We start from the raw sequence: 72,089 nt of genomic DNA, 5'->3' as shown, positions 1-72,089 counted from the left end.
TCATACAGCAAATAGACATAACCATAACGTGAATAATCATCAATGAAAGTGATAAAATATTTTTCTTTATTGAAGGCATTAACATCAAACGGACCACATACATCAGTGTGTATAATTTCAAGAAGTTGAGTGCTTCTTGTGTCTCCTTTCTTTGTGTTTTTGTTTGTTTTCCTTTAATACAATCCACACAAACATTTAAATCAGTAAAGTCTAAATCCGGAAGGATTTCATTATTTACCAATCTTTTCATTCTTTTTTTGGAAATGTGTCCCAAACGTTTGTGTCACAAGTAAGCAGAACATTCATTAATTAAGGTACGTTTAGTACCAACATTATGATGCAGAGTCATAAGCGTTTCAGCATAAAGATTATCAAGACATAATTTATATAATCCATCACATAAAGTACCATTACCAATCAAATGATTGTGCTTGTACAAACTGAAACTACCACTACCACTACCAAATTTAAAAGAGTATCCAGCAACATCAAGTTTGGAAATTGAAACTAAATTCCTAGATATGCTAGGGACATAAAGAGTTTCACATAAATCCAAATGAAATCCAATATCGAGAATCAAACGGTAAGTCCCAACAGCTTCCACCGGAACTTTCACTCTATTGCCCATAAGAACAAACTTTTCATTTGGCCTTGTGGTTTGGGTCATAAGGAATCCTTGCATTGTATTAGAAACATGAGTAGTACAACCAGAATCAATCCACCAAGGATTATAAGGAACTTCAGCCAGGTTTGATTCATAACATAAATAAGCACTAGGCTTACCTTTCTTTTCGAACCAAGCCTTACGTTTCAGGCAATCCTTTTTGAAATGCCCTTCCTTTTTACAGAAATGGCATCTCATCTTTGCATTACTTTCCTTTTTGTGGATTTTAGAAGAAGAGGCTTCATCAATCTTAAGGGGTCCTCCTCCTGCTCCTTTTTTCTCATGCTTCTTAGCTTTATTCTTTTCAGCTCCTTGATGCTTTACATAATTGATGGAATGAGCTCCCTGATTCTTAAGTCTGGTTTCCTACTGAACTAGCATACTGTGCAATTCGTGCACATTCCATTTATCTTTCATGGTGTTATAGTTCATTTGGAAAGGACCATACTCAGACGGTAATGAGTTCAATACGAACTGCACCAGGAAATTCTCATGCACAGCCATTCCCAATGATTTTAATTTTGCCGCAATACTTGTCATTTCAATAACATGCTCATGCATAGTACGCGAACCATCAAACTTCATGGTGGTCAGTGTACTCATAAGTGTCCCAGCAAAAGACTTATCAGCTGTTTGGGAGCGTTCTTCCACAAGTTTCATCATTTCTATGGCAATTTCAGTTTGTGGAATAGCTGACTTAATGTTGCTTGCAATGCTCATTTTCATGTACATCAGACTTAATTTGTTGGATCTTTCCCAGTTCTTGAAATGGTTCCTTTCATCCTCAGTGCTTTCAGGAGTAATAACACCAGGTTCCTCTTCTCTAAGAGCCTTATCCATATCCATTACCCCAAGGTAAAATTGGATTTGCTCTTTCCATTCAGAGAAGTTCAGCCCATTAAAAACTGCAACAGTTGAGAACATGGAATGTGTAACAACCGGTACTGCGAGGAATAACATTTAAAACATTAATGCTTTGAGTCATACATGTCACATACTAACATACTTCACAGATTCAAATATCCTAACTTCAATGCATATCAATGTTCACCTTTGGGGATTCATTAACATACAACATTAACTATAATGATGCTATATAAATTTCACATGATTTGGCAATGATGCATACCCTTATCATAAATATTTGTCATCTTTGGATGTCCAAATGCAAGGAAATATGTCAACAATACCAACATCCATGTTCATTTTATAAAACAAATAATCATCTTTTAGGTTGATCCCTAACTGTCCTATAATAATGAACTTCAATATATCACAACATGAATAATTATATCATATTATTCATAGCATCACAGTCATGGTAATTGAAACAAAATCATAATATTTTAAATTAAAAGAACTCTTCAAGATTTGGCCACTTTGATGACTAACAAATCTACCATATTTAATTCCAAAACTAAAATATTTCATAAACAATAATAGGATTAAATTTTCACATTCAATTTTAATCCAACCACATCACATAATCATTCATGGTTTAGAAAAAAAAATGTGACAGTGACATGCTTTTACAATTCAAGAATATATATCATCATACAACTTTTATTTTATGAAACCGTGAATATGCTGAAACCGTGAACCTTTCATTAAAAATATGAATATATTGCAACTTGGAGAACCGAATGACAATAATTCATAAATAAAAAATAAATAAAATGAATGAAGATATTGCCCATTAATGCGTAAACCGAATGGTGTTGTAGGAAGGTTATTTCCCATCCATTAATGGCAATAATTCTTTCACGATATCCTTTCCGAATAAAACTATACCTTTTTGTGGGCAATAAACCGAATGGTCAAATACACTGCGAATGGCTATTGCCCAACTTGAATTAAAAATATGAACGCGAAAATCGAGAAGTATCTTTGTCCATGATACACGGTTAACGAAAAGCCATATTCAAATCAATATCAGTTTCTCGATTTTTCAAACAGTGATCGTTTGTAAATTACAAATTCTTTATCATGGACACAAAATTCGAGAATAGCAAATGATTTCAAAAAATGCTTTATCTCAGTTGTAAAAAATCGAGAAGTGCCTTTAATATTTTTATTTTCAAAACCCTAATTTTTCATGAATCAGGAATTCATTCATAACTATTTACGGAAAAACACAAATTCTTAAACACACGCTCTGATACCACATGTAAGCATTTCATCAGTAATTCAATAATTCATGTTCAACAATATTCATTCAGAAACATGACAAAGGATCTTCAGAATTCATGAGTTTCACAAAAACATACCTTTGTCCATAATTGCGGAAGAACTTTACGGTAGAATACCTTTTCTCTGAGCCTTAACCTTTCTCTGTTTTTATATCTTCTTTGATAGGGATTGATACACTTTCATAGGCAGACCCAGATGGATATTTATTTTTCTGTCAGACTTTACCTTATCAGAAAAACTGACCATATCCCATAATATAACTGGTCTATCAATAGTTATCTTTAAGTAACTTCCCTTTAAAGCCAAATTACCATAATGCCCTTTTTATTAATTAAACCAAATGACACTTAATATCATACATGAGACAAATAATTTTACATTCTGACCAAGAAAATTCTTCACCATAGACTATAGTGTGAAACCAATGCGCTTAAAATAGAGAGTTCACTTATGCAAGAGTTTTGATGATATCAAACAAGCATAGAAGCAACGTTAAAGATAATACAACTCGCAACAATCAAAAGTCCAAGGAAGCAATTCAAACAAGACAACAAGAGCAAATCATTCAACACACAAGATCAAGATTGAAACATGCTCTTAAAAGCTTAGATCTAAATGTAAAGGTAATTGATTAATGATGCATAAATGAGCTCAAAGGATATTTAACTCTATGCATGCATTATCCATGTCATCAATCACTTAAAAGCTTTAATTAGTATGAAAAAGACCCTTGACATATTTCGTAACCTCAAAATATTCTGTACAAGTCAAGGAAATACATTAAAAGTGATTAGAGACTAAAAGGTATGCTTTACAACTCATAAAACTGCATAATTGATGTACTGTCAAGAAAGTATTCGAATACTCTCTTGACTGTATTCGAATACTTGTGCTGAGAACAAAGTATTCGAATACCTTAAGAAAAGTATTCGAATACCAGTTGAAGTATTCAAATACCTCACGAATAGTATTCGAATACTTACTGGACAGTAAGCAGTATAACGGCTATAAACGGCTAGTTTTGCAAAAATGAGTATGCAAAGAGTCATGGGGGCTCTCTATAAATAGTGATCACTGTTCCCCTTGATGGGACACCTTTAAAAATCACAATTCTTGCTTTATTTCACATCATTTGCTTACTTTCCATCATCTTGATCATAAATCATCTTTGAGCTTTATTCTTGTGTCATTGATCAATACCTATAAGTATAATCTGTACTTCAAGAGTACAAATTCTTTTCTAAATACTCTCATTCTGTTTATTTGTGTTAAGGGTAGTGAGACCCTAGTGAAAGAGGTTGCTCATAACCTAAGTAAGTGAGTGGAAGTGTAAAGGTTTCAAGAATCTTTATTCTTGAAGGTTGTAGTGGTTTGTCAAGCACCCTTGAAGCTTGATAATTAGTGGAAAGTTGAACAAGCGGTTTCAATCTGGACGTAGGTCACGGTGGTGGTGATCGAACCAGGATATATAGTGTTTGCAATCTCTCTAACTCTTTATCTCTTTACATTAGCATTATTTGATTACTTGAACTTATTTATATCTCCACATTACATACTATTTGCTTGTATTAATTTCTATTCTCTAAGCTTTGCTTGTGCCAAATTATATTAACTCAAGAAAATCGCTTTCAAGAAAGGAAGTGAGGCATTTTGTGATTTTTTTTTTAAAAAACTCAATTCACCCCCCCTCTTGAGTTTGAGGCCACTTGTCCAACACATAGCAACTCTAAAAGTGCCATAAGCAGGTACAGAAGATCCTTGGAAAATCTTCTTATTTCTAGCTTGCCAAATGAAACATGAGATAATGCCAAACAGTAGAGAGCATGATGGCAAATTGGACCAATTATGATCGTCAGAGATATTGGACAACACCCATTGCTGAAGATTAAGAGAGAAGAAATCCTCCCAAGCCTCTCGCTTAACTGCAATCTCCCTCACTTTTTTTGCTGCAATGCAATCTCTAACTGCATGTAAAGAAGTCTCCGTAAAAAAATTGCACAGATGACACATATCCGATCCAGCCATGTGCCGTCTGCATTGTAACACCCCGTTTTAGAACCGGATTGTTATCATTGCATACGACATTAAGCGCAGTTACAATCACATTGGTTCAATTAGAAAACCGGATAAATTTTTCCTTTTTAAACAAGCCGGATTTAAATAACCAAGTGCGTGATCATAACTATATATACTTCGCGGAATAGTGGGACTAAACTTAATATTATATTCCCATTCTACTTGACAATACGTCGTTAAATGTCTTCATCACTTTAATTATCAAATAAATTCTAAACTCCTTTTATGATTCTCATCTTCTACAATGTTATAGGATTCTTCATTAGCTACGCGTGGTTTCAAACCGCGCTCAAATCGGAGCACCGTAGCCAAAGTTATGCATTTTCTAAGAAAAGGGTACGAAATCACCAGAACCCCGCGCCCGTAGCGAGATCCACGCCCAGAGCGTGGGAAAACAGAAAGTTGGCGCCCCAAGCATGGGAGTGGCGCCCTCAGCGTGGATGCTACTGTCTGATCTCGTAATTTGGCTCCCCAAGCGTGAATTTGGCGCCCCAGGCGCCATCCACAGCTCTGGGTGACCCAAAACAAGGTCATTTAACCTACCTATGGTTTTCTACTCATAACTTGAGCTATACTCACTCGAATTACACCATTTTGGTCTCTGTGGAAAGCTAAGAGAAATGTATACAAATTCCATAGAGACATCAAAGTCCAATTCCATCACATTGGGTATGAAAATTGGTCAACCGGACAGGATGTATTTGTTTTCTCAACATTTCCCAATTTAGCACTAGGTACCTAATTTAGTTTCCAGTTCAACAACCCAAAACTTAATGAGCATACATATAATAAACTTAAAGTACTCATCAATTACCAATCATATTCATTACATTTCATGGAACTTAGCTTACAAAACGCTATGATCACTCCCTTGGCTCCCATCAACAAAGAGATACCAAAGGCATGAGCATAGGCTAAGTCCATTCCAATATACAAATCATAAATCTATCATTGTCTATTAATTACAATTCTATACATGTGAGCTACAAAACGACATGTATAATATCAAAATACAGGATCCTCATGCATCACTACTAGTCCAAGTATGGCCACTTGCCACTGGTGGCTCCTGCAGCATCCTTACCTGAAAGGGGGTCCCCACAACACGGGGTGAGATATACGAATATATCCAGTAAACCAGGGGTCCTTGGAGCATCTCTCCACCCCACAGTTCCATATCAGTGTAATAGCAATAACAATAATAATGCAGTAAATACGTATCTATGCAAAGTGCAATACATCTCCAGGAGAAATCCCTCGAGCTCTCAAGCTGTCCTAAGGAAACTCAGATGCAAATAGTCCTACTGGCCAGCTAACTACCAAGTATGATTTACGCATCGTCATGCAACATACCAACATAGGGAAACACCATCCTATGCCACACCAAATGCATACACATACGTATAACAAAGCATTACACTATTTTATTGCATTTATATACACAATCACAACCTCTACCCTTTCAGGGCTTGGTGGAACAGTCAAGGGAATTACACCCAAGGTTCGAAGGCTTACCTCAATCCTTCAGTCAACCTTTGTTCACCACCAACAGGTTCCACAGTCAGTCAATCATAATACTCCACTTCTCAAACAAAACCTACACAAGGTTTAATGCAATTAACACATATTGCATCTAATAACATCTCATAGCTTATCAACCAAGCTATACAATTCATACCAAACATAAGCATGAACTTACCTATCCAATGGAGCTAATCAAGCTCCATAGCTTGCTCCAATGGTTGATCACTCACGGTTGGTCCAAATGCCTCAATCCTAGACAACACCAAGGCATAATCAACAACCAACCAAACCAAACCATCTATTAACAATGCAAGAAATCCAATATCAAGCATCGTATTCTTGCCATTTTACAAATATACTCATTTAACTATCTAAGCTCATTTTCACCGATTAAACGCTGTTCCTAGCATTTTTCACAACATGCTCTAAGTTCCATTCTTCCTAGAACATAGCTAATTTAACAACATTTCATCAAAAACCCTAAAACACTATTCATAAACCCTAACCCATGCAATTTCCAAGAAAACATGGTTCAAGGGTTAGAATCTTACCACCAATAGTCACACAACCAAGGATTGATGACTCCTCAAGCTTCAATGGAGGTTGAAGCACTCAAAACCCCAAAATCTCACAAAGGGTCGAATTTTTTTTGAGAGCCAATATCCCTCTCCACAATGCTCCCCACTCAAAGCAAAGCTAGGATTATGAAAGAGGAGGAGATTTGGAGTGGTTTAGGCTTTGGAATCACTCAAAATGGTTGAGATTAGCTCCCCCTAGGGTTTCTCTCCCTCTCTTTCTTTCCTCCCTCTTCTTCTCTTCCTTCTTCTTCTTTCTGGCCACGGGAATGGGAGGGACAATGGGTCTTTCTTTTTGTTTTATTCCACTTAACCTTATGTTAAGTGGTTTTAAGTGGGTATCGGTTCATCTATCTATTTAACTCCAATAGTTACCAAACTTCACCCAAAAGTCTGGAATATTATTCTAGGAATATTTATAATTTTATTTTTATATTTTGGGCACTTTCGCCAGTACCCATTTATACCCCTTAATATTTACTGAGTACACTTTTTAACTCCAAAGTGACTCAGATTCATTTAATTAAGCCTTATACTTAATTTTACTCTCTAAAACATGCTTAATTATTTAATTACATGTAATTTGCTAATTAATTAGGTTAGGGCTATTATAGTCACCCCACCTTTTAGCGATTTTGTCCGCAAAATCATGAACGTACCTGTCCTTAAACTCAGGATACTGCCGGAGAAGCTCGTCTTCCCGCTCCCAAGTGGACTCTTCAGGCGTCCTTCCTTCCCACTGGACTTTCACCATAGGAATAGATTTATTTCTCAGCTTCTTCTCATCTCTTTCGAGTATCTTCAGTGGCCCAATAGGAGTCTTCAAATTCTCCCGGATCTCAACATTATCGGGTTGAACCACATGAGAAGGATTTGCTACATATCTCCTCAGCTGAGAAACATGAAACACATCATGCAAATTTGCCAATTGCGGAGGTAAGGCAAGCTGGTAGGCAACCGGTCCCACCCTACGAAGAATCTGGTAGGGTCCAATAAATCTCGGACTCAGCTTCCTCACTCCAAGGGCTCGTCCAACACCCGTAACCGGTGACAGCTTCGGGAACACATGATCTCCATCCTCAAACTCTAGAGGCCGGTGTTTGAGATCATAATAACTTTTTTGACGATCCTGAGCCTTTTTCAGACGATCCCCCAACCTCTGACCAACAAGTAGGTGTCCTACACCTGCGACCATACAAGGCCTCGTAGGGAGCCATACCCAGACTAGCATGGAAACTATTATTATATGAAAACTCAACCAACGGGAGATATCGATCCCATGCAGTACCCTGCTCCAGGGTGCAAGCCCTCAGCATATCCTCCAACGTCTGAATGGTCCTGTAATACCCCATATTTTCTTTTAATAAAATAATAATAATAATAATAATATAATAATAAATATTTTTGGATAATAATGATATTTAGTATTTTTGTAATTAATAATATTGGTATTTAATATTTTTAATTAATGAGTTAATAATAGTTAAAATAATAAGAGGTAAGATAATAATAGTAATATTATTTGATTTATGTGATAATATATAATTATATATATATATATATATATATATATATATATAGATGATAAATTATGATTAATTGATTTATTAATTGATTGATGATTTATGTATTTATGTTTGATTAATAATGATTGATTAATAATGATTGATTGATAATGTTCGATTGATAATGTTCGATTGGTAATGATTGACTGGTAATGATTGACTGGTAATGTTTGATTGGTAATGTTGATTGGTAATTTGATTAGATATGATGAGTCAATAATGAGTCAGCCTTGAGTCAGCAAATAAGTTAGCTGTAATCTGAGCCATAAGAAATTAATAATAAAATAGTGTATGAAACCCATATCTGAGCCCAAAACTTCAACTATAAATAGAGGTCTAGCCTAACCAAACCAATTCACTCTTCAACATTTCTCCTCTACTATTCTCTCTTCTTAGTTCAAAAAACTTAGTTTAATTTATTTTATATTCTTCTGGTTACCAACCGGTTCTCTGCCCCAAATTACTCTTTTCTTCTAGAAGTTAGCGAAAACGGAGACCAGGTAATCCTAATCTTTAGGTAGTTATATGTTTGATATGTGTAATCCTAATCCTTAGGTTATAATTTTGTTTAAAGTTTATTAATAGTAATCCTTATCCCTAGAGAGTCATAGATTATATTGATATGAATTTTGGTATATGTAATCCTATTCGTAGGTTATTCCTTTTATAAAACTTGGATGTAATCTTAATCCCTAGATGTTCTTAGTATTTCTGTATGAATATTTTTATATATATATAGGTATTTGTTTTTTTTAAATTTAAATTACTACATATGATAATTAGAATATGGATACAAGTTATTCCTTAGAATGAAAGAGAATTCCGAATAAGCTTTTTGAAGTACATGGGAATCGAACTGCAACACACACACACCCACTAAACACTACACACCCCACCACCACTAGGCTAGCCCTAGTGGGTTGAATTCCGAATAAGCTTGCAATATATGATATAAACTTTTATTTTAGAAATTATGATTATGTGCAATATATGATATAAAATGTTATTATTTTAGAAATTATAATTATGTGCAATGTATGGTATAAGATTTAATTCAAGTGCAATATATGGATCTTATTGAATAATTATGAAAATTATGGAATTATAATACTCTTTAAGAAAGACTTTCCAAATATGTGTTTTAATGATTGAATTTGAATATTTATAACTATGATAATTGATGTGATGGGATTATTTGAATGACGATGATTGGATTTGAATTTTTCTATGATGAATGTTGAAGATTTGAATTATTATATCCTTGAACAAATTGGAAAGTTATGATGGGGATCAGATTTGGATTTTATTGTGATGAATGTTGAAGATTTGAATTATTATATCCTTGAATAAATTGGAAAGTTATGATGAGGATCGGATTTGGATTTTACTGTTATGAATGTTGAAGATTTAAATTATCATATCCTTGAATAAATTGGAAATTTATTATGATGATCGGATTTGGATTTTACTATGATGAATGTTGAAGATTTGAATTGTTATATAAATTCAAAAATTTATGATAATAGTTGTTTGAATTATGATACTTTGGAAAATTATAATGCCCTTGAGTAAATCATTTAGAGATGATGATACTTAAAGAATAAATAATTATGATTGAATATTTCCTGATTGTGTGTGTTTGTAATAAATTAATGGTGGGAGGATAGCTTTGGGACGATACCTTCCAAAGTGATGAACACAACTTTTGGGCTTTATGCCTCCGATGTGAAACTGATGTGAAAAAGATTGTATCCGTTCTTCCCAAAGTGGTATCTGGTAACAGTGGTTTTTTCCCGGGATACTAGTAGCAACTTTGGGAAAAGGTGTGCACACTAGGAAGATGTGAATTGATTATGGCCAATTTTGATTATACGTGGCTGGTAACAATGGTTTTTTCCCGGGTCACGGGGTAGACTGGCAGGGTTTCCCGGGTCTACCATGGTTCTCTTCCCACTAAATATAACGAACTTAAACATTATTAATGAAATTTGTTATTTGATTTGATTATGAAGAATGTCATTGAGTTGTGAATATTATCATATTATGATTAATGTTGTGCTAAATATGTTAGTTGACAATTACCACTAAATGGACTAAATAATCTTAAACATGATTAATAATGATATTAATACTTGATTTGAGTTATGATTAAATGACTTATTTGAATTATTGCTTGATTTATGATTAAATTTCTTATTTGAATTATTACTTGATTATGATTAAATGACATATTCGAATATTGCTTGAGTTATGAATAACTGACATATTCGAAATATTAATTGAGTTGATTATATTGATTATTCTTAAATAAATGTCTTGATTGATATTGGGTTATATTATCCTCGTTTTGTATCTTGATTGGGATTACCAGCTTTGCTGACTTTTGTGTTTGTTGACTGCAATGATCCTGCGGCTGCGGGGGAGCAGATTTTCAGTGAAGCATGTTGCAAAGGATGGGGATAGCTGTGGACAGTGAGGATCACGACTCGGATATTTCTAACTGTCATAAATATTATGTATAAAAAAAAATTGTAGTCTTAGATTTTTATTTGAATGTAATAGAGTTAGCCTTGCACTTGTCCTTGTACAAGTGCGGCGGTAACACTTCCCAAATTTGATTATTTTGAACTTTCGCTGTTATTTATAAAATTATTGAATTTATTTATGCTATATTATAAATTGTTAGAAATTTGGGGTGTTACAGGTCCTCTCTGTCTGACCATCCGTCTGTGGGTGATAAGCAGTGCTCAGTCTCAACTGAGTGCCAAGAGTCTCCTGCAATGCTCCCCAGAAGCGAGAAGTGAACTTCGGGTCCCGATTACTAACAATGCTCTCAGGCACCCCATGAAGCCTCACAATCTCCTTCACATAGAGCCTAGCCAATCTCTCCGCAGAGAAATCTACCCGAACTGGCAAAAAGTGTGCGGATTTTGTCAATCTATCCACAATCACCCATATAGAATCATAACTAGCCTATGTTCGTGGCAATCCCACTACGAAATCCATGGAGATACTCTCCCATTTCCATTCAGGAACATCCAGAGGTTGCAACATACCAAAAGGCTTTTGATGCTCAATCTTGACCTTCTGACAAATGAGACACTTAGAGACAAATTCAACAATGTCTTTCTTCATACCAGGCCACCAGAAATTAATCTTTAGGTCCTGATACATCTTTTAGCTCCCGGATGAACTGTGAAATGACCCTTATGGACCTCTGTCATTACTTCCTTCGCCAACTGCCTAGGTACAACAACACGACCCTGATATAATAGTATACCCTCATCATTGCAGGATACACCACTCTGACCTTTCAGTCGTTTAGCACTTTAATTTTGCAATTGAGCTTCTTTAATTCTGGTCATCAGTTCATTCTCAATGCTTGTGATTTCAATGCCACAAATTTTACATGGAAAGATTTTAGATAATTGAATATCTCTGAACCTCTCAATCACATCATAATCTCTAATCATCATGCTTGATATGCTCACAGATTTGCGGCTCAGTGCATCAGCTACAACATTAGCCTTGCCAGGATGATATTTCAATTCAAAATCATAGTCTTTTAGGAACTCGGTCCACCGTTGTTGTCTCATATTCAGCTCCTTTTGATAAAACAGGTATTTTAAACTCTTGTGATCGCTGAATACTGCAAATTGCATTCCATACAAGAAATGCCTCCACTGTTTCAATCCAAAAACAATTGCAGCAAGCTCAAGGTCATGGGTCGGATAATTTTCTTCGTGCGGTTTCAATTGCCTTGATGCATACGCTACCACTCGCCTATCCTGCATCAGCACACAACCCAGTCTCTTTTTAGAAGCATCGCTGTATAACTCAAATTCACCTTCCGGGTCGGGAAGTACTAACACCAGAGCAGTCGTCAATTTCTCCTTAAGGCTCTGGAAACATTCTTCACATTCTTGCGTCCAAATAAATGGAGTATCCTTCCGGGTCAAACGGGTTAATGGCAACACCATGGCTGAAAATTCTTTAATGAATCTCCGGTAATAACCAGCCAAACCCAGAAAACTCCTTATTTCTGTTACAGTCTTGGGTCTCTTCCAATCAATAACTGCCTCTATCTTGCTAGGATCAACCGCCACTCCATCAGCAGAGATAACATGACCCAGAAATTGCACTTGAGAAAGCCAAAATTCACATTTAAAAGGCTTTGCATATAACTGTTTCTCTCGGAGAATTTGTAACACAGTTCTCAAGTGACCTTCATGCTCTTCCTTACTCTTGGAATATATCAGGATATCATCAATAAACACAATCACGAATTGATCCAGAAACGGCTTAAATATGCGATTCATGTAATCCATAAACACCGCCGGAGCATTAGTGAGTCCAAATGGAATTACTTGATACTCATAATGTCCATATCTAGATCGGAAGGCAGTCTTCGGAATATCTTCCTGCCTAATTCGGATTTGATGATAACCCAACCTCAAATCAATCTTTGAGAAAACACAAGCACCCCTCAACTGATCAAGCAAATCATCTATGCGAGGGAGAGGATACTTGTTCTTGATAGTAACCTTATTCAACTGACGGTAATCAGTGCACAATCTCATGCTACCGTCCTTCTTCTTAACAAATATAACTGGTGCTCCCCTCGGGGACACACTTGGCCTGATAAACTGCTTAGCCGAAAGCTCTTCAATATGATTCTTTAACTCGGCTAATTCCGGTGGTGACATCCGATACGGAGCCTGAGAGATAGGCCCCACACCAGGCAATAGATCAATCGTGAACTCAATCTCTCTATAAGGCGGAAGTTGTGGAATTTCATCTGGAAACACATCCACAAACTCCTTCACCACAGAAATAGTGCCAATCTCCTCATGACTTCCGCCTACTAAACCCCCCACAAAGACATATCCCAATGCCCCGGCCCTCAAAGCCTTTCTAACCTGCAACACAGATAGATATGGGAAGAACTAGTAGCAGAATCATCAACATCAAGCACAATCCTTGTACCACAGCAGTCTATCATAGCATAGTTCTTTGACAACCAGTCCATACCCAAGATAACTTGAAGGCTGATCATAGGCAAACAAATAAAATCCAGCACGTAATCTCGGCCTTCATATTTGAACTCAACATCTTTACATAACACGGATGCATAACACTCCTCTCCAGTAGCAGTAACCACTTTCATTGGAGGACGAATGTCGTACATTTGCAGATTTAGCCCAACGACCATAAAATCAGAGATACAGGAGTGTGTAGCTCCTGAATCAAACAACACTTCAACATCTATATTATCAATATAAATTGTACCTTTCACTAGATTCGGAGGCTTCTCCGATTGTTGACGGTCTATGGTATATACTCTACCAACCGTCTGAGACTCTAGCATAGGTGGAACAACAGAGACAGGAACAACAGTAGCTTGAACTGCCATTGTCCTCGCTTCATTCTGAGGACACTGCCTGGAATAGTGACCGGATCTTCCTCATTTAAAACAGATCACTTCACCGGTAGCACATGGACCTCTATGCTCTTTGCCACATCCCTTACACTTGGGAGGAGGTCCTCTATCAACAAAATTCTTCTGAGTCCCGGGATTTTTGAACAAGTCAAAGGGCCTATTCACATTTAGCTTCTTGCCTTGCATCTTTCTGTTCTTCCAATAACCTGAGCCCGTTGCTTTATTGGCGTTAGGTGCCTGGGCTTCAGAGGACTTCTTGGTTTGGGACACCTTGTACACTTCTTCTACCTTCCTGCACTGGTTTACAAACCGACTGAACTCTCGAATGTCACAATTTGACATCTTCCGAGACATCTTCTCATTAAGACCCCATTGGAACTTGGAGGTCATTTCAGCCGGAGTGGGTAAGGCTCGTCCATAGTTGACGTATTTCACCAACTCATTGAACTTACTGAAGTATTGGTCAATAGACATCGACCCTTGCTTGAGATCGTTATACTCATTCTGCTTTTGTTCCCTAGCCTCCCTAGGGAAGTAGTTGTCCAAGAATGACGTCTCGAACAACCGCCATGTGATCTCCCGACCTTCCGCTTCTAATGGCTGCACGGTATTGGTCCACCAATCTTCCGCTTCCTCTTCCAGCATATAAACAGAGTAGGCCAACTTCATTGCATCAGGGCATCTCATCACCCTGAATATCTTCATGGCATGGAGCCAATTTGCAGCCGTCATTGGCTCATAACCTCCCTTAAAAGAAGGAGGTTTGTGTTTTCGAAAAGTCATCAATCTTCTTTCCTCCACTTCATGGTCACCGACATTCTCAACATGAGGTTGGCGAACCTCGGTGTGATGACTACGACTTTCAGAATGGTGACCACCCTCACCTTCATTGTTACCAGCTACACCCTTTTCTTGTGAAGGAGGTGGAGAAGGCGTAGCAGTGTGAGGAGGAGGAGTGGGTTGCTGGTTCCCGGGCCTAGGACCCCTCAACGTCCTCAACTCAGTCATCATTGCGGCCATGGCAGTCCGCGCATCCTCTTTAGTTTTCATTAAAATTTCATTGGCATGCCTACTAGCCGCCAATTCCCTTTGCATATCTACCATAGTATCCGTCACAGGTTCAGGCTGACCACCTGTTGCCCCACGACCACTTCTGTGCCTAACAAGAGCAGCCAAAACAGGTTCTGGCTGAGCATCGGTGTTTGATGGTCCGGGGTTGTTTCGGTGCCTCGTCATGTCACTACACATGTTACACAAAGAAGTGAGTTGATCAGGCCCACACTTAGTGATCACAAATGCAATAATCATAAAGAGTACTAAAACAACTATAAAGCATCAAACACTAAGCATACTCAACAATAGTTAACAGTTATTCCCTACGAAACTGCTCTGATACCATAAAATGTAACACCCCGTTCTAGAACCGGATTGTTATCATTGCGTACGGCATTAAGCGCAGTTACAATCACATTGGTTCAATTAGAAAATCGGATAAATTTTTCCTTTTTAAACAAGCTGGATTTAAATAACCAAGTGCGTGATCATAACTATATATACTTCGCGGAATAGTAGGACTAAACTTAATATTATATTCCCATTCTACTTGACAATACGTCGTTAAATGTCTTCATCACTTTAATTATCAAATTAATTCCAAACTCCTTTTATGATTCCCATCTTCTACTATGTTACAGTATTCTTCATTAGCTACGCGTGGGTTCAAACCGCGCTCAAATCGGAGCACCGTAGCCAAAGTTATGCATTTTCTAAGAAAAAGGTGCGAAATCACCAGAACCCCGCGCCCGTAGCGTGAGATCCACGCCCAGAGCGTGGGAAAACAGAAAGTTGGCGCCCCAAGCGTGGGAGTGGCACCCTCAGCGTGGATGCTACTGTCTGATCTCGTAATTTGGCTCCCCAAGCGTGAATTTGGCGCCCCAGGCGCCATCCATAGGGCTGGGTGACCCAAAACAAGGTCATTTAACCTACCTATGGTTTTCCACTCATAACTTGAGCTATACTCACTCAAATTACACCATTTTGGTCTCTATGGAAAGCTAAGAGAAATGTATACAACTTCCATACAGACATCAAAGTCCAATTCCATCACATTGGGTATGAAAATTGGTCAACCAGACAGGATGTATTTGTTTTCTCAACATTTCCCAATTTAGCACTAGGTACCTAATTTAGTTTCCAGTTCAACAACCCAAAACTTAATGAGCATACATATAATAAACTTAAAGTACTCATCAATTACCAATCATATTCATTACATTTCATGGAACTTAGATTACAAAACGCTATGATCACTCCCTTGGCTCCCAACAACAAAGAGATACCAAAGGCATGAGCATAGGCTAAGTCCATTCCAATATACAAATCATAAATCTATCATTGTCTATTAATTACAATTCTATACATGTGAGCTACAAAACAACATGTATAATATCAAAATACAGGATCTTCATGCATCACTACTAGTCCAAGTATGGCCACTTGCCACTGGTGGCTCCTGCAGCATCCTTACCTGAAAGGGGGTCCCCCACAACACGGGGTGAGATATACGAATATATCCAGTAAACCAGGGGTCCTTGGAGCATCTCTCCAGCCCACAGTTTCATATCAGTGTAATAGCAATAACAATAATAATGCAGTAAATACATATCTATGCAAAGTGCAATACATCTCCAGGAGAAATCCCTCGAGCTCCCAAGCTGTCCTAAGGAAACTCAGATGCAAATAGTCCTACTGGCCAGCTAACTACCAAGTATGATTTACGCATCGTCATGCAACATACCAACATAGGGAAACACCATCCTATGCCACACCAAATGCATACACATACGTATAACAAAGAATTACACTATTTTATTGCATTTATATACACAATCACAACCTCTACCCTTTCAGGGCTTGGTGTAACAGTCAAGGGAATTACACCCAAGGTCCGAAGGCTTACCTCAATGCTTCAGTCAACCTTTGTTCACCACCAACAGGTTCCACAGTCAGTCAATCACAATACTCCACTTCTCAAATAAAACCTACACAAGGTTTAATGCAATTAACACATATTGCATCTAATAACATCTCATAGCTTATCAACCAAGCTATACAATTCATACCAAACATAAGCATGAACTTACCTAACCAATGGAGCTAATCAAGCTCCATAGCTTGCTCCAATGGTTGATCACTCACGGTTGGTCCAAATGCCTCAATCCTAGACAACACCAAGGCATAATCAACAACTAACCAAACCAAACCATCTATTAACAATGCAAGAAATCCAATGTCAAGCATCGTATTCTTGCCATTTTACAAATATACTCATTTAACTATCTAAGCTCATTTTCACCGATTAAACGCTGTTCCTAGCATTTTTCACAACATGCTCTAAGTTCCATTCTTCCTAGAACATAGCTAATTTAACAACATTTCATCAAAAACCCTAAAACACTATTCATAAACCCTAACCCATGCAATTTCCAAGAAAACATGGTTCAAGGGTTAGAATCTTACCACCAATAGTCACACAACCAAGGATTGATGACTCCTCAAGCTTCAATGGAGGTTGAAGCACTCAAAACCCCAGAATCTCACAAAGGGTCGAATTTTTTTTGAGAGCCAATATCCCTCTCCACAATGCTCCCCACTCAAAGCAAAGCTAGGATTATGAAAGAGGAGGAGATTTGGAGTGGTTTAGGCTTTGAAATCACTCAAAATGGTTGAGATTAGCTCCCCCTAGGGTTTCTCTCCCTCTCTTCCTTTCCTCCCTCTTCTTCTTTTCCTTCTTCTTCTTTCTGGCCACGGGAATGGGAGGGACAATGGGTCTTTCTTTTTGTTTTATGCCACTTAACCTTATGTTAAGTGGTTTTAAGTGGCTATCGGTTCATCTATCTATTTAACTCCAATAATTACCAAACTTCACCCAAAGTCTGGAATATTATTCTAGGAATATTTATAATTTTATTTTTATATTTTGGGCACTTTCGCCAGTACCCATTTATACCCCTTAATTTTTACTGAGTACACTTTTTAACTCCAAAGTGACTCAGATTCATTTAATTAAGCCTTATACTTAATTTTACTCTCTAAAACATGCTTAATTATTTAATTACATGTAATTTGCTAATTAATTAGGTTAGAGCTATTATATGCATCGCCTTTCATTTGTCAAAATTTTATCGCCTAACAACAGCCAAAGAAACGTACGAATACGTTCAGGTCCATGCCACCGTCAAACGCGATTCCTAGGTAAATTGGTGGACTCATCGTCACTCCTTGATATGGCCATATAAGCGGACTTCAACGAAAAACTCCCATCTGATGTCCTTGTCCACACAAAAAATTAACTATGATAAGAAATATGCTTGATAACCCAATGAGTGCAGCTCAGTTGGTTCCTTGGCGCTGAGTTAGTGGGGTTGGACATGTGTTCGATTCCCGCTGAATGCATTCTTGGGGAGGGGGCTGAACCTTTAGCCATCACTGACCCCCGCACTCCGGATTAGTCCCATAGCCGGCTCAAAGAGTCGAAGCTTGTGAGGATACCAGAGGGAGCCAACTCGCCTCAAAGAGGTAATTAGGGTTGAGTAACTCAAAAAAAAAGAAATATGCTTGATAAGAAATATGCTTAACACTTTCAACTAAATAATATCTTTTAAAAAAATATTATAAGTTTTAAAAAATAAAATTAATACAATTAACTATGAACTAATGTCTATCCATTATCATAAATAATTGATTTAAACAAATCATTAAATGCAATGGGATAACTAGTTTTTCAGTGCCAAGAAGATAAATTGCCATAATTGTTATAAAACCAGACGGACTTAATTAGGAATTTGATTCGCAACCAGCTTGGTTCAGACAATTCATCTATCAATTAAGTAACAGAAACCCATAAACCAACTCTTACATAGGTTGAACTGGTATTAAATCTGTTCCCATTTTTCGAGTTAAACCCGTTCTTGAAATTTTATATAAAAACTTTTCAGACAATTCCATTCAAAAAGCATAAATCTACATCATGAACAATTTTTTTTTTTTTGGATAAATACATCATGAACAATGAATACATATACATATAACTCTAATCACTAAATTACAACTATATAGTTACGGAGAGATTTTTTTACTCCGGTGTCTTAATCGTTAATTTTTATTTATTTAACAATTATAATTTATTGAATATATCAATTAATTGATGATTAATTTTAAATAAATTATAATAGTTAAATGAATGAAAATTAACGGTTGAGATATGAATTAAAACTTTTAAATTTTATGAATCTGGATCCTCTCATGTGAATATTCACATGACCGTGTCATGTGAAGAATCATAACCATACAAAAGTTGATCAATGGTAATAAAAGAAAAGAGAAAAAAATGTTAAAACAAATAATTACAAAACTATAAATGTTGATTTAACTTTATATGATTGTGGTCTTTCATATGACCACATCATATTTATTTTTTCATATGAGACGATGCATTTCCAAATTTTATATCGGACACCGTTTGTTAATATTATTGACTTACTGATTAATGTTAAGAATTGCGCGTGTCCGTGTTATAATTTTTATTACAAGTATAATCCTAGTACCGGTGTCACAATATACACGTACACGTACGCATAAAAAAATAAGAAAACTCATTTTTTACCATATTTGTGGCGTAACCAGCAATCACATCGTTATCAGTAGTACCATCACCATGTCCGAAATTTGGACCGTACGACCAGTAAGAAAATGTCCCACGGGAGTTTAGAAACGTGTATACCACGCCACGATCCTGAGGCTGAGACTCAGATAAGTAGGAGAACCATGATTCACGCTCAGGAACAGAGCGTAGAGATAAGTAGTTTGTGTTTGTTTGGCACGGAAAACCATTAGTTTGTGTGTTTAGACTTTGGTGCGAGTTAAGCCTCCCTTGTTTGGGTTTAACATAACAAGTTGTTCTTCGACCGTGGTTCGTTGCTTTCCTGTTACTTTTCCAAATTCCGAGTTTTCAACACTTTTCTTTCTTAATTTTTTCGCTTCAATTTAGGCTTAAAAAAAAGGCGAAATTTCAAACCAAAAGAACCATAGTATCTTTGCAGTCCCTCTGTGAACTGGATATGATATAATAGCCCGATCGATCTTGTCACATCAGGAATTAAATACTATTACATAAAACAAGACTTTTCTTTGTCGGTTTTATCTTACATATCATTATAAAAGTGTTTAAAAAAAGTTAGTTTCTTTTTCATAAATTAATCTATAGGAAAAAATATTTTTGCAGTTAATATAGATAAGTTATCTGCATTTATTCTCAAAATTACGTTCATCATGATTTCTGTCCAAAAACGATGTCGTATTGACTTACTGCAGATAAATTATCTGCAGTAACTGCAGAAAAAACGAACCCTAATCTATATTCTTTATACAATTCACTCGTAATTAATATATTTCATTGCATATAGGGATTTTAACATGGATTTTAGTTTGTCCTTTAACATGACCAGAAATTTTTTTCTACGTACACAATATTTTGTGAGCCCACACTTTAAAAAAAAAAAAAAACTATGGCACGCAAAACGAATCTCTATAACATTACACAATCACTTTCCTACAACATAACTCTTATAAAATCTTTTTAATATATATAAATTAATGGAGAATATATTTAAAAAAAAAAGTTTAACATGACATATGTTTTCAAAAACAAAATAAAGATTTAACCCACTCTTAAATAAAACAAAAAAAATTATACTTATTACATTTTTTTCATACTATCTCTTTTGTAAATAATCACTTCAACTCAAAATCTTAACCACTATCTCTTTTGGTTTACTTTTTGTGCTTTTTATTTTAATTCCACTTTAAAGTGGGGGACAGTGAGAATCGAACTTGTGACCTTGTAGTCACTCAAGCTCTGATACCATGTAAAGAACCACTTCAACCCAAAACGTTAAGGTGATGGGTGAGAGCCTTTTTAATGATTTATATTATTCACTAATATTTTAACCGATGATTTTCGTTAATCTAACGGCTATAATTTATTAGAATTTAATAATTAATTAAGAGAAATATCATTTTTGGTTCTCAGCAAATTTCACGATAACCGTTTTAGTCCCTAGTAAATAAAAAAGTTATTCGTGGTCCCTAAGAAATTCAAAATGGACCCATTTAGTTGGAATCGTGGTCCTTTACAAATTCAAAATAGACTCACATTAGTTCTCAAAACTCAAAAGGACTAAAATGGATTCACTTTGAATTTTTTATGAATCACAAATAACATTTTTATTTGTTAGGAATTAAAGCGAACATTATAAAATTTGTCGAGGATCGAAAATAATATTTACGTGTAACCCAATAAATTATAGTCATTAAATTAGCGGAGAAATTGCATTCCGATAAAAAAAAATCCTCAAATATGCCCTTAACAGAGAAGTTGCATGCTCAATGGTCGCCGTTTAAGAAGGATTTGACAACTTAAACGAGAGCCATTATTGTAGGTATGAAAATTTATTCAGAAAGGATCCACGTAGGTCGATGAGCAAAGCACTTTGTAGTACGTCCCTTTCATTCTATTGCATCGCTATAACAGTTACGTCACTCTTTATTACGATGACTTTTCTAAATTCTTACACGAAAATATTCTATTACCTAACAGTGCCAAATTTTGGAGTGCGAATTGTAAATTTAGTAAGAATGGGCTGAATTCACCGGATTTATATACGGTAAACTTACTTTTGATTTTGGAAATTTTTTTGGAATAGTAAGGAAATATAATAGATAAAGAAATGAATGATTGGAAAGATAGATAAAGTGAGATAGATAGAAAAATGTAAAAAAAAATTGTTTGGTGGGGAAAAATTTTACTGAGAAAATTAGGTAACTTTATGAAATCAACAGTGCATTAAAAGTCAGATAAACGATTTTCCGAAAAATCCCACCTTCAAATTGGGTTTCTAAACAGTGCGGATATCTATGTTTCTCATAAATCCAGACAAATTGGATAGATGGATTTTTGGTGAAAATACGTTGAAACAAACATGGTATTTCTAAAAGCCATATTTGAGAAACATAAATATCCGCTAAAAAACTCCCAACCAAACACCACCTGGCGAAAAAGGTGTTGATGTTGCCCAAAGAATCATACCCGAATAAGAATTAAAAAACAAAAGGGTTCTAATTTTTTTATTTTATTTTAAAATATTCCAATCGATTCATCTCTTCACGACTAGTCTAATTCAGAGTAGGTATTGAGATTAAGGTTTTAAATCTCTATCTAAAATAATACTGAAAAAAATCAAACACATATTTTTATTATTCACCTATTAAGTTCTCTGGTATCAATTAAGCTAGTTTGAATTCGGTAAAAATAATGGCTTGCTGATAAAAGCCAAAAAAAGCAATGTAAGTTGTTCGCATTTCCTTCTTTACTTTTGGTTACAACTTTCATCTTAATCAGAAAAAGAAAACAGAATATGTAGAAAACAAAGTAATATATTTTAATGGTTCTGTGAATTATTGGCTGCTACAATAAAAGAAGCTTCATATCCGTCAGAACTTGCACATATCTTTTCAAACACATGCAATGAGTAGTGAGTACCCATCACAGCAGTAATTCTTTTTATGCTACTTTTATTTTTTGTTATTCTTCGCTAAGTTGTATCACCATTATTCTTTTGACCAATCAAAGAAAAAAATGAGCAGATTGTGAATTTTCATAGAGAAATATAGTAAAGAGGGAAGACAGAAGCACACAAGAATTTAGCATGGAAAAAACTAATGGGGGGAAAAAAACACACGAACAGAAGAAAAAATATTCACTATGTCAAAATACTAATTACAAGGTTAGAAAAGAAGAAAAGGATAATGATGTTGCTATTTTTTATACCTAAAACCTAACTCTCTAAATACAAAACTCTCGACTCTAACTCAAAAGGAAGCACTTTTTATAATGAATAATTAAACAAAAATTGGGGCAAAAAGACTGATACCAAAATAAAATTTGGGTCACAGGGTCAAACCATGGGCCCAACAATTACATTATCTCATTAAATGAGAATTGAGATGCTTTTTGCATTGAGCCAGAAAGGCATTAGTTTGCCAAAAAAGATTGTGAGCAGCAAAACATCCAGCGTCAGTAGTTAATAGGCAAAACCAAACTCTGCAGCTGCAACAAAGAGTGGAGGAGGTTTAGAAAGAAAAACAATATATAGAGAAGCTGAGATAAGGACAGAAGGTAAAGGACAACCTTCTTTGGGACTGCGAGAGTAAAAGAATGTCTCAATCACCATTGGGGCTAGCATTCCTCACAGCAGTGCCCACCTACAAGAGGAAGGGACCAAGCCAAGGATAAGAATAAGACATGCAAGAGATCTCAACCAAAAACTTTAGAATGTCACATACGGTCAAATGCATAACTATCAAGAAATCTTATGAACTAAATATTCCAATAACTAATGCAAACTGGTTCAACTAGCCTAAAATTCTGAAATAATGAGCCAAGAACAGATATGTACTTATTCAATGAAATGGATCCAATGCTTAAGCCAGTATTATCACCTAGATAAAACATGCTAGTAGGAAAATGTTTTGTAATTAAGGGGAGTAAATGAAGAAACTGTATCATGTCTTCAGTGAATTTTTAAGTTTTAGTAAGCACAATTAGTGGCAAGGCAGAGTTTAACTTTTCGTAAAATATAAATGACATCTAAGCAAGACAGAAATAATGATGGAATTTCCTTGTTGATGTGAATTACCTTGTATGGTACATTTCGCTACTTCAGTTTCCTCAATTAATCAAGTTGATCAGACGGAATAAATGTTATAGCATTCATCAAAAGAAATTCAAATCGGTGTAATTGAAACCATGTGAATGTGGCAACAACTCTTCTACTTCAATCCTTGAACTGGAGCAACTAGAACATTTTTTGATTCGGTTGCGGCTAACAGACTCGACTTCTGCCAGGAATATGCCATAAACTGGTCTATGATCAGAGAATCTTGACTCCCCACGAACATAAGATAATTGGCGGAGGCCTCTTCCATACCACAAGATACGATCACACCTTCATGAACAAAAATTTGGATTAGATTTACATAAACAAATGATATAGTTTCAAAATAATGAGACATGACATTTCTTATGATAAAAGTATCATTCATTTGTTTCCTCTCTTCTCCGTTTACATTAGACACTAAATTTATTACATTAGACACTAAATTTATTCATACAGGCGATTATTTGCAGCAAAGAAGAAAACTACCATGCCGGGGTTCTTCTCTTTTGTTTTGAGTGCCTTTCATCACCTGCATATCTGTCTGAATTGTTAGAATACTTGTATGTGGGAGGGAAATATATTTTCCCCTCATTCCATCCTTCAAATACACGACCTCGTCTCCGTTCTATATGCAGCTGAAAGAAAAAAACTATCAAATAGTCAGTTGATATTATAAATAATTTGAGAAAAGGAGCAAAGCACTGACATACTGTAAGGGGACAAAGTATCATGCCTGGTCATTTTCTAACAAAACCTTCCAATTATGCATCTCAACAAGAGCTTTTGCTGCACGGTAAGAAAGGGCTATCCGATAATTTAAATCCCCCAGCCAAACTATTCGACTACACCAATTAAACCACTAGTTTAGGTCATCACCAGTGTATAAGTTAGGACTAAGAAGTTAATTTTATTTAGTTTCGCAATCTCCAAGCATCACATGCATGGTATATATTCAAGTCAAAAGAGATGAAGGGCTTACTCATGTTCCAGAATTGTCTGAGGAGAACTATCATCACCCACGCCATGAACCCGAGGAAACCTTGTCTTTCTGAGAATCTCCATTACATCTGAATTTCTTCTTAGCTCGTCACCCTCCTTTTGTCCAGAAGTCAAATGACTACAGACGAAGCAAAAGCTTGTTTGGTGCAAAGACATGCTAATAGATATTGAACCCTGGAAAACCCAAGAGAATGAGATTGCCTTCTCCCAATTCATTATAAACTATACTATTAAAAGAAATTTATCAAATTTACCTTGTTTCCAAGGTATCCCATTAATCCTCTACCAACACAAGACACTTTCATATTGTGAACATCATCTCTTATATCACTTTTCACCCAAACAGTTAGAAATATCCCAACCATTTGCTTACTAGCAACCAAACAGTATCTTGAGTGCCCTGTCTGTCTATCTCTGTCCTCCATAGGGAAACAACCTCTATATGACATTGGTGAGTATTGTGTCATAACTGGTGAGTCACCAGGTCCATTTTCATCATCTGAGGAAGCCCATCTATAATTGGGGTCATAGTCACTATTCCTGTGACCAAACATCATTCTATCACAGACGCTGAGACGGCGATCAAGGCATGCTTGTGGCAATGACATGTCATTGTCCATTCTCATACTATGACTCAAGGATTGGAATGACCTGCGATGGAAGAAAGAGGTTGCCTTCTGCCTCATTGATCCCTCAAAATCATCATCTAACTCTACAATAGGATCAGGGAGCGGCGAAGTAGTGTGGCATTCACCACTTGTTCCAGGAAGACTGTTTAGGGTTTTCCTAATAAGAGATAGCCATTTTCTGGCAGGGCCATTGTCTTCTGTGCCCAATACGTTTCCGGCATTTAGAGGTACAATTTCTTGAAACCTGAGTGCAAGAGAACACAAACTATTTTAGATTCTGAATTTTTATCGAGCTAAATGAGAGGACACATAATGTAATCAGAAATTTACCCAAGAACATAAATATCAGCAGGCGGAGAGGTGTGAAGCCAATCTTCCAGATTCAAATAACTCGGAGGAGATTTTCCAGCTACATTCCAAGTGGCAACGAAGATTCTGTATGCAAAAGGAAGTAACAATTCTTCTAAACCTCATTACAATAACATGGAGGGAAATAATTAAGCACAATGCACAGCAACATGAAGCATACCTATAGTTATGCACATCTGTAACCTGAGCTGCATCAGGGTCAATCTTACCTCGCCGCATTCTCTCCGAGTGCCTTCTCTTTGCTCTCTCTGTGCATTAAAATATAAATTATCTGTCCAAGAGATACAGAAGGAGACAAAAGAATAGAGGGGAAAAAATAAAAGCAAAGACAAAAGATTCCTGAAATTGTTGGATTACTGCTTACAAAAATTAATTCTTATCTTTATCTAGGTGGGGTTTAGGAATTGTGTGGTCCTAAGAAATAGCGAGGTGTATAGGTACTGAACCTGTTTTGCTTTTCTTGATAGTGCATTTCTCCCTCTGTGAACAGTTGCTCCTCCACTCTTCATCAACACCTGAAAAAGAAAAACCATAAAGTTAATAAAGCTGCGCTCTTTCCACTGTTGAATTTATCAAACACACAAACCCCCCCCCCCCCACCCCAAACCCAAAAAAAAACTAATGTTAGCAAATGGTACAAACCATGGAAGGAAGAAAACAACAAATTGCAGATCTTGGGTTGCATGTTGCAGACCCATTGAAACAAAACAAAAACTGTTATACAAAGACAAACCAAGTTCCAGAAGAAGAAGAATGGAGTACATAAAATTTATTTAACTAGAGGGAAGAGAAATATCATTTGTGTTTTTGACATGAAGCCTTAGATTCCCAATCCCAGAGCCCTTAATTACATAAAAATCATGAGAAAATTGACCAGTCACCTCCATGAAGGACATCATCTGCCTGAAAGTCCTCGGCTTTGCTCTTGATATTGAACCACTTCTTGACTAATGATTTGGGCCATGAAAGCTTCAACAAGAACAACAGGGTAAGCAATGGCAGAACACAAACGCAAAGGAATTTGAAGGAGAGGCAGTAATCATTTTTCAAACCTTGCTTTTCTTCGAGTTCTCATCTCTCATTGTTGGGACAACTTCATATAGCTTTCTGGATTAACAACAGAAACAATGGTGATGATGATATCTAATAATCCTTCTTCAATGAACCAGATGGGATTTGCTTAAAGAGATGTTCAAGTTGAAACAGTGAAGTGAGCAAGTACAATAAGACAAGATTGAAAACTCAGGACCCTGAGAATACGGGTTTCTGGTTTGTTTATATCTATATTCAAACAGATAAAAGGAAGGAAAAAGACATAACGGCTTTGACGATCAAAACAATGGGTTGAAACCGCAGAAACTATAGAAAAAAAAAAAAAAAAACACAACCAAGTTGCGGGGCAATCCTTAGTTACTAAGGTAATGTGGAGAAAACAATTCAGAGAACAAAGCAAATCCCAGTTTGGCACCAGTTTAGTCAATGTAGTACAAATCAAAACACTCACTCTCACACGGTAGTGTTTCCCTCCTTTTACTTCCACTTGTGTGTTTAGAAGAAGAAGATGACAATGTACAAGTTATAAACAGAGAGAGAGAGAGAGAGAGAGAGAGAGAGATTCTCTCTTGCAAAACAAAAACCTCGTTGTGGGTACAGAGCAAAGTATCGAATTTGAAATGGAATAAAGTGAAGGCAAGCTTCGCTCTCTCTCGAGGCCTTTTACCCCAAATCCAAGACCGACCAAGCTTAGGGACTTGGAGAGAGAGTGAGAGAGAGAGAGAGAGAGAGAGAGAGGCAATGGTTAAACTGGTCACCCACTCACACCCAACCCTGTCCAAACACAATTTAAAATGCACTAAAAATGTGCACTTTCACTCACAGGATCAGTTAAGTTAGGCTTGATCTTCTAACCAAGCAGTAGTACACTAGTACTATTACTAGTATACATCCCTTCTCAATTTTGGTCTAATATCAGAGAAAAGCAGTTAAAGACCAGAAAAAAAGATAAAGATGATGTGCCGAGTGTTGTTTGTTTCCCTTTCCTTCTTCCTTACAAAAAAAATATTTATTGTAGTTTGACTGTAACCGTATGTATACACCATCATATTATTATGGATTAGTTTTTTCTGCACTTCATGTAAATAATTTATGGCTTTATTGTTTCAACTTTGAAGATAAATAAATTATTTATATTCGCTTTCAAAATAATGTCGTTTTTTTGTTGAAAAATTAAAAAATTATAATTAAAAAGACTATTATAACCCTAAAATAATTTATAACTACCAAAATATCTTGATTTCCGCCTCAAAACGACGTCGTTAGGTAAGTTATGTACATTGACCGTAGAAAAAATGAACCCATAATTTATTTATATTGAGTCCAAAACGAGATTATTTTGGAACAGAAATCAAAGTATTTTTATAATTATAATTTATTTTAGAGTTATAATATTTTTTCTTATTATAATTTTTTAATCTTTCAATCCAAAATAACATCATTCGTTTTGAAAGTAAATATAGATAAGTTATTTACGTTCACTTTAAAAGCATTAAACCATATTATTATATACTTATCTATTGTTAAAACACTCCTTTGGGTTTTAATTTCTATTATATTTTCACAAATATATTTAGGCTATGCTACACAGATAGAAAATCTTATCTATCAATTTTCGTTTGTACAAAAGCCTATTACAGCCAGTCACCCAAAAAGAAGAGAGTAATCGAGTCTGCCTCTTTTGGTAACGTATCTTTGCAAAGTTGGAGAGAATGTTTGGTGTTTGAAAGAAAAGTGGAGGACTACTACTGATTTTGATTTCAAGGCTTCATATCAAAGCCTTTGATAAATATGCTACAAGTATTTATTTATTTTTAAAAAAAGATATGCTAGTATAAAAAATAAATATTATAAAATTATTATAAATTAATGCAAAAGTGTAATATATTATATGGAATAAGACACAGAATGAATTTGACCCCCACCGTCAATGTATATAAGGAATAGATCAAAACCAAAGACCAAAGAGGGGATGGATAAGACCAAAGAACTATGGTCAAATGAAGTATTTTTTTTACCAAAAAACAAACATGTCCCCAAGACAAAAGGAAAATTTTAACCAAACATGGGGTCTCGTATTGAGTACTTTTCATTTGCTGCAAGCTCGAATTTGCACATGGACTGTATTGATTTATTATTGTTTGCTTTTGGTGACGCGTCGTTCAATAAACTAGTGATTCACATTTAGCATAGATATAGGATCTTGTTAGGCCATTAGGAGAGTTGCTAACCCTATTTCATCTCCCTTCATATCCCACGCGATTTCCTTGGGTCTTGTGAAGTGAAACTATCTATACAATCATACTTTAATGGAGTAGAAGCACTTAAGTGCTATCTTAATGGTCTAATCTTAGTAACATGGCACATATGGAAGATTGTGTCTCCAATCCCTCTTAGCTTAAGATTCTCATTTTTATAATGACTTTTGTTTTTAGCACTATTTTTTTTTTTTTGGTGGGCGTTTTTAGCACTAAATTAACTCGTAAGTTTTAATGTATTTTTATTGGGAAAAAGAAATATTATTTTAAAGGATATAAACTTGAGTCTTTTTAGGTGATTTACACAATATGAGAGGTTATACTTTGTGTAAATATGAAAAATTACTTTTTTTTTCTCTCTCCAGTCATATCGCTCATGAGTAAAGTGAAAAAAAAAAACTTTTCAGATTTACAAAAAATATAACTGGTCATACTTTGTGCAAATCAATACAACTTAAAAAAAAAAGTCACCAGAATACAGTCATAAACCCTATTAATTTTAGAGAAATAGTTTTCTCATTTTACATGAGAAAATTTTCTCATGCTACACTCATAATATATGAGTGAGTCCCATCTTGACTTTTTTGACTTTTCACCTTTTTGTGGACCCCACTCATGTATTGTGAGTGTAACATAAAATGAAAAAATTAATTCCCTTAATTTTAATAATGTTTCAACCATGGGAAGGAGAAAACTATTAAAGTAATAGAGTTGACGACAGAAAGCCTCAAGCAACCCTAGCTCAATCTTCCACTAACAACCATATAAACCTAAAGCTTAGCCCCCAATTATTCATAGCAAAGCTTGTCCATGTGGCTGTTCCAAATTAAACAGACCCACTATCGTACTATACATTGGAGTTTGTAGAGATAGATAAATAGAGGGGAGAGAAGTACTAGGAATTTGACGAGTTTCAATTTTGTCAATTTTTAATAGCCTGAGTTAGTATTATTGCTTATATCTAATCAATCATTTTTTTTTTTGTATAAACAATCATAAAGATTCCTGTATTTTGAGTTTGCTTAATTAAGTTGTTGCCCATGTTCTTGAACAAAATGCACTTGTATTTTTCCTTCCTTTTAAGTGGTCTTAGGAATCATTCACCAGACATTAGGTTCCAATACAGGGGAAAACATTTCATTGGGTCTAAAGCGCTTGATAATGTGAACTTGTTGACTGAGAGAGCCATAAATCTGAATCTGACAGGTTCAAGATCTCTGTAGCATGTGGTTTTTTCCCCCCTTCTTTATATGCTCGCTAGAGAGACCAGCATCTAAATTGAAAGATAAATGGGTCCCATGCATTTACAATACAGTTTGAATCTTCTAATTTGCCCAGTGAAAGGTTGCTGCCTTGAGAATTGACACAACGTTGTCAATAAAATTGGGATGTATCATCATCCACTTGAAGACTCTATAATTGAATTCAATGATGAAATTTTTATGATTCTTGATCAGTGTTTTCCTTTCTCCTCTTTTATTTAATGTTTTTTTTTTTAATACCAACCCTTAGTCAAGATTTAGCAAAAATTTCATTATGAAAGTCTAGAATGCTCAAGGGTAGTACAATTAGTAAGTGAGCTAAGTTGTGCCTAAAGAACGAATTCGTGGACCTAAAAGTGTTTGGTTCAAATCGCAGGCAGAATAATTTAGGCAAATAACATAAATCTTCATGCTCTATGTCACGAAAAAAATTAATATAAAAAATCTAGAATGATATTCGAAGAATCTATAATAGAGTTAATGGAGAGAAAAAAATAATTTAATAAAAACTTGTGAGTAAATGGAAAAATTAAGTAAATTATTTTTTTTTTTTAATTTTCTATGACTTGCAGTCTATCCTCCAATTGTATTCGCCACGTGGTTGTCACACTGCAGCCGTTAAGTTATTTATTATAAAAAAGAAAGTTTGGTAGATAGAATCAACTCAAAATCCTTTATTTTCACAATATATTTATTTGTTTAGACATTTCTTTTTCTACGAGGAATAACATTCTCATAATTCTCATGTTTTCTCTTTTTTCTTTTTAAAAAAAATATTGAACAACTATTATTATTATTTATACATGTCACATAGAGCGATACGAAATATTAAGCATCATCATACTTTCGTTTTTTTAAATGTACATGTAAGAACTCACAACAGATTTATTTCATAGAATAGTCAGTAGTCAAAAAACTCGATGACCCTTTCATGGGTGTTTTATAAGTGTTTTTTTTTTTCCTCAGCCAAATTAGGTAAAAAGAAAATGGTAGATGGATTAACGAGGTAGTCAAAGGATGCATCTTTAATTGTACTTTGGCCAAAGTATCTCCTTCTCTGGGATGTAATATGTGCTTCTTTCTGTTTCTTTTGCTTTTTCAGTTTGAAACGTCCCTTATTAAGCCACCATTCCCTTTTCTCCTAGACCATCTTCATAACCGTTTGTTTTGAAGGTGTCAACTGGGCCTTTTTGTTTTTGTTTTTTATATTCTTCTCTTTGGTTGAAATCTTTTTGAATTTTTACGATTTATTATTTTTCATGTTGTAAGAGATAAATTTATTTTCTATGCATATATAAAAATATATGTACCCATATTTTCTTTTTCTATCTCTTTTTTTCACATGGATCTACTGAATCCCATGTTTTTATATTTTATCTCCTATAACATTCGAACATTAATCCCATATTTTTTTATCCCGTGTCATTTTCTTCACAATCCGGCAAAAAAGAGGTACGCCTCTGGCCTGTTGTAAACTTTTACTTGGTGATGTAGACGTCAAAATTTCTCAACTGCACTCTTTAGACACTTAGTTCTCAACACTACAAAATACAAATACAAAGTCAAATAATAGTGTGAACCAATTCATAAGCTTTGGATAATTAAATTATCACAAAAAAAAAAAGCAATATAAGTCTCACCAGCAATCACCCCTCATACTTTTTCTTTCAATGGGCAATCAAAATTTGGACAATATGCTCAATCATGGAGGCCATCCCTTGAAGTTGAACGACCACAAACAATTATCTTGTGTTTCAAGCCTCGTCGATTTATGTTAATAATGGAAGGCAGACAACAAATGTTCAGTTATAATCATATCATAGGACACTATATTTTAGCACACATAGGCTCCCACTCATCATTTGTCAATTTAGGAACGTAATACATGCATGCCATGGAAGACAAACAAGAGTAAACCTAGCCGGTTACTCTTACTACAGATCTTACGTGGGCCCCTTTATTTAATTCATTTTATATTAATATATTACTATGTTTTTTAATTCAAAATTTTCATCAATATTACACCCTCTTTTTAAATTACTATTTTATTATTATAAATTGAGGTAGGAGGAAAAAGAGGACAATTGTTGGTGTTGGAAGCAGAAACAAAATTTTTGAAGAGAAAATGGAATAAAAGAATGAGGCCAACATTCAAGTGACAAATTAAGCAAAGCAAAAGAGACATAAGGCAGGAAGAAAACCTCAGTGTGAGGCCAATACAGGATTGGTATATGATCATATGATTTGTGAAGCATACGTTAAGGACAAGATGGAGCATTGGAGCTGTTGCCAACTTAAGTTACAGAAATTATTTGCAGTTTGTGTGAAAACAATGTCCAAGAAGGAAGAAATAATTCAATTGACTTATCTCAATTTTTTCTTGGGAGAACTAAAGGGAAAGGGTGATGTTGATGTGAAACTTTTCCCGGTGGGGTAGAAAATGAAAAAGGTTTTCACCCAAACTTCTCTTGTTATTATGGCTGTGAGAGTCCCTTTCCTTATTTCATTGAACTAGCAACTAGGCAAGAGATCTTGTCACTGTCTTTCATACATATCATTTTCCGAGCTTTCATCACTGTTTTTACTTTCATTTAATAATTATGAGGCCTATATATGGCCATTTCATTTTGAGCATCTTCCTGCCACTCCAAACCCACCACGCAAGAAGTCCTTTCTTAAAGGTAAAATATGGCAATTGTGTATAACACATGCTTTTCCCATATCAGAAAATTTCATAAAATTTGCTCCACTCTTCAACAAGGTATAATGATATATTGTGGAGAAAACACAGCAAGTAGGTCTGGGACAATGACTGGTATGGACAAAATTTTCGTCAATTATGGCCTGATTTGGCAAGTGACACTTTCTAAGTAAAAATACTTCACCCGCCTTAGATGCATTGTTTTTGTTCTTGGCTTCGTCATGCTCTATTATATCTTGGGGTTATTAGTATTTTCATTCCTCAACAGCACTCATGGGTATTCTACCCCTACAATTTCGAGATATAGAGCAGACATTGAATTTGAACACTGAAAACAATTTATTTTGGCAATTTCTAAGGGTGGAATCCCTAACTTAAATATGTGAAGTCAACTGCAATTATGATTGGTGCAGGACAAACAAGAATTTCTCTACAACATAATGCTTGTCTCAATCAAAGTAATAAGGCAGATAGGTCATTAAAGGCATTACATAACCCCATGTTATTTTGAACGACACATCTCTTTCATGGACATTCCAACAAATGTTCTTAAAATCTTAATAATGACTTACAACCACCATAGTTATAGGAAATACCAACTAAACAATATGTAGGTACATCAATGCATAGATGCATAAGTTCAATTCTCTACATCAGAGAGAAGGAATAATAGTTTCTATTCATCAAGACTATAAATTGCAGCATGTATTGATGAACATCAGCACAAAATATCACAAAGGTGAGAAGTTATAAGAATAAAGAGCAGCTACTAGCGAATAGTTAGAATAGTGACTAGGACTTCTAAAAAGAATAACCATTACTAATGAAGAGGTTGAATCAAACTAAATCCAGTCATGTCTGACAGGACTTTGAAACTTCAGAAACTTACAAAATGAAGAAAAGTGATAACAGATCCTAAGCAAAAGCATTGCTGACCAAACATAAATTAAGGGATAAATAATCAGTGCTTTCCTTGCAGGACCATTATCATTCTCTAGCAAATATTATTCACATGCAGTCACATCAAATCGGTGTGAGACTAAAACCACGAGGGACGAAAATTAGAGCAAGAAATAATTATCCACAACTGAAAAACCCACCTATTGCAACTTGCAAGCAATAGCCAAAAGTTAACTAAGGGGTGTTTGGTACAAGTTTTTTTTTAGGATTCTCGGGAAACTGAAAGTGGTAATCGTATTTATCCATATTTGATACAAGATTTTTAAAAGTTTTCCGAGAATATGATTTATTTTGTGTGTAATTTTTTTTGAAAATACCATCCAAAAATACCATCCATGAGGTGGTATTCTAGAATTTCTATGGCAAGGGAAAATTTAATACAACTAAACATAGTATCAAAAAAATTAACCTAATATTCTCGAGAATATTTTAGTCTACCAAACAACTTTTTGGTAACATTTCCATAAAACTCATCTTCTCATCATATTCTTGAAAATCGTGATTCTCGAATAAAAAAAATATATCATTTACCAAACACTCGCAAGAGTCACACAAGGAGCACGAGTGTTCCAAGAAAATGTGTGATGGCAATAATCCATTCTGGCACTAGTACAAAAAAAGAAGGCAAAAGCAATTCAATTTGTAAGATAAAAATTGTCTTAAGTGAAGGAAGAAGTAAGCTAAATGTCTGGCATGCAAAATGCAAGATCAAGATCATTAGAAATTGCATGGTTTGATCATCTTATCATGATCAGCACAGGGATATTCATAAATTATATAAAGACTTAAGAGTACAATCTTCTAAGTAAATCTTTTTTAATACAAGCTTCAAGTAGCAAATTCCTCTTAACATTGTATAGGGTGTCTTTATAAGCAACCGATTAAGTGTATGTTTGAGAGATATTTGTTTTAGTTTATCTTCTTCTTATAAGTAAAAGTTAGGTCAAATAAGATTTTACAAAAGCTCTTATAATAAAAAGATTTTTTTTTTATGATGAAGAAAAAAGTCAAAAGTCAAAAGTTCCTACGAGGAGTTTTTTTTAAGTACGTATCAACTTTTTTTGAAATGTGTATTTTTTTTTTTTTTGAAATGAACAACTTTTAAGCTAAAAAAATTGATGTAATCATCAAACAACTTATAACTTTATTTTTAAAGCTTTTTTTTGCAATTATGTAATATTGAGATATATAAAATCATTAATGTAACATCACCCAACAACTTAAGCTTTTGGATTGAATTGACTCTTTACATGGTATCAGAGCCTGGTTGTACCGGATTCAATCCTCACTGTCCCCACTTTCTTTCTAGTGAAATTTCTTTCTTCGCACAGGCAAGTGGCACTCGCTAATCGAGTTTAATGAGGAGTGATTTTTAATTTAAAAGTAACTTTAAACTTAAAAAAAGAGGTATCAAACAGGCTTTAAATCTTAATAAGCACAACAAGATGTGTTCCCTAAAGCATATGATGTGGCTGTATATGATGGAAAACCACCTCTAACTGTTGTTGGGTATGAGTCATACTTAGTATACTGATGAGGGTTCATATTGGCAGGGTCAACAGAAAAGTAATTGAAGTTGACTTATTGTAATTTTTTTTTCTTAGTAGTTTGGGCTTAGGCTCATAAATAGTTATTATTAGGGTTTTCTAAATCCTTTTTATATTCTCTTGTAAATCAAATTACTTGTAACGAGTGGTGATGAAATAAATATAATACAGACAAGCTAGACATAACATCTATTAGATAAACCAAAATAAATTAATCTGTCAAATCTTTTTTCCTTTCTATTTTGTTTTTCGATTTGTGTAATTGTGAATTTTCAACAACCGTGTCATTGATTTTCCAATTCCTTAAGGTGGTGTTTGGCTTGAGGCTTTTTACAACTTTTCTATGCAAATGTGCTGAGGCTTCTTGAAATGTCGTGTTTGGTGAAGGGTGATTTACTCAGAAACCCATTCATCTAAGATGCATTGGTTTTTAAATTTTGGAACCGAAAGACAGCTTTATATACTGTATGGAAAGCTTTTTCGGAGATGGTTTTTTGTTAAAAAGCTGGTAATCTCACCGTTCACTCAAATTTTTTACTATATATTACCTCCAACCAAACATACATTTCTTAAAAGTTACCTAATTTTTTTAGTAAAGCTTTTCTCCACCAAACTACTTTTTTTAACATTTTCCTATCTATCTCACTTTATCTTACTTTCTTACCATTTCCCTATCAATTCTTTTTCCCTAATATTCAAAAAATTTCTCCTCAACCAAACGCCCCCTAAAGAAAAAGGTGACGAAACAACCAATGATAACAAAATTAAGATTATGTCAATCCTTTCCTAAATACTTCCACTGTTTCTCCCAGCATCTTTTATTTCTATACAATGATTTGGGTTTCCAACTTCTGCTGTGATTTCATCATTCTTTCTAGTATAGCAGACATAAAAAAAAAAGTGGGCACCATCAAATTTATTTATTTTTTTTAAAAAAAAAGTCAGAATCCATATGTATATATTTATTTTTTATGTGTTGCTGAAAAATTTTCTGTAAAAAAAAAAAAGAAAGTATAAAAGCCAATGACTTTTCATCTAACTGGTTTCATTACTTAATTTAAAGAAAAAATATTTATCATTTTAAATGATACAACTTGTGTCCTTTCACTTTCACAAAGAGATAGAATCCACATTTTTATTTTTTATTGTCCACTCTCTCTCCCTCATAATCTATCTATTTCTCTTACTTAAAATAACATAACTTTACATCTTTTAAAATAGGGAAATATTAATCTCATGTGATAGGAGATAATAAATCTCTCCTACACACTCAAAAAGATGTGGGACCCACTTTAAAATCTTTTTTCTCTTTTTCTGTGCAGTGATACCTATATAAATTTGTAAGTGTAACATGAGATATCTTATCTCATGTTGCATAAGAAAATTTAATCCCTTTAAAATAATATAAATTTTTCCCTAATTTAAGCCTTCTCAAGGTCTTTATAGTTTTGCACAGTAAGACTAGAGACTCCAGTCTAGAGTAAATTATTTGAGACACCAGCTAATAGCTTTAAAACAGTAGAACAGTGTGCAAAGGTTTTACATAGACAATCATATAACAAGTGCACACAAAATAGTTAAATGCTTCATATAATGACAGATGGTTCACCTAGTACAATAATGAGCATAGCCACGTTAGGAATCAGTACAGTTTTGAATTGTTGGTTGGACACGTTTAGTAATTCAAATGGATAGCAATCAGATGTTCAATGTTGGGTAAGTCTCACTGTCTTAGCCTCTTTGGACTGTTTAGAAGCCGAAAGGCAACTTGACAGGGTTCTGTAAGCCCATATAGCGTTGATCAATGTCACGAAAGATTCAACAAAATTTTATATTACTTACTACTTAGTACTAAAAAAAAATTAAAAAAGTTTTACATTACTTGTTAGCTGCCCAACTCAACCCACCTTTTGTCCAAATTTGAGACTGGCTACATAAGAATTCAAATTGAAATATTGAAATATTGAAAAGTTTGAGTTTTCTTCTACATTCTCTCCTTCTTTCCCCTTCTCTCATCTTGTTTCTTAACTAGCTGGGTTCTACATTCAAAGTTAGAGCTTAAAAAGATAAGAGAGGTGTGTTTTATTAAGTCGGATAATTCAGTCTCCATATAGTATATTTAGTGGTACCACCAAATCAACTCAAAGTGTAAGTGACTTAAAAAGTATATCAAACATTTTTTTTTTCACCTTGAACTTTAATTTTGGGTAACACCAGATGTTGAGCATCTCTCAAATTATGAAATAGAATTAGGATATAATATTAATAGCTTTCTACTTTTGTTGTGCAAAGTGATATTTTATATAAAAAAGTCAATCCGTGAATTTTTTTTAATTTGCTATATTTTTTTATCAAATCCTTTATCATATTTCATTTAAAAAATTTGTCCACAAAATAGAAAATTTTAATATTAATTTTTCATCATTTAAAGTCATTATGAATGGATTTAGAGCTTAGTCTGGTAGGAGTATTTGTTTAAAAATACGACATATGAGAGTGTGTAATAACATTTTCATATATATATATAACAAAAATATATCATATCATTTTAAAAGTTTAGATACAAAATCAAAATTGCAATTCGAAGCAAATATTTTACTAAAATCGAAAGGGTTACTATCACTGCTTTAGTGACTTATGTGATCAGGATAAATGCACTTCATCATCAAAAGTAGAGGTTGCAAAGTTACGGTGCACTCCGTCCCGTACTGCTATTAATAAGTTAAAAAACGAGTTAGTTTGTCTTGTTTTATTTTTTAGAGTGGGTAAAAAAATTTGGCCTATCTTATCGGCGCGAATTTTTTTTACACTAATTCGTTCTATCCTGGCCCACTTTTAGAAGTGGGTTGAAAAACTCAACTCGTCCTATCGAACTGAGTCCGTTTTGTCGACCTTATTCAAAAGGATAGATTTTTTAATGTTGCTAAATAAACTGATCTAACATGTATAATTTATAAGTTAAACAAAGTGGGTAAAAAAAATATATGTCAATTTAAAGGGTTAGTTTTTTCTACAGTGAATATAGATAAGTTATCTTCGTTGAGTCTAAAATGATGTCATTTTAGGGTGAAAATTAAAGTATTTTTTAATTAAATTTATTTCAAAGTTATAATAATTTTTATCATTATAATTTTTTAATCTTTTAACCTAGAACGACGTCATTTTGAAAGTGAATATGAATAATTATTTGCATTATCTGTAGAAATATTAAAGCCTAATTTAAAATAGCTAATATTTTATTATTTCATCGCATATAAAAGAAGCCATTAAATTTAAATTGGGGTTGCTTTTTTTAAATATTTCAAACTTTAAAACTAACATATTCTTGGATAAAATTAAAATTAAAAAATTACAATATAACGAAAATCCACATGTTCATTTTAACTTTTAAACTTATACATTGATTGAATTGATCAGTTTATGCTTAAAAGGAATAATGATGTAAGTAAGAGTTAATCGCATTATTTGCAGGTGTCAATATTATTTTTTCACTTGTATATATATATATATATATATATATATATATATATATATATATATATATATATATATATATATATATATATGGTCAGTATCATTTTACATCAGTATAAGATACACTTTCAATTTTTTTGTGAAAAGTATATTCTTCCCCATATATATATATATATATATATATGGCTTCCTCATTTCTGGTGTCACTGCTAATGGAAAAACTTGCAGCAAATATATTTACATAAGATACGAAGTCGGATCCTAAAATTAAAAAAAAATAAAAATTACAAGATACGGAACCAAATCCTGGTGAAAGTAAGTGTTGCTGCAAATTTTCTGATCTGCAGCGACATGAGAGCTATTAGAGCCTATATATATATATATATATATATATATATATATATATATATATATATATATATATATATATATATATGGCAGGTATTCTTACACCGATGTAAGATTTAGAAGTCTTACACTCAATCTTAACCATTGATCCACTTGTATTCAATGACTCACATTACTAAAAAAATAGAGCCCTTAGATATAAATGGGATCAAAGAACAAGATTAAGAGTATAACTTACACGGGTGTAAAATGATCCTGACCCTATATATATATATATAGGGATAAGATATTGTGACACCCAAGTTATGTTACACCCATGTGACACCCAGTCAATCTCACCGTTAGATCGCTTATGTTGATCCAACGGTTATATTTATTTCCATCTTTGTATGGTCATGATTTCCCAAATTTAAAGTGAAAGCATTAAATATGGGAAATCATAACCATACAAAAGTAAAAATAAATATAAAATATTAAATTTGAAAAATCATGACCATACAAAGATGGAAATAAATATAACCGTTGGATCAACATAAGCGATCTAACGGTGAGATTGACTGGGTGTCACATGGGTGTAACATAACTTGGTGTCACGATATCTTATCCCATATATATATGGGTCCGTCGCTTCTCATGTGACTGCTGATGAGAAAAGTTGCAGCAAATTTTTAACACTAGCATACACGTGCGGATCCTAGGATACACGTGCGGATTCTATAAAAAAAAACAAAAAAAAAAACAGGATACAGACGCGTATCCTGTGTTGCTGCACTTTTTTTCTTCTGCAATCACATAAGAAGTACTTTCCCATATATATATATATATATATATATATATATATATATATATTTGTTTGTCCTTTGTAATTTTGCTTTGCTTGGTATGATCATCATTCAATTTATATTTAAGAGAATATTGCATTTTGTACAATCATATGTACCAAATTGGAGAAAAGGAAATTGCGAATTTGAACAATTATAGGGTTCTAAATTCGCAATCGAGAAATCCCTAAAAAGCTATGGTTGGGGGTTGTGATTCTGAGAGTGGCACTTACTGAGCAGAGAATGTAATTAGGAATCCAATTCCAATTCGCCGATTTCTCTTTGTCACACTTCCTTTTCTCGGTACTCTCTTTCTGTTTCCAGCTTTATGTTTTCTTCTTTCTTTCTTTATTTTTTTTCCCCAAAATTCATGAATGTTTATTTCTCTGTGGTTACTCCACGCGCAAGCTTAGTTCTCTGCTCTTGCAGGGTTTCTGAAAATTTCATGGGTTTCTGTGTTTGATGGTAACCTCAATTCCTAATAATTGATGACATAAAATAAAATAATATCATCAGTTTCATTTGCTCGGATTAAAACTGTTGTTCTTTCTGTTGAGCGATATTTGAACATGGCATCTTTCACTGTATTACTTACTGTTTGTTTGCAGCGTAGCATTATTGGTACTTGAACCCTTATGATGGTATTCATAGCGATTGAACTGTTTGTCTCACTTTTGGCGTTTTAATCTACATTCTGATGGCATCGTTTGTATCTTTGCAGGGTTTTTGTTCATATCATGAAAAGGACATTGCCATGGAGTGATGATGATGATGATGATGATGACGACCACTCATCACCAGATGTGTCATCATCTTTGCATTCTGACTCTGAACATGATAATGAAACTGGTGGGAAAAAATCCAAAGGTATTTGATGTACAACCCCTTTCTTTATCTAATTGTTTTCATAACTTGGAGAAATATATGCTGAAGTCTGATTGAATGCCAAAGTGAAACAATTTTCTGATTGTAATTATGGTCAGGTGCTTATTGTAATTATGTCCAACATTTTGTGTTTTGTGCTGTGGGTCTATTTGACAAGTATCTCAACAAAGAGAGCATCCAGATTATATCTCGTGTTATTTCAGATGTTTTCTTCATGCCTAGAATGTGGATTGACGCTCATCCTAGCTATGAAACTTTGATATAGGTAGTTTCCTTTGGGTGTTTATATGAATATTTCTGAACATATATAGAGAGAAGGTTAAGTCGGACTTCAACTAAGGGCGAGTTAAATCATCCCTTGTTAAAATTAAAATCACACTGATGAACCACTCTAATTATGTAGCAATAACCCAAAGATCATTTCGTGGTTGGCATCTGATAGAATAGAAGTGTTCTGGCTAAAGCAAAAAGATAATTGAGAGATAATAATGCCCAATTGTAGAAGAGATTGTTTGTTTCTCCTTGTTATGGTGGATAGTGATTATTGATGTAGATTCAGTTAGTTCAGGATTAAACCCATTCTCAGCTTGAGTTACTGCAAGATAGTTCCTGATCGCTATACAGTTACTTATAAGCAAAGTCCTTTGGAGGATGTGTTACTTAATTATATCCTAAATTAGAGGTGATTCTAATTTATAAACATGCATAAAAAGGATTGACTAATTTGAGGATACAATTAATTATGCTAATTTTACTTTTCGTCTTCACGAAATTTCTTGTAAGAGTTTATTTAGCATCTAGAATAGATATTTCCCAGCAAACGGAAATGAGATTATCAGGATTTTTAAACCTCCATTCACAATGTAATGACGTAGTGTTTGTTCGTGAAGGTTGCTTGTTTCAGAAATCTATATTATGATATCTTCATTCTCTGTTGCTTTTAAAATTTGACATCCTTAGAATTTTCTCACTAATTTTGTTTCTGTATGATCTTTCATTACTAGTTTTATAAACTTTATGTCTACAGGTAAATCTAGAAAGCCGAAAAGTGCTGTAATTGACTTTGAAGCACTGAAGCGACATGGATATAAAGGTGGACCTTCGGTCTTAAAGGTACCCCCACCCAAAGAAGGGGATGAGACGAAGCAAGATTGGTCGTGGTCCACTGGACAGGAAAAGCGTGTAGACAAGGAAACTGAAGAATCATATGAGCAGCGACAGAAAACAAGAGATGCTATTTCCCTAGGAGAGCAGCTGCCAACTGCTCAGACTAGGAATGAGAAGAAGAATCTTTCCTTCTCTCAGAAGGAAAAGAGGAAAAGAGAGCTTGGTCAGGCAAGCAGGGGGAAAAATTATGTTGAAGAAGAGAAGAGGTTGTTAAGGGACAGTGGAGTCTATTCTGGTTTTGATGGTTGATATGGGATTGCTAGAATCCCCTTCATATTGTAGAAAGGTACTATCTCTTGTGATTTTCTTGTACTGAGAAGAATTTGATTGTAATGGTGGTTTGTTGTGACTTAAAATTTGAAAGAAATGAATTAGGGATAATCTTCTATGATCTCAAGACAATTAGGAACTATTTTTTTTTTTGGAAATATTCCAATTCGGTTTATTGCTTCGCAACTAATCCGATTCGGGGCGGATCCAAGATTAAGGCTTTAAACTCCTCCCAAAGGTGGTACTAGGGAGATTCGACAATTAGGAACTATTTTAGTTGATAAATGATTGAGGTTAATTATTAAGCCTTTTTTTTTTTGTTACAAAAGTGAAATTAAAACGTTTTTGGAGGAATTATTTCTCATGCTTAATTTATTTGGTTGAGATTCTTTTCGAACAATACATTTTTTTCAATTTACTATAAAAAAAAAATATAAACTACGGAGTTATAATATGAGGAGAATAACAAATTCATCCAAAATTTATTACACTTTTACTGTGAGTAGTAGATAATTATAATTAATGGGTCAGTATTATTTTATATCGGTATAAGTTATATTTTCAATTTTTGTTATTGATTCCATTTAAATATAATGGGTTTTAAATTTTTAATGTGAATCATTGAATACAAGTAGATTAATGAGTAAGAGTATAAAAATATCTTGACTTATAATTAATAAGATGCAGTTTTATTCTCGGAAAAAAAGCTGAATCTGTCAAATCAGGGGCTTTAAGGCCTGTTTGATGTGACGTATAAGGCATGATAGTATAAGCTTATACTATACGTTATGACATTTTCAGTTGTTTTGTGTGACCATCGTATAGTATAAGCTTATACAACATAATCTCTTAATACATCAAAATGATATATAACTTAATCCGGCCTAAGGGTGAGGGATAAAGTCTGATAAGAGATTGATGTATTAACATCGTTAACCAATGTAATTCTCAAAAATTAATATATTATTTTAATATTAATCCATTAAAATAAAAATTAATTTTTCAATTTTTTTATTTTTTAAAATATTGAATATTTTTATTTTTATAAAAATTAATTTATATTTTGGACACACTGATCAATAAATTTTTATAAAAATTAATATCATATGTCATTTTTTGAATAATTAAATAAATTCTTTATTAAAGGGTATTTTTATTAAAAATATTTATTTTTATCATATATAGTATTATATAGTGTATTACCAAATATTAAATGATATTATCTTATACAATATATTATTTTATACAATACCGTGCCAAATGCTAGATAGTATTAAAATTCAATCAGGTCTTATATAATCAGGTCTTATACTATCAAGTCTTATACTATCATGCCTTATCTTATACTATGCACCAAACATGCCCTTAGTGAAATTATTGAACATAACAAGTTCAGTTTGCATTGGATTAAATTTTTAAGATTTTTGAGTGTAATGTTAATGGGATTTTATTTTCTTATGTTGCATTAGAATTGTTTTCTTATGGTGTGATTCAATTAATGGTAGGTCTTGTATTTATTTAAAAAAAAATTACACTCAAATTGAAGGATCATAATATGAAAAAACATTTTTCGTGCAATATGAAAAGTGTTTTTTTCAATGATAATATAAGAAATTCAATCTTTGATTAGGTGATCCTTTTCCTTCCCTGTACATGTGATACTGGCACCAACCTTATTGAATTGAGAAAGGTCATGTTGGGAGCCTCGTAATATATAAAAGGCCAATTCGAATGGATTAAGGGTATGTTTTTGGGACATTGATCATACTGCCACGTGTTCAAAAATTATTTCTCTAATTGTCACGCTTCCAAAATATTTCTTTAGAGTGTCACGCAGCCAAACTCACTAAAGTCCATAGCATGTTTGGTGTGTCCACGAGTCACGATGTTTAAGGCCACCAAACTTGTTGTGGGCCATAACAAATTTGGTGGTTAAAGTGTCAGCCTACTCAGACTTAAAGTGAGACACATGGCAAGCCCCCACCAAACGTGTTGCGGATCATAGCACGTTTAGTCTACATTGTCAGTCTGCTCTAAGTTAAAGTGGGATAGGTGGTGAGCAACCACAAAATGTGCTGGAGGGGTATAACACGTATTGTCTGCATTGTCAGTCTGCTCTGGGTAAAAGGGGACACGTGACAATCAGCCACAAAACTTGCTAGGGTGCATAGCATGTATAGTGCAACGAATTTAGTGATATAAAAACCCACCTCCGCACCTCCCATATATCGATGCAGTTATAATTATCTAAAGAAGACAATATACAAGAACTTGAGATTACAAGGTCAAAATCTGTCTCGATTGACTGCTATATGTGCTTCGAGTAAAGAGAGTTGGGTTCTAGCAGTCAACATCCCTCCCTTCCTTTCATTCCATCGACATTAACAGGGAGCCGTTGGCGAATCCTGAAAATAGGTATGTGTCCCCCTCACCATCCCCACCCCCACCCCCACCAATGTCTACAATAATGGTTCCTGCCCACGACATGTAGAATCCGACGTGGCGTATGGACAGTTCTAACACAGAGGTGGATGAAGGTGTTGTTCTGGCCCACGACATGTATTATACGATGTGGCATACAGTCAAGTTTTTTTTTTTTTTTTTTACCATTTGAATTGTTCATGCTATACCCGCTAGCACGTTTTGTGGCTATTCGCCACATGTCCCACATTAAGTCAAAGCAAGGTGATAGTGCAGAATAAACGTGTTATGACTCGCAACATGTTTGGTGGGAGCTTGCCATGTGTCTCACTCTAAGTCGGAGCAAGCTGACACTTTGACCATCAAACTTGCTATGGCCAGCAGCGAGTTTGGTGGCCTTAAACATCATGACACGTGGGCACACCAAACGTGCTATAGGCTATAATGAGTTTAGCCGCATGACAATTTGAAAAAATATTTTGAACATGTGGCAATTAGGGAAATAATTTCTGAAAATGTGATAGTACAATAACTATCCCTATGTTTTTAGGAGGTGTTCAGGAGCGAAAAAAAAAAAATCAATCATTTTAAGTAAACATTCATTTAAGAATTTTTTAAATAAAAGGAATAACATGAAATTATTATTTAATTTTCCAGTTATGTTTTATTCAATTTTTAAAAGTATTTTATATATTTTTTTAACCAAGAAAAGAGTCAACCCTTCCCTCCATTCTCCATCCAAACATTTGCTAAATGTTTTAGGCACTGGCGATTTAATTTCATTTATTAAAACTAAAATTTTAACTAATTGTCAGAAGCCAAGAGTTGTACTTAGCATATAGTTCCGACAATCACATAATTTAAAGTGTTAGAAGGGAAGCTATCGTAGAAGAAAAAGAAGATTTAGAGATCTATCGGAAGAATATCTAAAAATGAAGCAATTCCTAGCTTTGTTATTAATGATTGGAAGAACTACTTGCATTATTGTAAAGTACATTTCATCCTCTGTAACATGATGATTTGGGTTACAAAGATTGTTCAACAAGTAATCAACTTCCATGTGTCGGTTGTCCATCTGCGTATAATTCCACGTTCAAATGATTACGTCACTCTTCAACCATCACGGCGAAAAGTTATAATCCATGAATGATTTTATTGATCCTGCACAAACACAAAACTATAAGATGTACCATTGTGTTTATAGGATAAGGTAAACCAACAAATGAGGAATTTCATTTAATGATAGCTAAAACCAAAAATTGATGTATTCGAACATAAAGTGAAGATACATTGTCATTTTCAATTGTATTAACATCTAAATACATTTTCAGTTTTCCATCTTTCTCATTTTTACCTATTCAAACAAGCAGACCCTAAGTATTATACATTATACCCGCACAAAGAAGTAAACATCAAAACAGAGCATAAAATGAAATGATGTACTGAAAATATAAAAGCACTAATAATATTGCAAGTACAATCAGGCCATGGCCAATGTGAAGAATAGAAAAGGCAACTAACTAACCTTTACATTGAAAAGGACACTGCCATCAGAAACCTGTTCACCCACTGTAACTCGAAGCCCGTGAACATAGCCAGAAGATGGTGCCTTTACAACATGCTAGAAAAAGTACAGAACGTTGTTGGTTATAACTTCCGGAATAAATGATAAAAAGAAGTCACAGAGGAGTTTCCAACATTTTAAGGAGCAATTGTACAAACCTCCATCTTCATTGCTTCTAATACTAACACAGGTTGTCCCTCTTCTACTCTTGTCTTGTTATTCGCTAGAACCTTGACCACCAAGCCTGCCATGGGTGCCACAACAGTTCCTTGAGGGTTGGCTGATGTTTCAAATTTGGGTTTATATTGGGATTCTTCATCCTCAGACAACTCGAGACCTTGTTTTTCTCGGAAATAATGATGATAGGACTCTTGCCAAATATGAATATGCCTTACTTGCTCCTGAATCCCAAGGAAAACTATATCAGCTTTATTAAGAATTTTATTTGACAATCAAGAAGGATACAGCACCAAAATATTTCACCAAATCAATCCACAAAATACTCTAAAATCATCTTCTCAGCAGAAGACAAATACCTTTGTGTAAACTGCTAGATTAACATCTTTGATTACACCGTCAGCTTCAACTCTAAAATAGTGATCTTTCACATACGTTGCTTTGGCTTCTAAAACAGGAGATCCATTTTCTTCTGTCTGGAAGTATACAATATCATCTTGAGTCAAACTCTTTAAAGATTTTGTGGCACAATAAAACAGGAAAAAATAATAATAATAACAACAACTATTTCATATGGTATACTAAGATGTTACCTCAATCAGGTATCTCCCGTCAGGCTGATAAGTGATGGTAAGCTTCAATATCTTTGAGCTACCACTACTATATTCATTATCCCACTCAAGTTCTATTCTACGCTTAGCTTGATGATGGAGCCTAAATGGTGGAGAAGCATACCATATAGGGAGTAAGTTGCTGCCCGCTGAACACAGTAACAAATGTAAATACCAAGGAGATTTATAAAAACAACTCAACATTAAGCAAAAAAAAAAATGGGACAATTTACCAGGGAGATTTCTTGCCAATATGAAATGCTCTTTCTCAATGAGACAAGCAGCCACAAGGGATGCACTAAGTCTAGCAGCTTCATATGCTTCTTTGGCAGATACTGGATTGTCAACACCACCAACAAAGAGGTCTTCTTTGTAGTTATCAATAAAGTGAGTCTCCACATTGCCATTTTCAAATGCCCTGTGATTAGCAAGCTTTAGAAGAAAGTTGACATTGGTTGGTAGACCCGCAACCTGTGGAAGAAGATATTAGCAATTTAAATGTGGAGCAAGATTTCTAATAGATGGAATACAGGGAGAAATAATTTTCGATCTAAAATGCCTCAGTTTCTTACATGTCTACACACTATATATAACCCCCACCCCACCCCACACCCTCCCCACCCACCCCCAAAACACACCCACAAAACACACAAAAACCATGTCCACCCTTGGTCCCAAAGAAAACAAATACAGGATTGAAAGTCACATAACATCTAAATACGGAAAGAGTTCAATTTACTGCAAAAGCCTCAACCACAATCATGATATGATAACTTAACAGTTCATTATAGCAAAGGCCAAAGGCAATACAAAAATTTAAGCATACCTGAAACTTTGACAAACAATCCTTCAGTTTGACCAAGGCTGCAGCACGATTTTCCCCCCACACCACAAGCTTAGCAATCATTGGATCATAGTGCATGCTAACAGCATCTCCTTCTTTAACTCCAGTCTCCACACGGACTGCCAAAATAGAAGATTTCAGCAAGTAAAAAGACAGGCACACAAATCTATCTTTAAGTTTTGTGTTCATCCAACTGGAGAAAGTGGTTAAGTTTTCAGATCCACCACAAATAAATTACTATGCTAATTTTGTGTAACTGACCTGCGGATGAGACTGGAACATGATAATGATGTAGAACTCCTGTTGCTGGAAGAAATCCTTTTGGAACATTTTCAGCATAGATTCGAGCTTCAAAAGCATGGCCTGCCATCAAAACACAGAATTATAATATACAGAGACTTTAAAGTGTCTGCAATTCTGCATAACAGATGGATCTCTTACATATTCTAGCAATAATATAAAATAATTGACAAGCTCAAAATCATTAACTATTGGCTTATAACAATTTTCTACATGTTCTTTATTTTTATAAACACCAGTTCATTTGGCATCATTACTGGGTAAAATTTTGAGGAAGTCACTAAGATGACCTTCTCCAGCAATTAGACATAAATACAAGCGAGAGTTTTTTCTCCTTGCAGAGTATATAATGGAATTTAGGCTTAAATACTAATATATGACTTCCAATCACCCAGTTTACAAAAAATTAAAAATTAAAAAAATCATATCTTTAAACCTGTAGACACCAGTCACAGAATATTTTCCATTTTGCGGCTCAGGAGAAACTAACCAACCAAATGTAGAAGTAAATATTTAGTCAACCATAGAACCATCCAACTGTCAACTTCAATCCATTAAGAAATCATTTAATATGGAAATAAGCAAAGCCAACCCAAAAACTCATCTCCACACACCCATTCAAAAAAGGAAAAGGGATGGGAGACAAAGAAATTAAACCAAAAAAAGAAGAGAGACACACGAAAAGCAGAATGACCTGATATGGGTACTTGTGATTGACTCAATGGAAGAGCTTCTCCATTGGCAACGTGGATTTGCCATTCAACAAGATCTTGACCAACAATCATCTCTGTGACAGGATGCTCAACCTGTATAAACATGCCCCATGTTATACTTTGTAAGCCTTAATTCTAGGACAAAGTGACTGTAAAAATCAATCCAAGCACCTGAAGACGGGTATTCATCTCCATAAAGTAAAACTGGCCAGAGACAGTATCAACTATAAACTCCACAGTACCAGCATTGTAATAATTAACTGCCTTCAGCCATCAGAAAGAAACATGAAATCAGTGGATGATATTGAATTGAATGAAGATATTAGACCCACAGGAAGATATGGGATAAATGAAAGGAAACAACTCCCCATCTCTCAAAGATATTTCAATAAATATTAGTTATGAGTACAGTTTAAAATTAAATTCATGAAAGAAGACATGTCCATAAATTTAGCATATTGAAATCCACATAATCAGACACCAAGCGAGAAAATAAAGCAGAAAAAGAAAAGGCAACTAATGTCTTAAAACCTGCCAAAGACACCATATCATTATTTCTAAATGAATAACTATATAAGTAAAATAGTTGAGAGGTAAATACTAAGTATGTATTAGACATATGTGAAAACCCTTACTGCTAAACTCAAACAATGAATTTCATTGTCCAAAATTTTTAGCACAGAATTTTTAACATTTGAATATTTTCTCATTTTAAGCATTGAATGCATATGAAAATAAACTATTGTTATATAATAAAATGAATGAGCATATATTAAAGGAAAAAGTTAACATAAAAATAATAATATAGGAAGTAGAACCCAGAAGGGGAAGTCACTGCTGAAAGCATTCAGTAAACCCCATTCGCTGAATATTTCTGCATTTTTACTAACTTTTCTTGTCAGTATTAATAAATACCGCTATGGTGCTAACATTTTTCATTTCGGGTTCTTAAGTGAGTTAAACAAGCCTAAAGTCTAAATTACCGCAATACATTGGTTGGTTGTGATTCAGAGAAGAATGCGTTGTGAAGAAATGTGCAGAAATAGAATAGTTTCTTTTTTTGTTTAATGTTACATTAATTATTGTACTATTGAACTTCTCCTTATTATACTGAATATTACAGTAATAAGAATACAATACTAGAAGACAGTGATATTCGCCGACTCATTTGACAAATTTTAGGGAGTCCCTATGTGTTGGTGTTTCAAGGCTGCTGTTGATGTCCTGTTTTTTAGGAGTTAATTAGTTGTTTTTTAAATTGATTAGTCTTTTGTTCAGGAGTTTGTTTACTGCATTTTACTGTTATTGTTTTGTTAGTTTGTTGCTGATTTTGTGGACCAACAAAATCAGCTGGTTAGTGGCAACCGCATGAGCTCAGTTTTGTATTTAAAACAAATTCATTAGTCAGAATAAAAAATAAGCTGTTGCACAATATCGTTTCTGATGTTTGTTTTTCTCATAAAAGATCAACATTGGTATCAGAGCCTGGTTGATCTTAAGGGGCTGTGAGTGACTTGAGAAATTAATGGAGGGAGGATCGAGTGGTTTTTCAGCAATGGCTCCACCAATATTCGATGGAGAAAATTATCAAGCATGGGCAGTGAGAATGCAAGCCTATCTAGAGGGTTGCGATTTTTGGGAAGCTGTAGAACAAGATTATGAAGTTGCTCCCCTTCCTGAAAAATCCAACCATCAATCAGATCAAGTTTCATAAGGAGAGGATAACAAGAAAAGCAAAGGCAAAGTCTTGTTTATATGCTGCTGTCTCACTTGCCATTTTCAGCAGAATTATGGCTTGTGAATCAGCTCAAACTATTTGGGACTTCCTCAAAGATGAGTATAAAGGAGATGAGAGGATTAGAAGCATGAAGGGGCTGAATCTGATCACACAATTTGAGAGATAGTAGATGAAGGAGTCTAAAACAATTAAGGAGTATTCTGATAAGTTGGTAAATATTGCAAATCAAGCAAGAGCTCTAGGCACTGACCTCTCTGATAATAGGCTAGTGCAAAAAGGTCTTGTCTCCTTGCCCGAAAGGTTTGAAGCAACCATTGCATCTTTAGAGAATACCAAGGATTTGTCTCAAATCAAGTTGGCAGAATTGCTAAGTGCTCTGCAAGCACAAGAGCAGAGAAGGTTAACGAGGCTTGAAGGAAGTACAGAAGGAGCTTTGCAGGCTAAAGAACAGCATGATGTAAGATGGAAGAAATGAGGTGGTTCAGAAGCTGCTGCAGGAGAGAACAATGCAATCAACTCTAAGAACAATTGGGGCGAGCATTCCTATTGTAAACATTGTGGAAAGCAGAATCACCCACACTTCAGATGTTGGAAGAGGCCAGATGTAAAGTGCAGAAAGTGTCATAGGCTTGGACACATTGAAAGGTTCTGCAAAGAAAAGGGAGATCAACAGCAAGGTGAGGCACATGTTACAGACCAGCATGAGGCAGATCAATTATTTGCTACCTCTTGTTTCTCCTCTAGTGCTCCATGTGATAGTTGGCTTGTTGATAGTGGTTGCACAAACCACATGACAAGTGATGAAAAGCTATTTAGAGACCTTGACAAGTCATTGCAGTCAAGAGTGAGAATTGGAAATGGAGAGTATCTAGAAGTGAAAGGTAAAGGGACTGTAGCAATAGAGAGCTATGTTGGAACTAAGCTGGTTTCAGGTGTGATGTACGTGCTTGATATTGATCAGAATTTGCTGAGTGTGGGGCAGTTGGTAGAAAAGGGATTTAAAGTGATATTTGAAGAAGGGAAGTGTTTGATCTTTGACTCAAATGGTCAGGAGCTGTTCAGAATAAAGATGCAACAGAAGAGTTTTTCTCTAAATCCCCTTGAGAAGGAGCAAGCGGCATTCAAGTGTCAGGCTAGTGATTCAGAAATATGGCACAAAAGGCTGGGGCATTTTCATTACAAAGGCTTACTATTCATGCAGAAGAATGAAATGGCAACTGGGTTACCAATCCTGGAGGAGCAGATCACAAGGTGCAAAGCTTGTTTTTTGGGCAAACAGACAAGACTTCCTTTCAAAGAATCCACCTGGAGAGCTACAAAGAAGCTACAACTAATTCATACAGATCTTTGTGGTCCTCACGTGACTCCTTCACTAAATGGCAGCAAGTATTTTCTTATCTTCATTGATGATTATACTAGAATGTGCTGGATTTATTTTATGAAGCAAAAGTCAGAAGTTGCTGAGATATTTCTGAAGTTTAAGAGATGGGTTGAGACTCAAAGTGGCTGCAAAATTCAAGTCATCAGATCTGATAATGGAACAGAATACACTTCACAAAGGTTTAACATTTTCTGTGAGGAAGCTGGAATTGAGCATCAACTTACCGTTCCTTATTCTCCACAGCAAAATGGAGTTATTGAAAGAAAGAATAGAACCATTATGGCAATGACTAGGTGTCTGCTGCATGAGAAGAATCTACCAAAAGAATTTTGGGCAGAAGCAGCAAACACAACTGTTTTTTTGTTAAATAGACTGTATACAAGGGTACTGGAAAAGAAGACACCTTTCAAAGCTTGGTTTGGTTTCAAGCCATTTCTAAAAAATTTGAAAGTGTTTGGTTGTCTGTGTTTTTCTCACATTCCACAGGTCAAGAGAGACAAGCTGGGAGAAAAAGTTGAACCTGGAATTTTCATTGGCTATAGTCTGGCGTCAAAAGCCTACAAGATCTATCAACCACAGACAAAGAAGGTGATCAATAGCAGGGATGTTCAGTTCCTAGAAGATGAGCAGTGGGACTGGACAGATGAGCCACAAGCAAAGCATAAGGAGGTCTCACTGGATTATGATGAGCTAGTAGATGATGATCCAATTAGAGGTACCAGATCTCTGACTGATATATATCAGAGGTGTAGTGTGGCTGTTTTGGAACCTTCAAGTTATGAGGAAGCTAAAAGTGATCAGAGGTGGATGAATGCTATGAAGGAAGAGTTGGCTATGATAGAAAAAAATCAGACATGGGAGCTAATAGAAAGACCTGAGGACAGGAAAGTGATTGGAGTAAAATGGGTTTTCAGGACCAAACTCAATCCTGATGGCTCAGTGAATAAGCATAAAGCCAGGTTAGTGGTGAAGGGATATGCACAGGTTTGGGGAGTTGATTTCTCAGAAACCTTTGCTCCGGTTGCAAGACTAGATACAATTAGAATGATTCTTGCCTTGGCAAGTTAGATGTGAAATCTGCTTTTTTGAATGGAGAGTTGCAAGAGGAGATTTATGTTGAGCAGCCAGAAGGCTTTGTCACACCAGATCAGGAGGAGAAGGTTTATTTGCTGAGAAAAGCTCTCTATGGTTTGAAGCAAGCTCCTAGAGCATGATACAGCAAGATGGATGAGCACTTGCTGGGATTGGGTTTCATAAAAAGTCTTAGTGAATCCACTTTATATGTCAAGAAGTTAGCATCTGACTTAGTGGTGGTGTCTCTTTACGTGGATGATATGCTGGTAACAGGGAGTAATAATTCTCAGATTACTGCATTCAAAAGGGAAATGATGAAAACGTTTGAAATGACTGATCTTGGTGAGATGTCATATTTTTTGGGGATGGAGGTTAGACAAACTGAAAATGAAATTTTTATCTATCAAAATAAGTACTTGAAGGAGATTCTGAAAAGATTCAACATGGAGGAGTGCAAGAGTGTAAGTATTCCAATGGGTCAAAAGGAAAAGTTTCAAAAGAAAGATGAATCGGAATCTGCAGATGAAAGAGTTTATAGGAGTTTAATTGGCTGCCTTATGTGTCTCCCTGCAACTAGGCCAGCCATTATGTTTACCGTAAGTGTCTTGTCTAGGTTTCTTAATTGTCCAAGTGAACTGCATATGGTAGCTGCAAAAAGGGTGTTAAGGTACTTGAAAGGTACTCTTTCATATGGAATCAAATTTTGCAGAATTCAGAAGTTTAAGTTGCAAGGGTATTCTGACAGTGACTGGGCTGGATCAGTGGATGATATGAAAAGTACTTCGGGTTATTGTTTTACATTTGGGTCAGCTTGTTTTTCTTGGTGTTCAAAGAAGCAGGAAATAGTGGCCCAATCAACTGCAGAAGCTGAGTTCATTGTAGCTACTGCAGCTGTAAACCAAGCATTATGGTTGAAGAAACTGATGGATAACCTGCATTTGGAGCAAAAAGAAGGCATAGAAGTATTTGTGGATAATCAAGCTGCTCTAGCTATTTCACAGAATCCAGTATTTCATGGAAGAACAAAGCATTTTAAGATCAAGTATTATTTTTTGAGAGAAGTGCAGAAGGCTGGAGAAGTGAAGCTAATTGTACTGCAATTCAGAAAACCAAATTGCAAATATATTCACCAAGTCATTTCATGTTAGTCGATTTGAATTTCTCAGGGAGAAGAAGCTAGGAGTGTGCAACACTTGATCCAGGAGGAGAATGTTGGTGTTTCAAGGCTGCTGTTGATGTCCTGTTTTTAGGAGTTAATTAGTTGTTTTTTAAATTGATTAGTCTTTTGTTTAGGAGTTTGTTTACTGCATTTTACTGTTATTGCTTTGTTAGTTTGTTGCTGATTTTGTGGACCAACAAAATCAGCTGGTTAGTGGCAACCGCATGAGCTCAGTTTTGTATTTAAAACAAGTTCATTAGTCAGAATAAAAAATAAACTGTTGCACAATATCGTTTCTGTTGAAATATATAAAACCATTAATGTAGCCTCACCCAACAATTGGTTCTTTACAGTTTCTGATGTTTGTTTTTCTCATAAAAGATCAACACTATGATCTTCTCTCTCTCAACAGATTGCTTGACACCAAATAGCTTTCTTATTTTTCCTTGATAACCTTTCAAGTGATCTACAGTTTTAAAATGCACAAATTCAAATATTGCCAAGAGAAGACACAACAACAACAAAAGCCTTCTCCCACCAGGTGGATAAGATAAGACACAGCACTTCATTTAAAAAGAAGGTAGAGAAACAACCATGCTATATCCAGAAAAACAACGATTCAGCAAAGTGTTGGCATGGGATTTTGCCAGCAAGTGAACATGGTTAAACAACATCACATTTTAATGCTACTTTAATTAACTAGGCAACATAATTTGTATAATTAATATAATTTCGCTGACATTGACATTAGATATTACTAGAAAGCAAATATTGATACCTTTTTGGAGGAAAAGAAAAAAATTGATAAAATTCAAAATAAGTCCAATCCCGAATACAAGTTATCTGAAGGTCTTCATTCCTTAGCAGAAGTCAATGAACAAATGACTTCAGATCCGTCAAAAGCTTGATGAAGCTATTGCAAGTGGCTAAGATAGTACAGTTTAGCATTTTGAAATAAAAGGACCTCACCTTTGCTGCAGATACAGCAGCTTGGCCCAAGTGCGCACGAAAATCAGTAGAAATATTTGGCTGCAAATGTATTAGCACAGGTTCACAACTCCAGCGAAATTTATGTGTGTGTATATATATATATATATATATATATTAAGGACATGCAATGTAAGCCTTACAGCTGGAGCTTCTTCAATTATTTTTTGGTGTCTTCTCTGCACACTGCAATCTCTCTCATACAAATGCAGAACATTACCATGCTTGTCCCCAAATATCTACGATGTCAAACAGAAAAGAATCTGTAACAAACTCAAGTCAAAAAGACATGAACATTTTTTGTTGTTGCCCATTATTTTAATCCCGTTGTTCCATTAAAAATATGAAGAAGTGAAAACATAATATCAGGACTAAAGAATATCCCCTATGAGGCACTTTAAATTTTTCAGAAGAAAAGTAAGCAACCAATGAAACTTCCAGGAGAAATATGACAGCAGGAATGATAAAATCAATTTGAATACTTGGACTTCAATGTGCCTTGGCCGTGTAATATACTTCTCCAGCAATATCGTGTCGACACCAAAAGAAGCAGCTGCCTCGCGCTGTGCTGCTAGGAACGATTCAACAAATTCATCTGGAGTGTGTACAATCCTCATACCCTACAATATTCACACAGTCCAAATTTCAACAGAATGAAATTGTAAGCTCATGAGCAACAAAGACTATCTTTTATAATCTCTTTCTCATCCGTTTTCACCATAAAGAACTGTAATTCTTAGTATAAATTTTCAACTCCTAAACATGTAGAAACCTAAAAAGAGTTATTACACATTATAATAACGATATGCATTATTGATCACTTATCAAAGAGAATGAGACGACTAAGGTTCACAGTATCATAATTACAACATGATATCAGCAACCTAAAACCATCACAATCAATTTGAGAAGCATAGACACCCGCGAAAACCCACATTGAATCGGACTAAATGCATAAGGCAACACATTTCACAAAATTGGCCAAACACATTCACAATTAATTATCATCCAGCACAGAGAGTAAATAAATTGACTAGAAAAGAAAGAAAAGTACCACACCCCTATGGAATAACTTGTATGAGAATAAATATCAAGGTTCAAAGCACCTTTCCACCGCCTCCATGGGTTGGCTTGATTAGGATAGGATACCCAATTTTATCCGCTTCCAACTTCATTCTATCAATATTTTGTTCACTTCCATGATATCCAGGCACAAGGGGCACCCCAGCAGCCCCCATTATTCTCTTCGAAGCACTGATATATTCACAACAACAAAAAATTTGATCAGCTGAATACACGCTTTATAAACATTAACAAAATGCAAGAAATGAAAGTGTAGCATACCATACCTACCTTTTGTCACCCATATCTCGAATAGCAGAAGCTGGAGGACCAATAAACGTAAGACCCTTATCTTCACAAAGCTGAGCAAATTCAGCACTTTCAGAGAGGAATCCATATCCAGGGTGGATAGCCTAATAACCAAAACACATCATCCTTTAAAAAAGAACCCCTTTTTTTAGTTTTTTAAGTTGAAAATGAAAAAGGAAGAGAAGAAGTATAATAGAGTTGACCTGCGCACCGGAACGTATTGCAGCATCAACGATGGAAGGTGCATTCAAGTAACTGAGTCGAGGTTGTGGTGGACCGATTCGTATAGCTTCATCAGCTGAGGTCACGTGCAGAGAATCCTTGTCGGCGTCGCTGTAAACGGCGACGGTTCGAATCCCGAGCCTCCTTGCTGTCCTTGTGATCCTGCAAGCTATTTCCCCTCTGTTCGCTATTAGAATCTTCTCTATGCGCTGTTTCTTCCCCTCCGAGAAGCCTCGCACGCGCAAGTGCACGTGCGAGTGCAAGAGAAAGTTGCTGCAATTGCTAAGCTTTCTGCGGAACAACATCACGGAAGCCATGGCCTGGTTTGGAATGCAAGACACTGACACTGTTTTGGTGTTATTTTAAGGCATGGGCAACGTTGTTGAGGGTAGTTTGGTACAATCGAAACAATGAAATGATAATTGATAAGTGTGCTGTGCTGTAATGGCATGGAATGCGATATGGATGTCGACGATGATGTTGGTCTTATTTTAAAGAATACTGTCAAAGCCTCTCTTTTTTTCTTTTTTAATTGGCGGAAGCCTAACTCTAGTCTGTAGTCATCCACTAAATCACCTTTTGAAATGGGCCTGATTTTATTGGGCTTTAAATGGGCCTGAAGCAGGTAATCTTCGATGAATTGCAAAGTTTGGAAGCCTGCGCATTGGGTGGAACCGTGGAAGGAATATCAAACAGTTGTTGGGGTGTGGCCCACTGGATTCTTCTTCCCATGTGCTCATGTCTTAATAGGAAAATATTTCGGTGTTCATCTTGGGCCAATGCTCGATACATCATTTGTTGTAGGATTCGTTTTTCTTTTTCTAATTAATGTTGACCAAAACCATATTGTTTTTGGGATTGAAATCATGATGTGTAGAACTTTAATTTATTTCAAGGTTATAGTAGTTTTTATCATTCTAATTTCTTAACTTTTCAACCAAAATAACGTTGTTTCGTTGAATATTAGACAAATTTTTTTAAAGTAACATTAAATATTTTATTCCCTTTTGTATATGGGGGGCGGTTATATTTATCCCTATTTTAGGCTTACCATTTTATTGGTTATTGTTGGATCAAATTGAAATCAACGATTGGAAAAAGAAAATTATTGTTGACTTAAAATTGATCAAACAATAATCAATCAAGCAGTAAGGGTGGTAAACCTAAAATAGTGGTATATAAGTATAACGTATCTCTTATTATATATGGTAAAAAAATAATATTTTTATACTATTTTCATTTTTAAAGTTATTTTTATCTATATTTTATATTTTTCTTTCTTTTTTAACAAAGAAATAAGTACTCCTAGTATATGAAAATTGAGCTCTTTATTTAGGGATGTTCAAAAAATTAAATCAATTTTTCAAATGAATTATATTATTTTGAACTGCTTTAAAAATTGTATTAATCGTATTCACTTTTAAGAATGTGAAAAAATCAAATGAACCGGATCAAATTATGAAGCAAAACGAATCGAACCACATTTATCAAAACCAGTGAAGAATCCAACTTTTTTTTAGACTAATTCAAAAATTAAATCTATTTTGAAATCAATTTAATTTATCCCAATCAAATTAATTTTCCAAAATAGTTCTTTTTATAGTTCCAAAATAGTTCTATTTATATATTAAAACAAAAAAAAACAAAAAAAGAAAAACAAATCATTGATATCCAATTTACTTAGACTAGTAGTATGATGACCAATCTTGTCAAACTTTGAGTTTCTATGTAGAAAGGAAAAGGGGTGTTAGAAACATAAAACGTAGAAATGACATGAAACGTAAAGTTTCTACTTTCTACTACTTAAGGTCCAGATACAAAATTATATATATGCATGTAAAAAAATAATTACATAATGAACATATGTGTTGAGCCACTTATCTATCTAAAAAGGAAAATTAGTTTTGATAACCAAGTATCAAAATTATAAACAGTGATAACTAACAAATAATAGATAACCAATAGGCTCTAACTGCTTCATACACTCTGCAAATTTTGGATCATCGCTCAATAGGATATAATTTCACTTCTTTCAATGCACACAATGATCCAAAAACACAAAATGATTCTTATAGCATAACTGTTGTAAATATTTGTTATTTTATTATTATTAGTATTTGTTGTATTGGGCCAAGCCCATTAGGTCAAGTATTAGGGTTTTCATTCTCTATAAATAGAGATCTCTTTGTACAGATTATTTATACAATTCAATAATATTTCAAATACCCTTTTCTTTCAAGTTGGTATCAGAGCTCTCGATCCTGAGGGCTCTGCTTCCGCAATTACCGTTTCTCCTTTCCTCCTCTCGCCGCCAATCAGCCGCCACCGGAAATTTTTTCCGGGGACCTTTTTTGGACCGAGAGGACCTGTTTTCAAACCTTTTTTCTCTGATCTATCAGTTTGTGGACCTTTTACAATCAATTGACGGCCGGATCTCTTAAGAACGACTCAAACCCACTACTGTTCATCACTGGAACAGTACTTTCTGGTGACCTTTTGGACTCCGCTCAGCCACAGAAGGGACCGCCACCTCCGGACGACCTCACGGTGAAAATCCCAGCTCCGGCGGCCGCCGCACGCGCTCCCACGCGCTGCCACACTCCCGGCGAGTGGGGCCCACTCGCAGACACCTCCATCGGCGCGTGACTGTTTCTTTCCAGCTCCGGTCAACAGAGTTCTGATCGTCTCTTCATCCTCTTCCTGGATCTGTGATTTTTTCTCAGATCGGACGTCGTTTGGTATTTGTTCCGTATTTTTTGGATACTTGGTGCTATTCTTTGACAAGTTTTGTGCAGTATGGCCTCTTCTCAAAGGAGTTCATTTACCAAGTTTTCTGATGGTGCATCTTCTAGAAGAGATGATCGATGGTGTTCTTATTGTAAAAGAACAGGTTATATCAAAGATCTATGTTTTCGCCTCCATGGAAAGCAATATGTCTTAGAAAAGATGGCAAGGTTGCGTGGTCAAGCGCATTTTACTTCCTCTGAAATAACTCCTGCACCTAATAAGACCCAACCTGCATTTCGTCCAGATGAGTTGGAACGGCTCCGAACCATTCTTGATTCTATGAGTATGCCATCTGATACTAGTGCTTTGACTATGACTGGTATGAGCTCCAAAACTTATTCTTTCTTTTCTTCATGTAATGATTTTAAACATTCTTGGGTTGTTGATTCTGGTGCTACTGATCATATGGCTTGTTGTGCTGACTCCTTTACTTCTTATCATCCTACCATTGGAACTCATACAATAGCCGTAGCTGATGGCTCTCATACATCAGTTGCGGGTTCTGGTGACATAAACTTACAGCAGTCCTTACATCTTAAGGATGTTCTTCATGTTCCTAAACTCTCCACGAATCTTCTTTCTATTCATAAAATTACAAAAGATTTGAATTGTACTGTAACCTTCTATCCTACCCATTGTGTTTTTCAGGATCTCGCCACGGGGAAGACGATTGGTAGTGCTAAAGAGCAAGGTGGGCTGTACTATCTGGTGTCACAATCTCCTGCAAATAAAGTAACAGATCACATCTTGATGTCTCATGGTCAATCAACTGCTGATTCTTTGATTTGGCTTCATCATAAGCGCTTAGGTCATCCTCCATTTAGTTTACTCAAATCTTTATTTCCGTCATTGTTTTTGTCTAAGTCTGTTGAGTCTTTTCATTGTGATGTTTGTGAATTTGCTAAGCATCATCGTGTGTCTTTTCCTTCTAGTATTACTAAGAGTGTTGAACCTTTTGATCTTATTCATTCTAATGTTTGGGGTCCCTCTAAAGTCCCTCATGCTTATGGAAATAGATGGTTTGTTTCTTTTATTGATGATTGCACTCGTGTAACTTGGATGTACTTAATGCGTGAAAAGTCTGAGGTACCACAACTGTTCTTTCAATTTTATAAAATGATTGAGACCCAGATTGGTAAAAAAATCAAGAGACTAAGAACAGATAATGGTACTGAATATGTTAATCACAGTTTTTCCCAATTTATAAGAAATAACGGTATGATTCATGAACTTACTTGTGTTGACACCCCCCAACAGAATGGGGTTGCTTGAAAGAAAAAATCGTCACCTTCTTGAAGTGGCTCGTGCATTAATGTTTCAGACATATGTACCCAAATACTATTGGGGAGATGCTTTTCTTACTGCAGCATTCTTGATCAATCGTTTACCCACTCGGGTACTTGACCATGTAAGTCTTGTTCACTCTATGACTTCTTTTTTCCCTTCTATTCCAGCTATGATGAGTCTTCCTCCACGAGTGTTTGGGTGTGTTGCTTTTGTTCATGTTCATAAACATCATCGCAGTAAGTTGGACCCTAGGGCTATTAAATGTGTTTTTCTTGGTTATGTTCCTGATAAGAAGGGCTACAAGTGCTATCACCTTAGTAGTAGGAAAATTTTTGTTTCTATGGATGTTACATTTCAGGAATCTGAGTCCTTTTTCCAAGGTCCTCATCTTCAGGGGGAGAATCCTTCACCAGAAATCTCATCACCTCCCTTCTTTGAGTTTGAATCTTCAGTGTCTACTCCTTTACCTATGTCAGTGTATCCTCCTCTTGGTCCTGTTCCTCATGTGTTTGTTCCTCCTGTGTCTAGGGGTGACAATATGGGTTGAGCCCGGCGAGTCAACCCGCTAACCCGCCAAAACGGGCGGGTTGGGTTGAGGTTTTCAACCCACCTCAACCCGCCCCACCTGAAAGTGGGTCAAAACGGGTTCAACTCGTCGTGGGGCGGGTTGACCCGTCGGGTTATAATATATATATATATTTTACAATTTGATAGTATTTCATTAATCCTTAAATTTTTGTGATATCTAATTTTTTTTTTACTCTTAGTTCTTCCTAGAAAAAATAAAGAATAACAATTTTATTTATGACAAATGTTATCTATATATAAATTCCTAAAGAATATTTGACAAATATTAGTATACATTTAAGATTGAGACTAAAAAAATATAGAGAAGTGTGAAATAAAATAAAATAATATTAGAAAAATTCATAAAATACAATTTACTTTTGAATTTTAAATAATTTTTTTTAATTGGCGGGTTGGTGGGTTGACCCGCCAACCCACCGTAAAACGGGGTGGGTTCATTTTTCTAACCCATATTTTTTAGCGGGTCAACCCGCCCCGCCCCGTTTTTGGTGGGTTGGTGGCGGGGCGGGGCGGGTCAACCCAAATTGCCACCTCTACCTGTGTCTGATCCTCTTGTGTCTGATCCTCCTGTGAGTAATCCTCCTGTGACTGATTCTCCTGTGATTGATACAAGTACACCAGAGATACGGAATATTATGACACCTGAAAGAAGGAAACAGCTCACATTGTCTCAGCAGCAACCTCAATCGTCTGAACCACTGGTAAGTCCTGAATCTCATATTTCTGATCATGATGTTTATACTTCTGATTACTTACTCATTACTACTGATTCTGATGATTTACCCATTGCTCTTAGAAAAGGAAAAAGAGCTTGTCCCAAGAAATCTTGTCCCTCTTGTACTCAATACCCTATCTCCTATTTTGTTTCCTCTGCTAATCTTTCTGTGCAGCACAAAAGCTTTGTTTCAGCACTAGACTCTATTGCAATCCCAAAATCAGTACATGAAGCCTTGAAAGATAGGAATTGGGCCCAAGCCATGCAAGAGGAAATGAATGCGTTGGAGAAAAATAAAACATGGGAGGTTATTGATAGACCTAATGGAAAGAAAGCAATAGGGTGCAGATGGGTTTATGCCCTGAAATATAATTCTGATGGAACTCTTGAGAGATACAAGGCTCGATTAGTTGCCAAAGGTTACACTCAAACCTATGGCATTGATTATGAAGAAACATTTGCTCCAGTTGCAAAGATGAATACAGTGAGAGTCTTGTTATCCATTGCTGCCCATTACAATTGGGATATAAATCAATTTGATGTGAAAAATGCTTTCCTCAATGGTGAGTTAGAAGAAGAAGTCTACATGGAAATCCCGCCTGGTTTTGATTCTGTGAAGGGAGAAAATAAAGTTTTTGTAGATTAAAAAAGGCCTTGTATGGATTAAAGCAGTCACCTTGTGCCTGGTTTGGAAGGTTTACTAAGGTTATGATGACCTTAGGATACAGACAGAGTCAAGGAGATCACACTCTTTTCTTCAAGCACTCCCATAATGGGAAGCTTACTGTGCTCGTTGTATATGTTGATGACATTATTATCACAGGTGATGATTTTGTGGAGAAACAGATTCTGCAAACACGGCTTGCCTCTGTGTTTGAAGTCAAAGACCTTGGGAAACTGAGATATTTTCTAGGGATATAAGTAGCTCATTCAAGGAAAGGAATTTTTATTAGCCAGAGGAAATATGTTCTTGATCTTCTCAAAGAAGCAGGAAAGCTCGGGTGTAAATCCTCTAATACTCCTATTGAGCAGAATCACAAGATAGGCTATGAAGAAGAGAGTCCTCCAGTTGATAAAGGACAATATCAACGACTAGTTGGGAAATTGATATATCTGGCTCATTCTAGACCAGCCTAGCTTATGCTGTTAGTATTGTCAGTCAGTTTATGCACGATCCAAAGGAGAGACACATGCAGGTAGTAGAGAGAATTCTACAGTATCTTAAAGCTACTCCTGGTAAAGGATTGTTATTCCGACGTGATGGCAGTCTCTCTTTAGAAGTTTACACTGATGCTGATTATACTGGATCCGTGACTGACCTTCGTTCTACCACTGGTTACTGCATGTTTCTTTGCGGTAACTTGGTGACATGGAGAAATAAGAAACAAGATGTGGTCGCCAGATCAAGTGCAGAAGCTGAATTTCGAGCTATGGCTCAAGGCGCATTTGTGAGTTACTGTGGCTGAAAATTATACTTGATGATCTCAAAATAAAATGTGAGGGACCTATGAAGCTGCTATGTGACAATAAGTCCGCTATTTGTATAGCTCATAATCCGGTCCAACATGATCGGACTAAACATATTGAGGTCGACCGCCATTTCATCAAAGAGAAACTTGATAGCGGGTTGATTACCACTCCATACATTCCCACTGGGCGTCAATTAGCTGATCTATTGACAAAGGGACTTCTTTCAGGCAGATTTCAAGAACTTACTAGCAAGTTGAGAATGATAAATATCTATTCCTCAGCTTGAGGGGGAGTGTTGTAAATATTTGTTATTTTATTATTATTAGTATTTGTTGTATTGGGTCAAGCCCATTAGGTCAAGTATTAGGGTTTTCATTCTCTATAAAGAAAGACCTCTTTGTACAGATTATTTATACAATTCAATAATATTTCAAATACCATTTTCTTTCAAGTATAACTTATAATATAATTGTAGCTTTATAAGACATAATTATAAAAGACATATATCCAAACAAAAAGATATCAAGATACTATGCATATAATTTAGGAAAAATAAAAATTGGGTTTTTTTTTAATTTCTTTTTTGTAAATCTTTATTTTTTATTTTTTTCATTTTAAGTAAAAACGGTAAAAATATAAGTTTTTACCATTTTTACACGGTATTTTTATCAGTTTTTATCAAAGACCATTTTTATTTGCGTTTTAACACGCATTATTCTAATAAAAACATAAGTTTTTTTTTTTGTTTTTACGTTAATTTTTTATAACAATATGATGACAATAAGAGTCTTTGATGAGCTTTCGGATTTTGGTAGCTTCGATGTTAGGGATGGGGACATCACATCTTCCCATTGACAACGCACACTGTACGGTGTATTGGCATGTCACGGGCCATTCCACAATAATCTCTTCTCATCCCTAATAATTAACAATTAGGCAATTCGCTTTACAAGTTTGTATCTATGTCGAGGAGGACCCATGGACAACCAATCTTCGCCTATGGTAACGGGATCCTTTTAAAAACCTTTCACCAAACATATAGTATATCATTCAACAGAATAATGATGCATGCCCCACGAGTTTGAAAAAAATGTATGGATTGGTGGTGAAAAAAAAAATAAAGTTAACTAGGGTGTCATTTTGTAGATGGAGTAGGTCTCAAACCACAGTCACTTAGTTAGAAGTTCCAAGAGATTAATGCCTTTCTCACGTCTTTTCTCCTATCCATCAATTGTTATGATGACTGTGATGATTATGATGTTTTGTTTTTACTTCCTCTTTCATCACCAAAATGAGTCATCTTGTAAGAATATTACTCGGCTGTCTTGGTTTCAATTTGTTAGACGGTCGACAAAGTCAACACCAAAGAAAATCCTTTCCACTACACTTTTTATTACTTATCCATACCTTTATATATAATATAATATAATTTATTAACATGTACTCTTGTAACATATATTAAATAATTAAAATTATTAAATTATATAATTATTTAGTATTTTTAAATCTTAAATATATTTGAAATTATTTTTATTTTTACTTTTATCTGAATTCAGATAAAATATAATTAATTTGAAAGTGCAAATATATGTACATTTTCCAAGAATTTATTAGTTCCGCACTTAAAACTAATTTTATTCAATACAAAAGTTCAAATAATTTATTTTTATTTTTTAATACAGAATACAGAACAAACAACTAATTTTACTGTAAAAACGTGGTTTGAAGACGGCAAACTTGAAAATCCTTCAAAACACACAGGCAATTAGTCAATTTAAGAGCCAAATAGTTTTGTGAATGTAATAATTTTTCTTGGTGCTGACTTTTACAACTAACTGTAAGTAGATGTATCTAGATTATGTGGAAAAAATATGATACATGTGATGAATTATAATTATTTTGACAAGCCATATTCATAGGCCCATGTGGTTGGATCTATTTTAAGAGCTCAATTCTAGATCCTTCTAAAGAATAACATAGGATCCCTTTTATTTTTTTAGTATGCACTTTGCCCTTGCACACGAGCAGTGAGATCAGCATGCCTAGCCTTAAAAGGTTAGGCTGGCTAAGTAGCAGTTTTGCACATTTTCTCTCCCACACTTAAGAAAGATTTCACTACTCTAAATACTCACCTTCTCTCGTAGAAGAAACATCTTGTGGACACAACTTTCATGCCATGACCTTGCAATAATAAGTCACCTTATTCATCTCACATACACTCCTCTTTTGATGTATAACACCATAAGAAGCCTCTATGGTGCTTTGATCTCTACCGTTGTCTATGAACACTTCTAGATTGACATATTTTATTTTTTATTGGACACATCTATGAACTCCTTACAATTCAGTAATCATATAAAAGTGAATCAATGGTAATAAAGAAAGAAAAAATATATTAAAATAAATAATTATAAAATAATAATCATTAATCCACCTTTGAATAATTATAATCTTTACACATTAATATATTTGATTTTTTTTTTCACACGAAGAATCCATTTCCGTAATTAGATAGATTGAGATCGATAGCACCCATCTCAACTTTGCATTAAGCTTTATGACTTAATAGGCACAGAATTGTGCACGTGAAAATTACTTCGCTGTCATTAATACTTCATCAACGCTTGAGCATTTGCAGCCTCTTTACATTTTTTTTAAAATAAATTTTTTAATAAATGCACACACATGAAATTTTCTAAATGGAAAATCACACATTTAATGGCTAGGAACCTCGACCACATAAGACCATAAGTTATCGAGTTTTCTCTGGCTGATCCCTTTGTTTTTTATAAAAAAAAAAAAAATTAATAATTCGTTTAATATTTGATAAATATGTTAACTAAAAAATATATTTAATATTTTGATAAAATAAAAATTATTTAATATTTTATTTATTTAATATTCTCTCATTTTTTATTAGACACTTTAAAGAATGTTTTTCTCATTTTATTTTTATTTAGAATACCAATGAATTATTAATTTTTTAATTTTACTCTTGGTAGCAAAAAAATATTAATAAAGTGATACAATAAAGGATAAAGATGTTCAATATCATTAAAATCTGAAAAATTATTTAATATATTATTTAAGTGATTAGTATATTGAATGAAAGGTATTAAATGTTGTTTAAATAATGCTAGGTAAATTATATTTATTATGTAGATTTAATTTTGATATTCATGTATGATCAATAATATTGCTGCAGAGCTCTCTCTCTCTTTTTTTTAATATATCCATGTTAGTTATTTCTTTGAGGCGAGTCGGTCACATGTATTTTTATAAGCTTCAATTTTTTGAGTTGACTATAAGGGGGCGTTTGGTTGGGGGAAATTTTTTATGAATAATAGGGAATAAGAATAGTAGGGAAATGGTTGAAAAGTGAGTTTGGTAGGAAAATGTAAAAAAAGTTATTTGGTTGAAAAAAATATTATCGGGGAAAATAGGTAACATTTATGAAGTCTATGTTTGGCTGTAGTAAAATATAGATGGGAAAAAACGATGCTATTACGAAAATACCCCTGTTTTAATTTTTTTTGAAACAAACATCCTACCCTTTACCTTCAAAACAAGAAAAAATCTGTGTCTTTGGAGAGTATAATGGTCGTTTGAGATATTGTCTACACAGTGCCTTTGCCGGTTTTCACAAAAAACCACCTCCAAGAATTCTTTCTGAACAGTGCCAAACACCATCATTCCACTTGCATATTCAAAATGCAATGCAATTAGGATTGGTGGAGATTTAGACTAAATCTATGGAACCAAACGAGTGCTTTCCGGAATGTTTCCTTCGGATGCATAGAAAAGTTTGAAAAAGAACGCAACCAAACACCACCTAAGACTAATCTTTAATGAGGATTTAGTTACGGTTAAAACTAATTGTCCCTCCTCAAAATTAATAATGCAACTTCGGGATGGAATATTTGAAGGTATTGAGTGTGATCGGGTACTCTCCTTCTAAAGGAATGTTGATAGACTCTTGCTATGTCCATTGCCAAACTGGAATGCAAGAGACATGCATTGAGAAATGACTCTCCACTTCTGGCCAATACAACAATAGCTAAGGCAGTGGGAGGCTGGTTTTTTTATGAACGAAGTTCTTTCCATCAGATAGATTCCGCATACCCTTGCAACCCTACCTGTCATAACAGTGTTTTTTATCCATAAATCCATCCAGGAGTATAGAGCATTTAAGCAATATAATATATCATTTCTACAAACTACTCTTTTTTTAAATAAAAAAAAAGGTGAAATGAGTTTATTAGGTAATAAAATTTTAAGGATCCCTTTCCTTTTTTTTTTTTATGTGTTTATTCTTGGTGTCAATGTGGTGCAGCTTTCGGTTGGTGCGAACATGTGCACACCTTTGCTTCTAATGGTTCCACTTCCATCAAAGTGGGAATGAATAATGAATATGACAAAGTTTGCTATTTGTTAGCCTTATAAACCAAAAATTCCAGTTGGTGGATCAACTCAGCTTTTATAAAGCCAAAAACCCTTTTTTTTTTCTCTTTTGCCAGATCATTGAGTATCACACAAATTGCTACCTGTCATTCTGTACATCAATCCTCACGTGAAATGATTCTTTTGTGTTATAAACGTTTTCAGAAACTCAGGTGTGGTGGATGCCAGTTGCTAGCATGGGGATTGAGTGGTGGGAGAGAACTTCGATTCGAATCTCACTTACACTATTTGGGGAGGGGCATAAGTACCGTGATCTTTGAATTCGCACTCGAATTCTGAATTAGTCTCATAGACGGCTCAAAGAGTCGAACTCGTAGGATACCGGAAGTTTTGATTCGCCTCAAAGAGATAATTAGGATCAGTTTCTAAAAAAAAAGTGTTTTCAGAATAATTTTACTTTATAAGTTCTATTTACGCAGTTTCACAATTATAACAAAAATTTCAACGAGCTATTATTGTTTAAAAGAACTCATATTATTATATAATCATGTATTACCGTATTATTAAAAAAATTAATTATAAAAATAAAATTTGAATAATCACAAAACTTAAATAAAATATTATTTGTAATATTAAATAACGGGAAAAGGAAGGAAATAAGTGTATTATTAATTATTACAAATAAAATTTATGAGATATGACTGAATTTATTTTATCTTTTCTTCACAAAATATTAATAAAAAATACAATTTGATAGGCAACTACTAATAACTTATAATGAGATTATATATTTTTTATCAGCGAAAATTACTTGAATTTAAATTTAAGTCATACAATTACAATTATCTATTAGTGTAAGTTTATTTTATATTTTTTTTTGGTTATTTTTTTTGTAACAATTTGGTGAATCATTTTCTGGTAAAAAAAATTAATGAATAATAATAAGTTTGATATCTGCTTCTTTTAATAATTGGGCCACAAGTTATGTTGAATTCGAGCTTCTTGAATCAATGTTTGGATCATGTGCAATAGACCAACTGTAAGTGCATTATTAATTATGCCAAAAGTGCATAGAAAAAGTGGCTAAACAAGAAGTTAGGATTTTGTAAAATAGTAACCCTCTGGTCACTACTAGAAAAGTGTTTAATATCGATGGAAATTTTCGACAGAAAAAAATTCCGTTGACATTATTGACGGAATTTTCCATGGAATTTGTTTTTCGTCAAAAATTTCGACGGAAAAAGAATTCCGTCGAAATTTTTCAACGGAATTTTTTGGACTTTTCGACGGAATTTTGATTCCGTCGAAGAAATTCGACGGAAAAGGAATTTCGTCGAAAACTTTTGAAAAAAAATAAAAGAAAAAAAATTATATTTTTTGAATTTTTCGAAGAAATTTTGATTTCGTCGAAGAAATTCGACGGAAAAGGAATTCCGTCGAAAACTTTTAAATAAAAATAAAAGAAAAAGAAATTATATCTTTTGGATTTTTCAACGGATTTTAATTCCGTCGACGAATTTCGACGGAAAAGGAATTCTATCGAAAACTTTTCAAAATAAATAAAAGAAAAAAATTATATTTTTTGGATTTTTTTCCGGAATTTTGATTTCGTCGAAGAAATTCGACGGAAAAGGAATTCCGTCGAAAACTTTTGAAAAAAAATAAACTTTGCGGTTTGTTTTTTATTTTATTTTTTTTAATAATACGTTAGCTTCAAATTTGAACACGCATATAATAGTTTTTATAATTAGATTTTGTTTTTTTTTGTAATTTATTCATTTCTTGGTTTAATAGAAATGGAGCTCGTACACTTTATTCAAGTGAGCAGGATCTTCCTTTAGTAAACACATTGTTTATTAATGAACTTTGTTTGTTGTTGTTGTGAACTGTATGCGTGGTAAGATATAAATTATAATATTATGAAGAATGAATTTTTATCAGTATCCTCCTTTCATTATCTACTTTACTAATGTTACTAAGGCATTAATAGATGTAACTTTCTTCTTTTCATTGTTGGGTACCCATAACTAATTTCTGACCTGTATGTTGCTAGCATTAATAGGGGTGTTCAAGGCAATAACTTGGACTGTCCCAATATCGATTAATGCTCTTATTAATTGTTACTAGAATTAGTGAGGTTGTGGTTTCAGAGCTAGTGCTTAGGTCTTTATGACTTTTTTAGTATCAAAATGGGTTTCAAATATAGTCATAAGTAACAATAAGTGGGACGGTGGAGTTGGATGATGGAATAAATGTCACTGTAGTGTGCAATTATCTGTGATGTTTTTCTGAACGCTTAGAGGAGTTTTGGTATTTATCTCTTTGCTGTTCTTTAATGCTTATAAAGGCCCTCTTTATGCGCCTTTTACTTTCTCTTTTTTGGCTTGACTTAATCTGGTTTCTAGCATTTGGTTTTATGTTCTGTTAAATCTGTATATTAATTTGGCCTCTTGTCATGTGTTCTTCAATGAACCATGCAGGTTTTGGAAGCAAATCCTGCTCATGTCAAGGGTCTATATCGTCGTGGAATGGCCTACATGGCTGCTGGAGATTTTGAAGAAGCAAGAGATGATTTCAAAATGGTAGGAATTTCATACTTAACTTTAGCATCTAAGGCCTATTGTCATCCATTTCTAAAGTCACTCGCATCCATTCCAGGTCACTCTCTAATACAACGTAACTTATATATATATATATATATAAAACGTAACTTATATATATTAACTTAACTTATATATATAACGTAACTTTTATATATATTAATGGATTAATTATATAACTAACGTAACTTTATAATATATATAAATAGATGACTAACCTAACATAGATTATTATTATTATTATTTCTTCTCAATTGTCACACTTAGTCTCTTAAATTACTTATTATGTTATATTGATGATAAGTTTCTACATGTAGTCAAACTGTGATTATGGTTTTTTTGAGTTAACAAGTTATCATTAATATAGGCACTAATTAAGTTGTTTAATATCACAATTAATATAGGCACTAAGTTGTTATCAAAAAAAAAAAAAAAAATATAGGCACTAAGTTGTTTAATAACATTATTTGCAATCTTTCTTTGCATGTACCACACATGGCTTTGGAATTGCTTTAGCATTTGAATATTTCAATGTAGAATTACATTTCTGTCATTTTCATAAAAATCAGAATATTTAGGATTCACTATGATGTGATTTTATTAATCAAACTTTCCCATCGTGGACAGTTTCAAATTGGAAGATGATGCTCCTGATGAAGAAGAAGATAGTCAAAGATGGAGGAAAAAGCCAAGGAGAATTCAAGCCAAGGAGAGTCTTGACCATGGAGGAATATTTCAAGTTTACCCACTTAAAATCATTATTCATGTGTACGAAGACAAGGATTATGATCTTAAGTCTACAAAACTTATCACTCTTGGATTTGAGTACTTGAAGTTAAATATTGTATGTGTTAGAATAGAAGGATTGTGTATTGATTTGAAGTTCAAAAAAGATTGAGAGGAAATTGTTCTGTTGAATTATGAACTCTGTTTTGCATTGTATATTGATGTTAGTTTTATTTGCTAATTTTAAACATATATACTACACCATTTAATTATGTTGTACAAGTCTTTTGTAATACTTAGCCTAATATATGATATTGACTTTTTGTGCATTAAATGTATTGATCATTAGGGAGATTTTATTTTGATATGTTACTTACTTTGATTATATTTTTTTTTCAAG

General features: G+C 34.5%; 3 protein-coding genes across 7 annotated transcripts; 1 reads left to right on the top strand and 2 right to left on the bottom strand.

Annotated features, from left to right (window-relative positions):
* Window positions 1–23,866: 23,866 nt before the first annotated feature.
* LOC133317487 (type I inositol polyphosphate 5-phosphatase 4-like) lies at window positions 23,867–26,898 on the bottom strand. The gene is made up of 10 exons (XM_061519352.1): window positions 26,860–26,898; window positions 26,689–26,776; window positions 26,254–26,322; window positions 25,968–26,055; window positions 25,769–25,873; window positions 25,064–25,682; window positions 24,790–24,983; window positions 24,544–24,652; window positions 24,297–24,445; window positions 23,867–24,098 (listed from the first exon to the last, which is right to left on the bottom strand). The coding sequence occupies exons 1-10, from the start codon at window positions 26,887–26,889 to the stop codon at window positions 23,867–23,869; spliced, it is 1,683 nt and encodes a 560-aa protein (XP_061375336.1). The 5' UTR covers window positions 26,890–26,898.
* A 13,431-nt stretch (window positions 26,899–40,329) lies between these two features.
* LOC133317509 (uncharacterized) lies at window positions 40,330–42,662 on the top strand. Of its 2 annotated transcripts, none has more exons than XM_061519379.1 (3): window positions 40,330–40,534; window positions 40,953–41,098; window positions 42,144–42,662. In XM_061519379.1, exons 2-3 carry the CDS (start codon window positions 40,969–40,971, stop codon window positions 42,530–42,532), a joined length of 519 nt encoding a protein of 172 aa, XP_061375363.1. In that variant the 5' UTR covers window positions 40,330–40,534; window positions 40,953–40,968; the 3' UTR covers window positions 42,533–42,662. The 2 variants fall into 2 exon arrangements, with proteins under 2 accessions (XP_061375363.1, XP_061375370.1); XM_061519386.1 differs by lacking the exon at window positions 40,330–40,534 and adding an exon at window positions 40,571–40,696.
* Window positions 42,663–45,819: 3,157 nt separating this feature from the next.
* On the bottom strand, window positions 45,820–57,514 carry LOC133317427 (methylcrotonoyl-CoA carboxylase subunit alpha, mitochondrial). 4 transcript variants are annotated; one of them, XM_061519291.1, is made up of 16 exons: window positions 57,097–57,514; window positions 56,876–56,997; window positions 56,629–56,776; window positions 56,005–56,142; window positions 55,666–55,761; window positions 55,505–55,564; window positions 49,355–49,447; window positions 49,165–49,276; window positions 48,432–48,533; window positions 48,153–48,289; window positions 47,560–47,797; window positions 47,309–47,475; window positions 47,075–47,191; window positions 46,697–46,939; window positions 46,500–46,595; window positions 45,820–46,135 (listed from the first exon to the last, which is right to left on the bottom strand). In XM_061519291.1, exons 1-16 carry the CDS (start codon window positions 57,430–57,432, stop codon window positions 46,127–46,129), a joined length of 2,214 nt encoding a protein of 737 aa, XP_061375275.1. In that variant the 5' UTR covers window positions 57,433–57,514; the 3' UTR covers window positions 45,820–46,126. The 4 variants fall into 4 exon arrangements, with proteins under 4 accessions (XP_061375275.1, XP_061375283.1, XP_061375289.1 ...); XM_061519299.1 differs by having other exon boundaries at window positions 45,823–46,135; window positions 56,872–56,997; window positions 57,097–57,269; XM_061519305.1 differs by having other exon boundaries at window positions 45,824–46,135; window positions 57,105–57,269.
* Between the last annotated feature and the right edge of the window lie 14,575 nt (window positions 57,515–72,089).

The sequence above is a fragment of the Gastrolobium bilobum genome, unplaced genomic scaffold, assembly GCF_033153095.1.
Source record: "Gastrolobium bilobum isolate Gb01-03AN ecotype WA unplaced genomic scaffold, APGP_CSIRO_Gbil_v1 utg18565, whole genome shotgun sequence".
NCBI classification, from domain to species: domain Eukaryota; kingdom Viridiplantae; phylum Streptophyta; class Magnoliopsida; order Fabales; family Fabaceae; genus Gastrolobium; species Gastrolobium bilobum.
This window is presented reverse-complemented; position numbering and strand designations above follow the sequence as displayed.

Coding starts and splice junctions, on each gene's coding strand:
- LOC133317427 (XM_061519291.1), bottom strand. CDS start 57,432: ATGGCTTCCGTGATGTTGTTCCGCAGAAAGCTTAGCAATTGCAGCAAC. Junction 49,277..49,354: donor AGATGAATACCCGTCTTCAG/GTGCTTGGATTG, acceptor ATGTTTATACAG/GTTGAGCATCCTGTCACAGA. Junction 46,596..46,696: donor TAGAAGCAATGAAGATGGAG/GTTTGTACAATT, acceptor TACTTTTTCTAG/CATGTTGTAAAGGCACCATC.
- LOC133317487 (XM_061519352.1), bottom strand. CDS start 26,889: ATGAGAGATGAGAACTCGAAGAAAAGCAAG. Junction 26,056..26,253: donor TATCAAGAAAAGCAAAACAG/GTTCAGTACCTA, acceptor TTTAATGCACAG/AGAGAGCAAAGAGAAGGCAC. Junction 25,874..25,967: donor ACAGATGTGCATAACTATAG/GTATGCTTCATG, acceptor TTTTGCATACAG/AATCTTCGTTGCCACTTGGA.
- LOC133317509 (XM_061519379.1), top strand. CDS start 40,969: ATGAAAAGGACATTGCCATGGAGTGATGATGATGATGATGATGATGAC. Junction 41,099..42,143: donor TGGTGGGAAAAAATCCAAAG/GTATTTGATGTA, acceptor TTATGTCTACAG/GTAAATCTAGAAAGCCGAAA.